This window comes from Dasypus novemcinctus, chromosome 27 (assembly GCF_030445035.2).
Source record: "Dasypus novemcinctus isolate mDasNov1 chromosome 27, mDasNov1.1.hap2, whole genome shotgun sequence".
NCBI lineage: Eukaryota > Metazoa > Chordata > Mammalia > Cingulata > Dasypodidae > Dasypus > Dasypus novemcinctus.
Genome location: NC_080699.1, coordinates 40,864,719 through 40,936,335, shown reverse-complemented (window position 1 = coordinate 40,936,335; position 71,617 = coordinate 40,864,719). Strand labels below are relative to the sequence as shown.

The following is a 71,617-nucleotide window of genomic DNA, read 5'->3' as shown; positions in this document are numbered from 1 at the left end:
TACGCCGGGGACACCACTGTGTGGCACGACACTCCTTGCACGCATCAGCACTGCATGTGGGCCAGCTCCACATGAGTCAAGGAGGTCCTGGGTTTGAACCATGGACCTCCCAAGTTGTAGGCGAATGCTCTATCCACTGAGCCAAGTCCACTTCCCAAAACAGACTCTAAATGCAAAAACTTTTAAGAGGTACAGAAGGCCATTACATAGTAATAAAAGGGAGAATCCACCAGAAAGAAATAATAGTCATAATTATATATGCACCTAACCAGGGTGCCACAAAATACATGAGGGAAACTCTGGCAAAACTGAAGGGAAAAATAGATATCTCTACAATAAGAGTTAGAGATGTCAACATACCACTCCCATCATTAGATGGAGCAACTGAACTAAAGATCAACAAGGAAACAGAGAACCTGAACAATATGATAAATGAATTAGACCTAACAGACATATACAGAAGGGTGCATCCCAAATCAGCAAGATATGCATTCTTCTCAAGTTCTCATAGATTAGACCACATCTTAGGTCACAAGGCAGCTTTCAATAAATATAAAAAGATTGAAATTATACAAAGCATCTTCTCACATCATAATTGAATGAAACTGAAAATCAGCAATTGATGGAAAAGGGAAAAGTTTCCAAATATGTGGAGACAGAAGAACACACATCTAAATAATTAGTGGGTCAAAGAAGAAATTGTAAGAGAAATTAGTAAATATATTGAGACAAATGAAAATGAGAACATAACTTATCAAAACTTATGGGATACAGCAAAGGCAGTGGTAGGATGGAAATTTATAGCCTTAAACTCCTATATTAAAAAAGATGAAAGAGCTAAAATCAAAGATCTAATTGAACAACTGGAGAAACTAGAAAAAGCACAGCAAACTATTGCCAAAACAAGCTGAAGAAAAGAAATAAAAAAGATTAGAGCAGAAATAAATGAAATTGAGAACAACAAAACAATAGTGAAAATCAACGAAACCAAACACTAGTTATTTGGGAAGATCAGTAAAATTGGCAAACCCTTAGCTTAAGAAAAAAAAAAAAAAAGAGAGACGATGCAAATAAATAAAATCAGAAATGCAAGGAGGAGAGTTGTGAAAAACCCACAGAAATAAAAAAGGATCATTAGAGGATATGAGAAACTGTATGCCAGCAAACAAGACAACCTAGATAAAATGAACAAATTCCTAGAAGCACACAAACCTATACTGATGCAACAAGAAATACAAGAACATAACAAATCAATCAAATTTAAAGAGATTGAATCAGTTATTAAAAATCTCCCAACAAACAAAAGTCCAGGACCTGAGGGCTTCAAAGATGAATTCTAAAAACTATTTTGAGAATAATTAGCATCAATCCTGTTTAAACTCTTCTAAAAAATTGAAGAGGAGGGAAAATTACCCAACACATTTAATGATGCCAACATCACCCTAATATCAGAGTCAGATAAATATACTACACAAAAAAGAAAATTATAAACCAATCTCTCCAGTGAACATATATGCAAAAATTCTCAACAAAACACTTGCATATAGAATCCAATAGTATATCAAAAGAATTATACACCATGACTAAGTGGGATTTATTCTTGATATGCAAGGGTGGTTCAACATAAGAAAATCAGTCAATGTAATATACTACATTAACAAATTGAAGGGGGGAAAAAATGCATGATCATCTCAATCAATGCAGAAAAGGCATTCAAAAATTCCAGCACCTTTTCTTGAAAAAACATTTCCAAAGATAGGAATAGAAGGAAAATTCCTCAATATGATAAAGGGCATATATGAAAAAACTACAGCCAACATCATATTCAATGGGGAAAGGTTGAAAGCTTTCCCTCTAAGATTGTGAACAAGACAAGGATGTCCACAGTCACCACTGTTATTCAACATCGTGCTAGAAGTTCCAGCTAAAGCAATTAGACAAGGGGAAAAAAAGACATTCAAATAGGAAAAGAAGAAGTAACATGCTCACTACTTGAGGATGACATGATACCATATTTCTAAAATTCTGAAATGTCTATGACAAAACTACTTGAGCTAATAAATAAGTGCAACAAAGTGGTAGGATACCAGATCAACACACAAAAATCAATAGTATCTGTACTCTAGTATTGAACACTCTGAGAAGGAAATCAGGGGGAAATATCATTTACAATAACAATAAAAAGACTCAAATACCTAGGAATCAATTTAACCAAGGGAGCACTGAGCCTATATGCAGAATGCTACAAAACAAGGCTAAAAGAAATCAATGAAGGGAAGTGGACGTGGCTCAACTGATAGAATGTCCACCTACCATATGGAGGGTCCAGGGTTCAATACCCAGGACCTTCTGACCTGTATGGTGAGCTGGCACATGTGCAGTGCTGCTGCATGGAAGGAGTGAGCCCCACAAGGAGAGCTGCCCCATGTGAAAAAAGGGCTGCCCACCCAGGAGTGGCGCCGCACTTGGAGAGCTGACACAGCAAGTTGATGCAACAAAAAAGAGATGCAGTTTCCCAGTGCCACAATGCAAGTGGACATAGAAAAACACACAGTGAATAGACACAGCAGACAACAGAGGGGAAGGGGAGAGAAATAAATAGAATAAATCTTAAAAAAAAAAAAATCAATGAAGACCTGAAGAAATAGAAAGGCATTCCATGTTCATGGATTGGAAGACTAAATAGCATGAAGATGTCAATCTTACCCAAACTAATTAATATATTCAATGCAATACTAATCAAAATTCTGACTGCCTGCTTTACAGAAATAGAAAAAGCAAATACCAAATTTATTTGGATGGAAGAGTGTGCCCATATAGCCAAAAGAATTCTAAAAAAGAAGAGCAATGTGGGAGAACTTTCAGTGCCTAGCCTTAAAATGTACTACAAAGCTACAGTGGCCAAAACAGCATGGTATTGGCACAACAATAGACATATTGATCAGTGGAATAGAATTGTAAGTCCAGAAATAAACCCTCACCTCTATGGCCAACTGTTTGTTTCTTGAGGTACTAGGGCCAGGGATTGAACCCCAGACCTCATATGTGGGAAGCCAGCACTCAACCACTGAGCTGCATCATCGCCTTGAGTTAGTTTTTTGTTGTTTAGTTTTTGTTTTGTTTTATTTTGGTTTGGTTTTGGTTTTAGGAGGCAATGGGAACAAAACCCAAGACCTCCCATGTGGGAAGATGGCACTAAACCGCCTGAGCCACATCTGCTCCTCCCAATTGGTTTTTGACAAACCTACCAAGTCCATGTTAATGGGGGAAAACAGTCTCTTCAACAAACGGTGCTGGGAGAACTGGATATCCAAAATCAAAAGAATGAAAGAGGTCCCCTATCTCACTCCCTATACAAGAATCAAATCAAAATGGATCAAAGGCCTAAATATAAAAGCAAGGACCATAAAACTACTGGAAGAAAATGTAAGGAAACATCTTCAAGATACTGTGATAATTGGTGATTTCTTGGACCTTACACCAAAAGCACAAGCAACGAAAGAAAAAAAAATAGATAAATGCAACATTCTCAAAATTTAAAACGTCACCTCAAAGGACTTTGTCAAAAAGGTGAAAAGGCATCAAACTCAAAGGGAGAAAATAACTGGATATCACATATCTAATAAGCTTTAATATCCATGATATATAAAGAGATGCTACAACTAAACAATAAAAAGACAAACAACTTGATTGAAAAAGATGGGCAAAAGACTTGAATAGACATTTGTCTAAAAAAGAAATACAAATGATGAAAAAACACATGAAAAAAATGTTCAACATCATTAGTGATTAGGGAAATGCGAATCAAAGCTACAATGAGATATTACTTCACATTTTTAGTGAAAAATGTTGGAGAGGATGTGGAGAGATAGGAACACTTATTCACTGTTGGTGAGAATGTAGAATGGTACAACTACTATGGAAGACTGTTTGGCAGTTCCTAAAGAAGTTGAATTTCGATTTCTCACATGATCTGGCAATGCCACCACTTGGTATATACCCAGAAGACCTGAAGAGCAGTGACAAGAATAGACATCTGTACCCCAATGTTCATAGCAGCACTATTCATGGTTGCCAAAAGATGGAAACAACTCAGGTGAATGGATGTAAACAAACCATCATGTGATGGTATACGCATGATGGAATATCATGCAACTGTAAGAAGAAATGAAAGCATGAAAGATATGACAACATGATGAACCTGGAGGACATTATGTTTAGTAAAGTATGCCAGATACAAAAGGACAAATATGGTAGGATTGAGCTATTATGAACTAAATATATTATGTAATCTCATGGAGTTGATAACTTGAATATGAGTCATCAGAAAATAGAATGAGGTTAGAGAATGGAAAGCTGAGGGTTAACTTGTGCAGAGTTGGTCAAAAGAATGTGTGTTAATCTTTGGAAATGAATAGAAAAGATACCCTGTCAGTGGGGCTTATCTTGGTATAGATGATAACCTATTCCCCCAAAGTACAGGAGTTGAATTCATTTACTATTTTCCTACACATGATTCTTATGCCCCTTTCACTTGAACCTCTAATTAGCACTATGCCCATTATATATGTGTCCCAGAGACTTACATTTTCTGGCTTTTCATATACCAGTTGAGCCCTGAATCTCAGCAGAGTTTCAGCCAACACCTCCTCTCCAGTCCATAGGATTGCCCAGGACAACTAACAAAAGGATGATGATGGACAGTGCCCATCCCCAAAAGACAGAGTATCTACAACTTCAAGGAAGACAGTTCCATCCATTTGCCCCACGGGATCTAAGCTCCCTCTCAACTGGAAGCACCATCCAAAATCCTCAAGATTGAAGAAAGAACACACATATGGGGGGAATGCAACTCTGGGCTAAAGTAGAGTTATTATTAGTCTTATAATGGAAGAACTTGTAACATTGACATAAAGGAAGCAGTCGCCAGAGGTTCTGAGGTGAGGGAGAGGGAAGAATAGGTATAACATGGGGCATTTTGGGGACATTGGCATTGTTCTGCATGACATTGCAATGACAGATAGAAGCCATTATACATTTTGTCCAAACCTATAAAATTGTGTGGTGGAAAGTGTAAACCATAATGTAAACTGTAGACCATGGTTAGAAGCAACGCAACCGGTGTTCATCAATTGTAACAAATGTACCACACTTATGAAAATGTTGTTAATGGGGGAAAGTGTGAGAGGGGGACGGGAGAGGGTCTATGGGAATCCCCTATATTTTCAAAGTAACATTCTTGTAATCTAAGGCTTCTTTAAAAAATCAAAATAAAGTAAAATTTAAAAGGCCATGTCAAGTTAGCAAGGCGATAGAGCAACTGGAACTCTCACAGACTCGTGGTGGAATATAAATTGATGCAACCACATTAGAAAACCATTTAAGAATCTCATAGAAAGTTAAACATATACCTACCACACAATCCAATCATTTCTCTCACAGGCATTTTGTCAAGAGAAATATATAAATATTATATATCCCTACAAAGACTCATACACAAATGTTTACACCAGTTTTATTTGTAATAAACAAAACAGCAAACTAAATCCCATTAAAAGGTGAATGAATGAACACATGATCATATATCTTTACAATGGGATGCTATTCTCAGCTATTAAAAAAGAATAAACTGTTAATCCATGTGACCACATAGATAAATCTCAAAACAATTGTGCTGAGCAAAAGAAACCAGACACCAAAGAGTGCATTATATACAATTCCAGTCCTGTAAATTTTTGAAAAATGCAAGCCAATCTATAGAGACAGAAAGCAGATCAGTGGTTGTCTGGGGGGAGAAGGCAAGGCAGTGGTAGGAGGCCATGTGGAAACTTTGAAGAAGAAGGATACAATAACTATCTTTATTGGGGTGATGCCTTCACAAGTGTATACATATGTCAAAACTTAAATTGTGTGCTTTAAGAATGTGCAGTTTATTTTATGTCAATTATATTTAATAGAACTATTAAAAGTATGTATAGAAAAATACTGTGTGGGGAATATGCTTCTAATATTTCCCATTTAGGATGATGTTGTAACTTGAGAAAATACCCTCCTGTCATAATTCGTGGTGATTTTGTTCTGTTTTTATTTTTAAATCATGAATGGATATTGAATATTATTAAATGCTTTTGCTGCATCTACTGAAGTAACATAGGGATGTTCTCCTTTAACTGTTAATGTAGTGGCTGATGACTATGGATTTGTTGATGTTAAACCATCCTGCACATGATCTTTATTTTATGGACACTGCTGGATTCAGTGAACTAATATTTTTTTTTTAATTTTTTGCATCTAAGTTGTTGCATGAGGCTAGACTTTTTTTCCTTTTACTGTCTTGTCCTGTTTTTATTTTAATGCTATACCACCCCATGAGTTTTAAAATATGCACTCTCTTGTTTTCTGAGGGAATTTGTATAAGATTTTGTAGGTTTGGAATGACCGATTGCATTTAGCACAGGTTTGGAAGAATTGGCTTGTAAACTGTAAAAATATGATTCATATTTTTAAATTAACATGTGATGTTGATCTATTCAGACTTTCTATTTCTTCTTGAGATTATTTTTTTATTTCTTTCTCATCTGTTTTCATTTTTCTTCATTTAAACTTACTGTCATAAAGTTATTATACCTTTAATCTCTCCTAAATCTCTATTATGTCTATTTTTCTGTTCTTTTTTAAAAAGATATATTTATTTATTTTATTTCTCTCCTTCTCCACACCACCTGGTTGTCTGCTCTCTTTGTCCATTCGCTGTGTGTTCTTCTGTGTCTGCTTGTATTCTTGTCAGCGGCACCCTAAATCTGTGTCTCTTTTTGTTGTGTCATTTTGCTGCATCAGTTCTCCGTGTGTGCAGCACCACTCCTGGAGAGGCTGCTCTTTTTTTGCACTGGGTAGCTCTCCTTACAGGGCACACTCCTTGCACATGGGGCTCCCCTACATGAGGGACACCCCTGTGCCACACGGCACTCCTTGTGTGCATCAGCGCTGCATGTGGGCCAGCTCCACATGGGTCAGGAGGCCCTGGGTTTGAACCCTGGACCTCCCATCTGGTAGGCAGATACTCTATTCATTGAGCCAAATTTGCTTCCCTCTTTTTTCATTCTTAATACTATTTATTGTGTCTCTCTTTTCTATTCTCAATTTCATCTGATTTTTTTTTCTTTCATTGGTCTTTTCGAATAACCAACTTTTGGCTTTGTTGACCTTCTTTATATTATTTATGCTTTCTGAATTAAATCCTTTATGCCTTTCATTCCAGCTTTAGAAAATTCTTTGCCAATGACTTTAAATATATCCTCTTCTCTTTCCTACTATCTCCCCTGAGTCTCTAATTAGATAAATATTTGAATTCTTTATTCTATTCTCCATTTATTTACATTTCTCTTTCATATGTCCTATACCATTGTTTTCTTTGTTCCAGTTTAAGTAATTTCTTTAAACATATATTCCAGGTCATTAATTCTCTCTCCAGCTATATATAATCAATTATTTAACCTGTCTATTAAGTTTGGTTATTTATAATAATTATATTTTCCATTTCCTAGAATTTCCAGTTGGGTACTATATTAGTCAGCCAAAGGGATGCTGATGCAAAATACCAAAAATCGGTTGGTTTTGATAAAGGGTGTTTATTTGGGGTAGGAGCTTACAGATACCAGGCCATAAAGCTTAAGTTACTTCCCTCACCAAAGTCTATTTTCACGTGTTGGAGCAAGATGGCTGCTGACGTCTGTGAGGGTTCAGGCTTCCTGGGTTCCTCTGGGCTCAGCTCCTCTGTTTTCCCCACAAGGTCAGCTGTAGACTCTCAGGCAAATGGCTTTGTTTCTTTCCCCAGAGCTCCAGCTTAACACTTCAGCATCAAACTCCAACATCAAAACTCCAATATTAAGACCCCTCCACTCTGTCGTTTGCCATGCCTTTTATCTGTGAGTTCCCACCCACCAAGAAGTGGTGACTCAACACCCTAATGACATGGCCCAATCAAAGCCCCAAACATAATTCAATCAAGCCCAGGTACAGACCAGATCACAAATATAATCCAATATCTATTTTTGGAATTCATAACCATATCAAACTGCTACAGGTATTTTTCAATCTGTGTGACCATTTTTAATATTTGTTACCACTAGGTCATGTTCATGCTTAATTCTTCTGGAGTTCAGACATAGTTCTTCAACATTAAGTAACAAACAGTTTCCACACCTGCAATGCTGGGGCTCTGAATCTGTTGTCTATTTCCTCTGGCTCTTGCTCAGAGTGGTGTGCCTTCCCCTATACTTGATGACCTTGGATTTAGAGTTGATATTTACATGATATTAAATTTGTGGGAACTTTATGGCCTTAAAATGGAAATGTTTACTTCCAGAAAAGATCTGCATCGGCCTCCTCCAGGGAATGCTACTGACTTGGAATCTCTTCAAACTCCCCTTAAGGGCTGAGGCTTACAGTTCCACCTCCCGAGTGCTGGAACAAGTCTCAGAACCAGATTCAGGCCCACTCAGGACATTCTTCTTAGAGCAATCCTTCCCCTATCATCTACCGGCTGCTCAGTACTCCCCATTCCACTCTCATCTCAGAGTTTGTTTCTTGGGTTGTTTTCTGTTTTTGTTTTTGTTTTTTGTTTTTTTTTGAGGGGTGATGGATAGCGTACATTGTACTCCCACCTTGTCCTCTTATGAGCGTATTAATTCCTCAAAAAGTGTCTCATTCTTAAAATTACAACCAATGTAACATATGGATGATAATTAACAAGAATATTGTAATATTTTGCTGCAACAGCAAGAAGATGCTTTTAAATACTAAGGGATAACAATAAGGGGGTAAAGGGAGATATGGAATATTTCCTTTTGGAATATGAAACCATTCTAAAATTGACTGAAGTGATGACAGCACAATGTGATTGGGTGTACACTTTGGGTGTACACTTTGAATGGATTGTACAAAACATGGGGCTTGTATAACACAGGGAATCCAATGGCAGATGATGGACTGCGGTTAACAGGACAAATATGAGAATATTTTGTCCTGAGCAATAACAAATATATAATACTAATACAGGGTGTTAATAATTGGGTGGGTTGGGGGAAAAATACACCAAATATAAGATATGGGCTACAGTTAGTAGTAATATTTTGACAATGCTCTTTCGTAGTTTGTAACAAATGTTTCACAGCGATGCCAGGTGTTGGCAGTGGGAAATGTACAGGAGCCTTGTTAATGACATGCATGTTTGTTTTGTAAATTCACAAATTTTACTATACATTTACTGTGTATATATGTTCATGAATGATATCCTTCAATAAAATGTTATTTTTAAACAAGTGTCCTATTCAGGAACTAGTTGCTCTGCAGTGGGAGGGTCTGTCAGAGCACTTGGTACTCCAGTCAACCAGGCATGGGCACTAAACCTAGATCTCTTAAACTTGCAGCTCGGTGTGATTTCCATTTTCATATGCAAATAGTACAAGTCTTGGTAACTCTAGAAATTATTTTCTTCTTTTTCAGTATCCTGATCATCAAAAAGTGATACTTCTTACAACCGAGAGGGATAAAGGAGCTTACTCAGTATTCCTTGAGATTTCCTTATTCCTGGAATGACCTGTTCCTCTTGTCTTTACGGGGAATTTACCCATCCTTCAAAGCCAGTTTCTGTGAAACTTTTCCTAATTATCTACTTTCCCATATTTTGTCATAAGTCTATTACAGCACCTTTTACATTGTATTAATGTCTGGCTCTTACACTAGATGGTAAATTCTTTAAGAATAGAAACGATGTGAAGTCCACCTTAATTCCTGGTGGATGAATGGATGAATAGATGAGTGAATCAATGTTGTTATTGCAACTTAGGCTGCTGTGCTCTCTGCTGCCCTCTGGTGGCTATTTATTCTCCAATATTGCATCTAAGATAAGAAGCGCAGATATACTTGACAATACCTAGCCCTTTGTGGCTTCTTTCAGATGATTCATTTTCCAATTTATGCAAAACTTCCTTCTCCTATTTTGGTATTACCATACTCTACCTTTATCATATCACCTGTCAACCTCCCTCTCATTTATTCAGAATGTTTGTACCAGGATCCCTCTTGCTACCCCAATTCTGCCAACATGAGCTACATCCAAGCTCATGTAGCTGATGCTTCTCAACAACTTAGACCCCAAATGTCTTGCTTTCCTCAACCCTAACACATTAACCATGCCTTAGCTCAAAAAATTATTAAACACGCCCCAGACTTCACCACCACAAAAATGTTTTCATCTCCAGATATTTAGGCTCTGTGGTAGACCAAATAATGGTCACCAAAGATGTCCACGTCCTCATATCCAGAACCTAGGAATATCTGCCCTTTCACAGCAACAGGGACTTTGCAGATGTGATTAAGTTCTTTTTTTTTTTTTTTTTTTAAAAGATTTATTTATTTATTTAATTTCCCCCCTCCCCTGGTTGTCTGTTCTTGGTGTCTATTTGCTGCGTCTTGTTTCTTTGTCCGCTTCTGTTGTCGTCAGCGGCACGGGAAGTGTGGGCGGCGCCATTCCTGGGCAGGCTGCACTTTCTTTTCACACTGGGCGGCTTTCCTCACGGGCGCACTCCTTGCGTGTGGGGCTCCCCTATGCGAGGGACACCCTTGCGTGGCAGGGCACTCCTTGCGCGCATCAGCACTGCGCATGGCCAGCTCCACACGGGTCAAGGAGGCCCGGGGCCTGAACCGCGGACCTCCCATGTGGTAGACGGACGCCCTAATTACTGGGCCAAGTCCGTTTCCCGTGATTAAGTTCTTAACGATCTTGAGATTATCCTGGATGGGTCCGATGTAATCACAAAGGTTCTTACAAGAGGGAGGCAGGGGGTTCCCAGCAAGAGAAGGAGGTATGAGGACAGAGTAGAGTCTGAGAAATGCAGGGCCATGAGCCAAGGAAGTCAGGAAAACTTTAGCAACTGGAAAAGGCAAGAACACCGATTCCCAACTAGAGCCTCCACATTAGACTTCAGTTTCTTCAGAACTGTGAGAGTATAATTATGTGTTGCTGCTGTAAGCCACTAAATTTGTGGTGATTTGTTACAGCAGCAACAGGAAACTAATACAGGCTCCCACAGACCAATCTTTGACCACAAGCTTTTGTTCTTATGGCTCACTCACTCTCTCCCAGAACACCTCATACTATTGTTGCAACTGATTCTCTCTCTCCCAGCATCATTTCCTTTCCTATACACCTAGGCACCACGAATTTAAATTTTAACAAACTACCTTCTCAGGACTTTCAAGGTCCTAACCATGGGAGGCGGATTTGGCCCAATGCATGGGGCATCCACCTGCCACGTGGGGGGTCCGGGGTTCAAGCCCAGGCCTCCCGGCCCGTGTGACACACTGGCCTATGTGTGGTCCTGATGCACAAAGGGAGTGCCGTTCCATGCATGGGTGTCCCACGCGTGGGGGAGCCCCACGCATGGGGGGTGCGCCCCATAGGGAGAGCCGCCCAGTGCGAGGGAGGTGCAGCCCCCCCGGGAGTGGCACCACCCACGCAGAGGGCTGATGCAGCAGGATGACAGAACAGGAGGAGACTCGGATTCCAGGTGCCACTGACAGGAATGCATGCGGACACAGAGGAGCACGCAGCGGGTGGACACAGAGAGCGGACAACGGGGGCGGGGAAGGGAGAGAAATAAATCATAAATAAATAAATAAATAAAAAGTCTCTTTAAAAAACAGGACCTAACCACTTATCATCATCTCCCTTGATACCCCTAACCCTGAAACAGACCCTCCCTTGCTTTCTTCTACCACAGAGATTATTAAGAACCTCAGCTGAAAACATAACTTGCTAATATGCCTTGGTGCCACTCCCCCTCTAGCTGCAGGTAGGTTTTCAGTCCTTCTTGATTCTTTTGCATAACCTTCATCAACTTCTTTTTCCATTTGTCTCAGCAATCATTCCAAACCATCTCCTCCTTCTCAAGCTACCAGCCCATCTCTGTTGCTCTCTTCATTAAACCCCATTGTCTCTCTTTCTGAGAAAAAACTGGGGTATTGCATGAGCTGACTGGAACCTGACCTCCTGCTGCAGCTCCCCTTGCTCTCGATGTCTCAGCCTGATTCTCATACGCATGCTGTTGCCCTGTTGCCTCTGCCTAGAAGACCCTGCCTTCCTCTTCCCTCTTCTGGCTCTACTCTGCATTCGCCTGGAATACACCAACTTCTTTATTTTTCCAACTTAAGGGTGAGCTTTCTGTGAAGACTTCGCTGGCACCACCCATCTCTCCAATTGACCATACCTCCTTCAGGTTCCCATTGATTACACATGCTTCTATTGCAACTATCATAACATGGGTGACAATATTTGATTCCATTTATCTATTTATGCATCTCTCTCCTTTGACTAGGTTAAGAGTCTTTTTGGGATAAATTCCTGTATTTGTCTTGTTATCTCCAATACTCGAGCAGTATACCTGTCATGTTTGGAGAAACAGTAAGAAGGAAAGAAGGGAGTAGTGAGTAGGAAGCAAGACAGTGAGTAGTGGCCACACAGCCAACTGCCTCCACCACGTACACACACCACCACCACCACCCCTGCTCCAGCCCCGAGTTTGAACTCATGCAGGTGATTAATCTCTTTGGCATCTGAGGTCTGCTCCAGGCTCCCAGGCAGAAGCTCACACCAGTCAAAATGACATGTGCATTAACATGTCCATCTGAGAATCCTGTTTCATTAAATCCACTCAAGAATCAAGAAGGCACTCTTGGCTGCCTCCTTGTTTCAGACCATCTGGCTGGGTGGCACTGTGCCCACAGACAAGGTCAGTCCCGTACTGCCCTGGATGTTCTAGAGTATGCTGCAGAGTAAACTTTCTCTCTGAAATGACACTGGGAAGTCTTCAAAATCACCTTTTGTCCTGCCATTATCCACTTTTCTATTTGATTTCCCAACTGGGTGGCAAGAATATTTCCCCCAGAGCATCTCTGTGAACTTCTAACAGCTCCTGAGGACTATGTGGTAAAATGTGGGAGGACAAAGAGGGGCAATGTACACTTCTGGTGTTTCCTTTCTGTGGGAAGAAGAGCAGTGGTGAAGTGGCCTGCCCAGTGGAGACACTGACTAGCATTCTAGGTGTTCAGATCCTAAACCAAACTGCTTTAGATGTGATTAGTCACAAACTGTGTCTCACATCTATATGACGGTTCCCTTTACATACAAAAGAAATCTTTGCACCAGCAGTAGAAAGAGAGATGAGAAAGGAAGCTGGAATACAAATCTTGTTGGTGCAGATTTTGTTGGAATTTGCCTGAAGATTCCTTTAAACATCAGGGAAGTAATGATGAAAGGCTGCTTGCAGTGTAGAGAATGCTGAAGATGGCTAACCGTGAGCACATCTATGCAAACAATATAAGTTCTGGCCCAAAGAAGAGGATAGCTACATTGCAGACAGAGCTCATAGGGATGGGGGTGGGAGAGGAGCTGGCTTCATCTAATACTGGCACCAATACTCTTACCCACTGTTGGTGCCTGTCAGTTAATCTTCCAATAGGTAATTTTGTGCGAGTAGACAGCTGAAGGTAAATATACTAAAGCCCAAAACAGAACATATTCCAAAGCAAATTATTAGAGGCTTATTAGAAAACACACCTCTACCTTGCCTTCCTTTACTATATATTTGGGGAAGAGAGGGGAAGAAGAGATAGAGGTGGACAGAAACTTGCACCCTTGTAAAAGTTCCCTGAGCCATTGCAACCCACAGTGATCTTTTCTTCCCCTGAATACCTACATTTTGCATTTTACTATTATTAGATATATTTTATGATTACACAACTCATTTCTCCAATTAGTTGTTTCATATTCCTCTACACTCCCTAACACAGTGCTTAAAGAGAGCAGATGCCCAAAACATCTCATTGCTTGGGTAATGCCATCAGCAAATAACCCAAATCACTAATCTGATTTTGTGACACATTATATGAAATTTAAGGAATAGATGTATCTATTTGTATTTTGCAATTTCTGAGAACAAGTTGGGTGGGATGTGCATTTGTGGGTTAGCAAGTCACTGGGCTAAGTGAATGTTAAAATTTATCAGGCCAAGGAAAAATAAACTGATTAAGGGGTTTTATTCTACAATAAACTGATTAAGGGTTTGCCTAAGCACATAAAAGGTGTTTGCAGATTTACTAATTAGAGCCTGGTACGTGTGTTTAGATTTCCTAAAGGAGATGGAAGTCTTAGTCTTTGAAGATTACTAGTGCAAGCCTGCTTCGGGTCTGGTGCTACTTTGAGAACTCTTGCCACCCCACCCCTTGCCCCTTGGCGAGCACATGCTCTATCTCCCTGCAGACTCTACTCCCCTGCCCCTGCTACAGGTTCTACTCCTGTGCAGGCTCTTCTCGCTCCCTCAGCAGGTTCTATCCTGTGAAAGCTCTACTTGCAAGTTTTAGCTACCCCCACCTTCACCCTGCAGGATCTATCTCCCCTAGAGGCTCTACCTCACCTACAGGTTCTCCTCCTACAGGTTCCTACACCTCTACAGCTTCTACCACCCCTGCAGGCTCCACCTCTCCCGCAGGTACTGCCCTCCTTCTAGATCATAGGCAGGTTCTCCTCACCCCTCACGAGCTTTATCTTGGCAGTCCCCCGCCCCCGCAGGTTCTCCCATTCACCCTCATTTTCTACCATCCTCCCCGCGCAGGGTCGGCCCACCGCCCCCCAGGGTCAACCTCCCCTCACCCCGACCCCGCGCAGGTGCTACCCCCTCCGCAGGTTCACAGGCTTTCCTTTCTCCCCCACCCCCGCGAAGGGTTGGCCCAGGCCCCCGCAGATCTAACCCCGCCTCGGCCTAACCCCCCACCCCTGGCCCCGCAGGTTCTTCCTCGCGCAGGCTTTATCCCCGGCAGGTTCAGATATCAGTCGAGCGGGTGCCGCCACGCAGCCCTTCACCGCCAGGGGGCGCCCGCGGAGCCGCGCCGGGGTCGGGGGCCGGGGCGCTCTCCCAGCCTGCCTCTCTCGCGGTGACGTCGCCCGGAAGCCGTCGTCGGTAGGCAGCCGGCTGGCGAGCCTGACCGGAAGTGGTCGCCGGGCGCCGTTCTCCGTCCGCCGACGCTCCCGCGGTGCGGGCAGGGCTGCGGGCGGACACCAAATGCGGGCGTCCAGCGTCGGAAGCTAGGTCTCGGCGCCCGCCCCCCGCCGGGGTCCGAGCGGTCTCGGCCCGGCCCGCAGCGGCCTGCGGGCTCTTGTAAGTGCAGGGGGCCTGAAGGCCGCCGCGCCGCCCTCCCTAGGGCGGCAGAGCGGGCGTCCGGTGGGCGCGATGACAGCGCAGGGTTGTTCTTGAAAATAGCGTCTTTGCCGGAGGGGTTTAGTTCCAGGGAGATGTCGGCGGTAGCGAAGGGGAGAGACAGCTGCCCCTAGCTTTGCAGTGCCTGTAGAACTTGGAGGGCCAGAAGCCCCAACCTGCTCTTCCGAATAATAGCCCAGGTTTCCTCACAGCCAGGACACAGCTTAATGCCTCACTCCCTAACCCTGAAGCTCCTGTACTGTGAGTGCCGAGCATTCCCATAAAATAGAAAGAGGGCCGCTGTCTCTGGGAGCCGCCTAGCCTTTTCAGCCATGGAAGCAGAGACAGCACCCCCATCCCAGGACACCGCAGCCGGGTTCACCTGTAGCCTTAATAACCTGTTGAGTAGCCGGAAGCTGATGGCTGTGGGGATCGTGCTCGGCTGGCTATTGGCCATCCACCTCCTGGTCAACGTGTGGCTTCTCTGCCTTCTGTGTGCATTTTTCGTGGTGCTGGGAGGATGGCTGGGCCCAAACGTCGTCTTGGGGGCTTCGTGTCGCCTGCACCTGGAACGCTTCATCCCTTTGACGGTCTGCCCCCCCAACCCTGAGGCCGAGAGGCAGCTGGAACAGGAGATCAACCGCACCATCCAGATGATCATTCGGGACTTTGTGTCCTCCTGGTATCGCTTAGTGAGCCAGGAGCCAGCCTTTGAGGAAGAGGTGGAGGCAGCCATGAAAGGCTTAGTCCAGGAGCTTCGGAAGAGGATGGGTGGAGTGGACCGCCACGCTCTTGCCCAGAGGGTTCTCACTCTTTGTGGTTGTCATCTGCAGAGCTACATGCAGGCCAAGGAGGCCACTGCAGGGAAACAGAATGGTCCGGTTGAGCCATCCCAGCTCTGGGAGGCCTACTGTCGAGTTGTTACCCCACATCCTGCTGTGCAGAACTCCAACGCTGAGGTGGCTTATTCACGTGGCATTGTGAATTTGTTGCTGAAAGGACTAGTGCCCAAGCCCCACTTGGAGACCCGGACTGGACACCATGTAGTGGTTGAACTCATCACTTGCAATGTCATCTTACCGCTGACCACCAGGCTTTCTGATCCTGACTGGGTCCACCTTGCACTTGTGGGTATCTTTTCCAAGACCAGAGATGGTCCAGCACAAAAGACTAAACCACTCAGTCCAGCCAGTGCCCTGGAACAGCCCACAGTGCCCACATCTCTGCCACTGGCAGTTGAGGTGGAGAGTCTCCCAGACGCGAGAGCCCCTTCCCCAGTAGCAGCCCCAGTGCTTCTAACCTGCAGTGAGTCTGACTGCCCTTCAGGCCAATCTCCAGAGGTGGAAGAAGGCCAGGAAGCTGTAGAGGGAGATTCATGTGGGGTGCCAGAAGAAAGAACAGCAGGAAGCAACCCATCTCATTTCCTACAGCCGGATACCCGAGGCCCATTGTTCTTATGTGACGACTCAGAGCTGGAGTCCCCTCTGTCTGAACTGGGCAAAGAAACCATCATGCTCATGGCCCCAGGCAGCTTCCTCTCTGACCGGCTGCAGGATGCCCTGTGTGCCCTGGGGGGCTCCCAAGCTCTGGGGCCTAAGGACGATGGGACAGCTGACAGAACTGAGGGACCAGAGCCTGAGGAAGGGCAAGGGACGGAAACAGAGCAAGGCCTTCTGGTCTCCATGCTGAGCTCCTGCCCAGAGATTCACATCGACACAACAGACAAGGAGGTAGAGCAAGGAAATGTCTCCCCTCTGACAGCTTTGCTGGAGGGGCCAGAAAGGACCTGCCCCCCACGACCCTCATGCTTAGAGAAGGATCTTGCCAATGGTGTGAGCGCCCTAGATCCTAGTCTGCTCTCCTCCTCTCCAACCGGTTCTCTCACTTCAGCCACCTTCAGCTTTGAGTCCCTTGGCAGTCCAGATGGCCCAGTTGTCATCCAGAATCTTCGTATCACCGGCACCATTGCTACCCGGGAACACAGTGGCACTGGATCCCATCCATACACGCTCTACATCGTGAAGGTAACAGGATTAGAGCTCCAGTCACCCACTCTGAGCTGGGATTGGGTTTGGAAAGCAGAGAAGCATGCAGCTAATGGTTTCAGGGAGAGAGACTAATCTTGCTATGTTTAATTATCAAGCATCTATATATGAATAGCCTGAAGCCAATTTGTTAGGCAGAGTAGGCTCTTCTATACCCACACAAACAATCCTAGAATCTCAGGGTTTTTAGGATACTCGGGTGTGTTTTTCAGTGGTTCCCAAACCTGGCTGCACCTCAGAATCACTTGGGCCGCTTTTGCAATATACCGATTCTGATGAGAATTTTGAAGGTTGGGTCAATTTTTTTTTTTTTTTTTTTTCAATACATCTCCCCAGGAGACATGGAGGCAGTCTGGCCTAAGGGTGGTTTTGGGAAACTGCTGCTCTAGTCTTAACCACCTCTGGTTAGAGGAACTTGAACCCATTTCGGATCTTCTGTGCCAAATGGTTCCCATATATGTCTTTAAATGACTCCAGAAATAAGGAACTCACTACCTTCAGAGGAATAGATGGGTAAATAATCTACCTTCCTAGCACAAAGTACAAAAGATACTAGTATTTTCAAAAAGAAAGAAATTATCAGGGAAGAATTTGGGGAAGATAATTTTTGAGCAAGACACTATCTGTTGGATTTTACTTGCCTTCCCCTTAAGTTTTTTTCATTCTGAGTCCAAAAACAACCAGCATGTACAAGTCTCCATGTCATACTCCTCCCCATTAAATGCCAGTGCAAGGAAGAGGTGAACGATCTTTTCCTTGGTCTGCTTAACACAGCTGGAGCTTGACACTTGCATTTTGAAGAGTAACGTTAAGAATTTTGATGTATAAGACAAATGGGAAATAATTAGGAAAATATATACACATACACAAACTATTTATAAAATAGACAAGTTTTGAAAATACAGATGTCTGGTCATGCGACAACTCAGTCTAGCCTCAAAGGACTGGTATAACTTTGTTAAATATTTTGCCTGGCTTTTTGTCCTGATTCTTGGTTTCCATATGACAGGCAATTTTCTCACATGTATTATCTTGCTAGTTGTTTTATCTTCTATATATGATATATTCCAACCCTGACATTAAACAGCAATTTTTTCCACATTAGCAGGAGAAAAAACAATTTCATGGATAGAATTCTTTTAAGTTCATAGTCTTTCTCTATTTTGGGAAAGGGGGCGTGGGTTGATACATTTTGACACCTGCTCCCACTTATCTCCAAATAAGCATTAGAAAAGGACAAAATGCATACTGAGCAACAAAATAATACAACCAGTTGTGTGTGGTTTGAGAGTTTGAGTTTAAATTTTTATGTGGACATATTATAACTATGATTTTAAGTTGTATATAAATGTTATACTTTCTGATGGTAAAACTGTAGCTTTTTAGATGGAAGTGAAGGTCCCAGTACTGAAGAGTCCCTCAAGGAGCTCAGTAGTCCACAGAAAGTATCCTAATCCCAGGTTCTCCAAGTTTGAGAGCCCTACCCTGCTTTCCATCCATCCCTCTGACCTAGGTCTTTCCTTTCTAGTATTTGCCTGAGGGACCACTTGCTTGCATCAGCGCATAATGAGAACCTCGCCTTCTCTTTCTCTAAAATAGTTGGCAAGCTCCAGCCTCAATTTCTACCAACAAAAAGATAGTTGTTATTTTCTTTTGTTTTGTTCTGTTTCCCAGCATTTGCCCACAGTATGATACCTCATTCAAATAGTAATTGTAAGCTACTCATAGTAAGAATGAGCACACATGTAGTTTTCTCCCAGCACTTCATTATCTCTTTGAGGTGCTCTTTCAAAAGGTCTTTCCCTATATTGAATTGGAGCCATCATGCTTCTCAGGGTGTTTGTCCTGTTCTTCAGGGACATACAGTACAAGTCATCACTTTCCACATACTAGCCCTCCAAGCAATAGAAGCAAACTGACCCCTTACAAGGTCTCTAGTCCCCAGGTGACTTATGATCATGTAAATGTGCACTTAGGAAAAAAAAAACTAATTTTAGCTCTAAGTATAACAGGAAGATTCATCTACCCAAAACAAAGCAAAAACATATCCTTTATGCATTCCAGGCACAAATAATTTTCATTCATCTGCTACTTTGGATTATTTGTTCTTCCCTCGATTAATACAGATAGTCATTGATTAAGTTTAATGGCAAATGATTAGCCTCTTATAACGTTATAGCCTCTATAATTAAGGCACAAAAGAGGTGGGATCACTTCTATAGATGTATAAGATTTGAAAAATCCCTCTGGGATTTAAAAAAAAAATGGTTATGTAACTACTTTTATAAGTAAAGAAAGTTGCTGAGAGAGGGAGCGCTTTGGGGAAGGAAGTAGAAGTAGGGTGCAGTAAAGCTCATTTCTGACTTTCTGGTCCACATATATTAGGAAGTGCATCTCATTCTTTCATTCAACCACCCTTGGAGTTTAAGTTATTCATTATAACCTATGGCAGTAATCCCATACAGTAGGTTCTAGAATAAGATAGGAACATCTCCCCTTCATTTCTTCTTGCTGTGTGACCACTGAGCAAACAGGGTAAAGCCAGAAGAGAAGATTGCCTAAAGCTGGCTTATTCAACTAATAAACTTATTCAACAGTATGAGACAGCCCTGGACAGTGAGAACAGCAGCAGCCTGCAGCAGCTGGCCTACCACACTGTGAATCGCCGCTACCGGGAGTTCCTGAATCTGCAGACCCGTCTAGAGGAGAAGCCAGATCTACGAAAGTTCATCAAAAGTCAGGAGCATCCCCAGTCCTAGACTGCCTGTTTGCTTTTCACATCTGGCCACCCTGATCTGAGAGCTTGGTGGCCTGGTGGTGTGTGGGGGGTCGGGGTGGGGGAAGCACGGCCTTGAAAGTCCTGAGTCCGGGTTTGCTTCGGGAGTTTGGGGTTTCAGTCTGGACATTGTGGATCTCATCCTTTCTGAGGTAGCCCTTTACCACCAGATGCTTGATTCTGGAGCCCCATCTAGTCTAAGCTTAAGAAAAAAACATTCAAATCACCACCTGTGTCCATGCGGCATTGAGAAGAGTTAAATTAATTTTCCAGATCCATAGATTAATCTCTTAAGTATTAAAATGGTATCCAGAAATCCTTTGCCACCTCTTTCAACAACCAGGCTTTTTTGTCTGCTGTTTGGTACATTTAGCGCTCAGGGAAAATATGATAAAATCTAACTCTGGAAGGAACCTAGTCAACAGCTGCTGAGGTAAAAAATAAAAATAAGAAGTTCTGATGAGCACCCAAATAAACATTTAAAAGGTTTAGTCACAAGTTGTGGATTTCCCCTGTGTGTTTTCTTTCCCAATAACAATAGCAAGAATTGAGCCAAACTTGAATTTGTATACCAGGATCTCTTCTCAGCACTTCATGTCGATTAGTTCATGAAATTCTCATAATAGCCTGTGAGATAGGTACTATCATCTTCATTTTACAGGAAAGAAATGAGGTCAGAAATTAACTTGCCTAAAGTCATTGTTTTGTTAGGGAGTGGAGGCAAAATTAAACCAAGGCGGTGGGGCTGGAGAGTCCCCTCGTAGCCACTGTACTGTGGGTACTGTGTGGTTTATTATACCATGTATTGACATGGATGGTGAGAGTAGGTGGTATGTATCATAGCCCTGGGGCATGTTTGCAACTCCTGCAATTGAAAAATCCCAGGGATATGGATCCAACAGTTCTGCTTTCTTAGATGTATAATGTGTTTTCTATGGAATATACTTTTCCATATCAGCAAATGTTAAGCAAATAACCCTTTTGTTGTTGTATTTTTTCTTTTTCAGATGTGAAGGGTCCTAAAAAGCTCTTTCCAGACCTTCCATTTGGAAACATGGATAGTGACAAAGTAGAAGCCCGGAAGAGCCTCCTGGAATCATTCCTAAAGGTCAGCCTCCTTCCTCGGCTCTGCTGTCATTTGAACCAGACTTCTAAGCCAGGGTGGAGAGATCTGGGGACTACTGTCTCCCTCTAAAGTCCTTTTTGTGTCTTACTTCTGCAGCAACTATGTGCCATTCCTGAGATTGCTAACAGTGAGGAGATGCAAGAGTTCCTTGCTCTGAATACAGATGCTCGTATTGCCTTTGTCAAGAAACCGCTCATGGTCTCCAGAATAGACAAGGTACCAGGGCCAGTATGCCCATCTTTAGTTTGAATCTCTACAGGTAGAATCCATGCAGCCAGATGGAGGCAGTACTTGAAAAAAAACAGGGCAGTGAGATGGTTGGAGGGTTGAAAGAAGCAGCCTAGAGAATCCTACAGAACATGGACTAGAAATCCAAGACCTGTTGCCAAGCTTAGCAAGATGGTTAACTTGCTAAATTACAGTGAGTAGGTACTGGGAAACAGTGGTCCTGAGGCGTTCTTGCACGCGGCTCGTAGGGATCTGGCTCGTGTTGTTCTGGTGGATGCATGTCAGGATCACTCTGTACTTCCACAGACAGGCAGGCACAGGAGAGTCCTGGAGGTGGAGGTCATCCCCAGTGTTCCTCACTGAGGAAAGAGAACCCTGAATGGGAAACCAAGCCAGATCTAGATTACTGTGTCAGTGTAGTGATTCTCCTTTGGAGGTAGAAGTGGGTATTTGTTTAGCATGTTAACGGGCTTGTAGGTTGCTGTTACCAGCCATAAATCAGAGTCTCCAGAGCAGAAGACGGAATGTATTCTGAGAGGCTCGAAAACATCGACTCATTGGCAGGCAAGGGGCTTCTCTCTTTTCTAGACTTCAGGCAATAAAGTAGAATTTCACATAGTGTGTTGTGTTATCTGGGGAAAGCTGTAAACTAGGAAGGATTGGATTCAGTAAAATCTCTAGAGTCCCATGCAGTTCATTTGTTGCTTGACTGTGTCTATACCTACTTGCTGGAGGCCTGTTTTGTGCCAGAGCCTGCACTAGTGGCTGTTGTTATAGCAGGGACAAGTCAGGCGGGTCCCTCCCCTGAGCAGGGTAAGGACCACAGTCCTGCGAGCCTAGAGCACAAGCTCTGTGTCAGCTGCACTATCCACCTTCATGTCTCCTCTATTTTCTCCCTGGGCTCTTATCCCCTTAGCCTGTACTAAAGACTAAATTGGCCATTTCAGGCTTGTCTTAGCTGTACTAGCAACCTGGGAAGAATTAACACAGACTGAGTTAGAGAAGGAGCATAGCTTCTCTGAGGCCAGCAGCATTCATTTGCGAGAGGCACCAAAGTAAAGGAAATGTTTCCTTCCATTTCTTTGATATTTTAGGATGGGTTTTTTTTTTTTGTACATTTTCCTTTTTAGAAAATGTCTCTACATCGTTTCCCTGTTTAGAAAAATAGAGATAATTCTTCAATGAAGGTTATTTTATTTGGGCTAAATAAGCTTTAGGTCTTTATGAGGCAAGAGGCATTATATAACAACTCCAGATACCTTAATTTTGATCTGAGTGATTTTTGTATTCTGTACCTAAAGAAGAGAAATTCTTTTGTGTTAATTTCTCTGAGCATGTTTTATTATATATGCCACGACTATATTCTTATCTTCTTCACTCCTCCCTTTCTTCATATACTCTTACCTTTTTTTTCTTCCACTTACTCAAATTTTGGTGAAGGTGTTATCAGTTTAAGAACTAAAAATCAGTCTTTTACATAAGAGAGAAGAAAAATGAAAATGGAAAGTTATTTCACCAGCCTGCAGAATGCCTTGATTTCCATTTTTCCCACTCTTTGTTCTGGCGGCTTTTCCCATAGTGATGTTTGCCTTGTTCTTGAGGCCACGGAGAAGAGAGAAGATAGTGGCCCCTAAGCCGCTGGCTGGCCTCTCTGACTGTCCTGTTGGCGGGCATGATTCTGTTTGTCCCGATGGCACAAGGCTCCGTGAGGTCACTGCTTGTCCAGCCGTTCCCGACTCAGGACAGAGGTCCTCACTGACCCCGCACCTCTGGCCTCTGCAGATGGTGGTGAGTGCCATCGTGGACACCTTGAAGACAGCGTTTCCTCGCTCTGAACCCCAGAGTCCCACCGAGGAGCTGAGTGAGGCTGAGACAGAAAGCAAGCCTCACACAGAAGGCAAGAAGACCAACAAGTGAGAAGCCCCTCTGTCGCCCAGGGGCCCTTTTCCAATTCTCATGTTGATCCCCAGCACCCAGCCAAAGCCCCTTTCCTCTCTCAAGCCCTGGAAGGGAGGCAGTGAGTCCTATGTCCCAGGCTTTGTGCAAACCCACAGGAGCCTGTGATGGTGCACAGCAGCACTGTTGACTGTTTGCTCTTGCCGTGGGAATCCAGGGCCCAAAATAGCCAGGGATTTCGACTAGAAGGAAAATTCCAGAATCTGGATATTCTCCCTGCTCTGTTTTCCTGGGAAATTGAGCCATTTCTTTCCTATTAAGAATTAAGGCTTATATCTGATCTCTGTTTGCCATCATTTCTGGAAATCTTGGCTCAGAAATCGCATATACTAGCAATAAACAGGAAAGGGAGAGAATGGAAAGCTACAGGGCCTATTTTTGTAACGGGATGGTTGCTGCTCCCTCCTGCACTAGGCCCAGATGTTCCCAGCAGCATTCCGAGCCAGCTGTGGAAGGCTACTGCACTTACCCTTTTTGGAAGCATCGTCTGTATCTGGGCCATTACTGAGAGAGAGGGAAGGTGTGGCTGTGTGTCTGTCCTTTTCTCTGTCTCTGTGTTCATGTTTCATGGACCAGCCACAGCAGGCCCACAGTCCTTAGCTTTTCCTTAGCGGACCCATATTTTGCAGGTGGCCATGATGCCTGTGCTTATGAGAACCCTATTCCTGGAAGCTGGCAAATCCTTTCTGGTTTCATGTGGAACACAAGGGGAGTAAATGCAGGTGTAGGAAGGGCACCAACAAAGAAAACTAAATAAACCCTTGGCCTATGCCAGCTGTCTACTTATTCGTCAACAAATGTTTAATGAGTGCATACTATGTGTCAACCACTCTTCTAGCCTGTGGGTATACAGCTATGACAATCTGGTCCTCTTTTTATTGCTGGCAAAAGCCCTTTCACAAATGCATTCTAGAGGCAGAGTTTAGAACAAGAACTCTGGAGTTGCCAGATACACATTTGAGGGCAGATTTCAGGGCCCGGTCTTCCCTGGCAACAGTAACCACAGTAGGCTCCCAAGAGTAAGTATGGGTGTTCCTGTGTTGATGTTTAATGCTTGTCAGCCCTTTGTGTGGGGACCAAGACCATGAATTACGTTCTTTTCCTGCTCTCTGTTTGGTACCAGGTCCAGACTGAGGTTCTCATCCAGTAAAATTGCTCCAGCCTTGAGTATGGCGGACTCACACGAGAAGGTTCTCTATTGTCTCCGAGAAGGCAATGTGGTAAGAACCCACACCTGGAGAGCTTTAGGAATTAATAGATGTGGATCCTGCAGTTGTAGGCTGTGAGACATTCTCCAAAGCCAGGAAGATCTTAGATGCCCTACCAAAAACTTTACCAGCATCCAGATTGCTAATGTTTATGCTAAAAGTGTATTCTCCAGGTGGTGTGTAACTCCTCTGAGTTTTGGGTTATCCAGTTGGATTGGGATAATAGATGACAGGATGAGAAAGAAAGTCAGTGGAAGAAAACAGAATTGTTTGCTGCCAATGATATAATCTAAAGGCAGCCTTGTTTTACTTGCAGTTTGGGTAAAGGATAAAAACTTTCCTGAGGCGGTTCCATCGTCGATTGGGTTCTATACCCATGATACTTTTGCAGGGGAGGAACCCAGAGTATTTATTTGTCATTCTAATTGCTGCCTTCTTTATGTGATGTGGCTCTGGCTATTTCTTCAGGAGCCAGAGATCCTGTCCCTGTCTGGGATGGAATCCTTTATTGAAAAGCAGAGCAAGTTACTAGAGATGGATCCAGAGGAAGCCTCCAAAAAAGATCCTGAGCAAATCCCTGAAGACTGTGTGGACAGTGGCTTGTCAGAGGCACCTGTGCCAGCCCAAGACCTTAGCACCAGTGATCCGGGTAAGTGACAAAGCCTCTGCTCCACGGAGAAGGAAGCAGGGAGCCCGTCCACATGGGGCTTGTGATCTTTGGACTTTGGATTCCATTTCATTTCTCTTCAACAAAGCAAGCTGTCCTGAGCACTGGTGTGATTATCTTTGGCATACTTTGGCTTCTGTTGGCTCACTCCTTTTAGCTAGAAATTTTCTTCCCCTGTCTGGGTCTGTGATAATGCTGTCCTGGTGTTCTTTCTGACTCCTTTGGGTTCCCTTCTCAGTCTCCTTTGCTGATTCCCTTATTAGCCTCCCAGGGCTTCCTGGTGGGCTCGCTCTTCTTACTCTTCCCCCCTGGATGATCCCATCTTCTGGCGACACCTATATGTCTTCTCCCAGATCGGTACATACAAGAACCTTCTGGAACTCTCCATCTGGATGTCCTTTAAGGCAACTGAAACACAACATGTCCAGCATGGGATTCATCTTTTTCCCAGATCTATTCCTTCTTCTTTATTTGCTGTCTTATGCCATAGCAAATGATCCCACCTAGTTACCCAAAGTAGAATCGGGAGGTAGAGGAGATGAGGACACTGTGGTATTCCTCATGAGCATTTGGGGCAGGCCAGGTTTGTCGCTTCCCAGCAGATGTGCAGATGTGTTCTGCAGGCGAGAATGTGGGCACTCTGGATATTAGCCAGTGTGGTTTCTGAGGTAGGACTTCCAAGAACTTTGTTTTAGTCTACCAAACCAGAGGAATCCAGCTGGGAGTGAAAGATCATAAAATCTTGGGATCCGAAGGAAAAAATGAAGCTGATTTCACCATTGTCCTGCAGGTGCCTATGAAAAAATCAGCTGACCCCTCCTCCACAGACCTTGGTTTAGTGATGTAGAACTGGAGTTTAGCCCTATCCCTTGTCACACATCACTGGTCAGTCAATGAAATGATCTGGTGGCAAATACACCAGGGAACTTTAAGAAATTATAAAGAAGTGGGTAATGTAATACCATTCTAGCCAAAATCAAGGCTGGAACTTTGAACATCATATCTCTAAAGTGATGGGTTATGCCTGAGCCTTACTGTCAGTTTGGAGAGACTCAAAAGTCTGAAATACTCCTATGATGGGGAGTTACCATTTTCTTCAGGAGAATTTGGTGTCTTTGCTTTCTGGTTTTTACTGTCATGACTAATTGTCGCCACATGGTGGCAGCTCCAGGCAAATGCTAGACCCGAGAAAATAATGGAATCGAGAATGACTAAGGCCCGCGATGCTGCTGTTCCCAAAGGAACTAAGTAGCCCATTTCTGAACAAATGACTTGAAAGCAAGCCCGTTAGCTTCTGTGTCCCCTTAAAATACAGTTCAGGAGAAAAAATCTGTACTGGACAGGATGAAGAGGGAAGTTGGATTTAATTCTAGTGGATCCGTCAAATCTGAAGTCATTCACATTTTAAAGAACTCTTAAGGGAAAAGTGTGGGGAGGGCCGGCACAGAGAATACCCACTGGCTGTAGACTAACAAAATTACTGTTGATGATTAATTATAATATTCATCACAGCAATAGCACCAAATACCTCAGATTCATTCTAGAATATTCTGTACTCCTGGAAGTTCACCCAGGCAGCAAATCAGAGGTACCATTGGACCCCCTGAATATGGTTAGAAAACAGATGCTTCCATCTATAAAATACGTCTCTTCAGGAAATATAAGCTTGGCATGGGCATAAGCTTATTGGTGGACCTTCCCATCTTCCAAACAGAAAACAAATCAATAATTCTCAAGGCATCTTACTACTGATGTGGTAGAACCCATGTTATTTCAAAATCAAAATGAATCCCACTCCAGCAGCTCTGTAACAGAGGTGCTTTCAAAGCAAATTTTTACCCAGAATGAAGCCCAAATCTGTTGCCTATAGCACTTCCATGTCGCTTTCTGGGGTGAGTTGAATGGGAGAGAGAAGACTTGGCCTTGCCAATTCCAGGTAGTCACCAGCGGGGAGCATTGATTTGGAGCAAAAGGTCTTCAGAATTATGCAGAATCTTTAAAAAAGATAAACATCTACCAAGTGACAGAATATCAGAAACAAGAACAAAAAAATTTAAAAAGCCTCACACCAAACTTTTTAGATATGAAGTAAACATCTCTTAATTTGTTCCAGAAGGGTTACAAAAATCCAAAGTTGAGAGGGCCCAGGTACAACTGTGTGCCCTGAAAGGCATTCAAGTATGGAACTCTTCTGGTTAGCCTGTCCTGCATTTTTTCCCCAGGATCAGAAACAGAGTTAGCTGACACAGCCCTCGATTTGGTGCTCTTGCTGCTAATGGAACAGTGGAGATGGCTGTGTACTGAAAATATGCAGAAAGCACTTCATCTTGTCTTTGGAACCCTAATTCAGAGGTAAGACTACTGAGTTCTCCATCACATTTGAACATGAAATTGGACAGGAATTGGATGTGATGCTGAAGTCTTCACTAGGAAGGGTAATAAGGATAGTGTCCAGGGTACCTGTGGCTGTGAGGTGTCCTCTGTTTTAAGGGTGCAGACCGCCTGGCTAGTATCAAGAGAGCTTTCCCCAGCCACTCTGTTGCCTAAGGTTTGAAAATGGCTAGTTCTGTCACGCTTCGGCATACCTCACAGAGCTACGAACAGTGCTTGTGTGGTCTTTTTTTTTTTTTTAAGGAGGTACCAGGGATTGAATCTAGGATCTTGTACATGAGTAGCAGATGCTCAGCCACTGAGCTACACCCACTCCCTTCCTGTCGTCTTAAAGTATTTAGCTGAACCTCTTCTACCTTTGGACCAATTCTCCACACAGTTATATCCCCAGCCCTCTTTTTTGCCATGGATATTTATTTTTTTTAACAGAGAATCTATAGTTATTGTAATGATGAAAGATGGGAAAGACAAGGTTAAAACAAATCAGTGTTGTTGAAATATGAACTGTTTCTCTGAAGCAGGGGTTTGTAAACAGTCACAACTGAACATACTAACACAGGATAATAAAGACTAGAAGGATACTAGGATTCAAAACAGATCTTGTCATCTTCTGAGAACTCTGCAGAGACAGAGTCTTCAGTTCCTAACTCTCTCTGGAACTAATGCAAGCCCAGTAACCTGAAGAAGGCCTAAGACAGTCTCTGAAGGCAGGCACGAGCTTAGGCTGGGGCCACTCTAGCCTGGTCCCTCCCTCCTTAGGAGACACCCCAGCCAGTCCCAAAGTGAGAAGCAGCCTGATCTCGACCTCTTCATTAGCAGGTGCCTGATGCTAACAGGCCACTCAAGATATGAATCTTTTAAAAAAATAATTGTAAATATCTGTCCATAATCCGCTAACAACATGTGAAAAAAGCAAGCCAGTATCAACAAGCGTCTAATTCTCCCTTCCCACACTCATTTACTTTGGATCAGGGAGGCTAATTTGCCTTAATAATAAAGACTTAGGGAAAGAAGAAGGTGCACATTTACGTTTACTGAGTGCTTGTCCTATGCCAGCACCTCTGTGTGCATTTTTCTTAATACCAGCAAAATGAGGTGGAGATACCCATTTTAAAGAATAGGAATGTAGAGCTTGGAAAGGTCAACATGTCCAAGGTCATGGTAACACAACTGAAATAGAAGTGGCTTTGTTTGACTCTGTCTTAGTTAACAACAGGAATTCATGATCTCATGGTTTTGGAGGCTAGATGTGTGAAATCAATGTCTCAACAGGCTGTGCTTTCTCCTGGAGTCTAGCCTTCTGGTGCTGGCTTACCGTAATCTTTGGGGTTCCTTGGCTTGCATCTCTGTCTCTGTCATATGGCAATCTGCTGCTTTCTCTGGTTTCTGGCCTCATTGGGCTTCCAGCTTTAACTTCCATGTCCAGTTTCCTGCGCTTGTAAGGATTTCAGTTATGGATTAAGGACCACCCTGATTCAATTTCTTCTCATCTAACTAGGATCTTGGAAGAGATCCTAGTTACAAACATGTCTACACCTAACTACTAGCAGCATCTTAGAGGTCCTGTTTAACGATGGGCTTACAAAGCCAGAACCAGGGCTTAGGGCTTAGGACTTGCACTTGTCTTGGGTGGGGACATGACTCAATCCCCTGTATGCCTTTTCCCGTGTATTATTGCCCTAAGGATCATCTCTGAGGGGCACACATGTAAAATCCTGACTGGTTTCTGTGCCTTCAGGCTTTCCCCTGTCCCTAATCCATCCTCTGCCCTGTCATCAGTGTTTTTTTTTTTTCTGAAAAGCAAATCTGCTCCTGTGTTCTCCACTTAAATCCTCCAGTGGTGCCCTACTGCCTCCAAAAGCTATTTCTCCAGTATGTTTCCCAGAGTTCTAGGGTTCCTCAGAGATGCTTCTGAAGCCAACTTAGAGGGAAAAAGGGAAAAATTGCCCAACTAAAGCAATTCCACTTTGTTCATTTTAAAAGACTGGGGATCTAGGTAAGGTTAGGTTTGAAAAAGGGGCTCCACTATTAAAAATACACACATGCGCACTCAAAGACACGCATTTAGAGTACGAAATTCCACCTGCTTCCTTTCTCGGCCTGCTCTGGGGCCAGCCTTATCCCCAGTCTCCCCTGGAAGCTCTTCTTCCTTGCTGGAACGTTCGGTGCTGCCTCCTCCTGCAGGCCTTCGCACTGCTGCTGTCGCTTGCTGAGCAGCCTTTCTCTACTCGGCCTTCCCCTACTCCCTCCAGATATCCCAGACTTCCCCTCTTCTCTTCTGCTTGGCCTGCTGCTGAGCTTCATTCAAACACGGGGCATTAAATGCCATTTATTCTGTGAAACCTTTGGCATTCTCTTCCTTTTTCTCTCAGAATTAATCTTTACTCTCAACGTTTTGATAATACCACTTACCTCAGTGTATTATAAATTATCCATCTCTTTCCATTAGGCAAGTGGTCTTCAACCAGGAGGTGATTTTGCCTCCAGGGGACTTTGGCCATATACGGAGACATTTTCAGTTGTCACAGCTGGGGAGGAGGAAGAGGGGCAGGATGCAACTGACATCAGTTGGATAGAGGACGAGATACTGCTAAACATCCTACAAAGAACAGGACAGGACAACCCCCCCCACCCCAACCCCACCACCACACCAGTGAGATCTCATGCCCGAAATATCACTGCTGCCAAGATCGAGAAGCCCTGCCCTAGAGCATAAGCTCTTTGAGGGCCAGAACTGGCTTTATATCCCAGAACTTATCCAAGTTCTGGGACATAGTTTGATGCTCATTAAGTATTGGGTAAAGAAATAAACATTTTTCTTCTCACAACCTTTATACTTGAAAGTCTGTTCTCCTTCGATTTTATTTGGTCTCTTGAAATTGTTGCTGATTAGGCCTTCATTTCCATTCTCCCTCTTGGGGCTTCCCTGTGCTAGTCTTCCGAGTGCTTTCAAGAATGGAAAGACCCTAAAAGTAGCTAGTTGTGACATTTGGTTACTCCTTCCTTCTTGGAGTCATTTATAGGATGAACTTGTTTCTGGACCCAAGTAATTATTCAGCAAGAGCAGGGAAGTACAGATGGGTCAGAAGAAATCCATATATAAATCAGGTAGGAAGAAATTTACTTGAAGTTTGAATAACTTAGAATTGTAGGGAAGTGGGTGTTGCTCAAGTAATAGGGCTTCCGCCTACCATATTGGAGGACTTGGGTTTGATCCCTGGGGCCTCCTGGTGAAAAAGAAGAGAAAGCATGCCTGCACGGTGAGCCAGTGCCCATGTGGCAAGCTGAGTGCCTCTGTGGTGAGCTGAGTGCCCGCACAGTGAGCAGTGCGCATGCAAGTGAGTCACACAGCAAGATGATGATGTAACAAAAGAGAGATGAAGGGGAGAGTCAATGGTGAAGCATAGGAGAGACCAAGAACTGAGGTGGCACAATTGACAGGGAGCCTCTGTCCACATCAGAGGTTCCCAGGATCGAATCCCAGTGAATCCTAGAGGAGAAAAAATGAGAAAAGAAGACAAAGAGAAGTAGATACAGAAGATCACACAGCAAATGGATACTAACAGCAAAAACAGCAGGGCAGGGGGGAGGGAAAGGGAGAGAAATAAATAAATCTTTATTAAAAATTAGGAAAAAAATAAGAATTGTAAAGGGCTTGGGCCAGCAGACAAAAGCGAAAGAAATGTATTGGGGAATGAGAGAAAGATAACTGAAGAAGTACTATTTCACATAGCTTAGGCCATATAGGCCTAAGGCAGGAAAACTGAATACAAGGGAAGTGTAGGCTGTGAGAATTCCATGCAATTGGAATTCTTTACTTCCATGCAATTGATTATAAATTCTCCCGTGATAGGAAGGGTACAAGAGTAAGGTGCAGAGAAGGGGCTATAAAGAAGTAATTCTACTGTGCTCTCTTGTCGCTAAGTTATTCCTTGATATGACTGGTAGGAACCTATTGAGGCTGTTGTGTAGCATTCATCCCATTTTACCTGAAAATACTAATATCTTTTTATCCACTGCGGATCCATCTTGGTTTTATTCTTTATTCAGTGAAATAAATGTTAAGGGATGGTCAGTAGGTTGCAAAGCAGACACGGTCTCAGCTTCCATATATTCTACAGTTTAATGAGGGTGAGAACTGAAGTGCAGGGCCCACACAGCCTCACCCCGATCACAAACTAAGATGTGGTGGTGCCAGAAGCCAGCTGGGGTAGTGTCCACATTCTTACCCATTACGGCACGTGGCTGCAGTGCCCTGGGTCACCTTGCTGAGCCCGGGCGTCCTCAGGTGTGAAATAGGAGTAGGAATGGTTTCTATCCCTTTTGGTGCATAGAACCTGTTTGGTGAAGGGAAGGTCTGAATATTTGCTCTTCAGAAAAGGCAGGATCAGTCGAATGCCTCCACCTAGTAGAAATGAGTTCGCTTTTTTATGCCTTCAGTTGCCCCACCCCACACCAGTCTCCCTATGCCAGCTGCCACCTCACTATGTGCCTGTCTCTCTGAGCTACACGGAATAGGGCTTCTAAACAACAGGGGCTTTGTGAGGCCTTCTGGGTTGTTAAAGCAGCAGCCAGAGCATTCCCATCGGTGACCTCAGGAGGCAGGGACGGGCAAGCACAGGCTAAGTCCGTAGCTCAGAAGTGTTTTCCAGGTCACTGGTGCTTCAGGTCACATGGAGTGGGAGTGGGGAGGTATGCTGGAATCACGTAACCTCATTCTGAGTGAGAAGAGCTGATATCACGGTGGGGTCCTCATCTTACACTCCCACTAGAACCATGCCTCTGGTTGGCTGGATAGACAGCTGTCTAGCAGGTGAAACTAGCACAGCCATGTTTGGCTCATGCTGTAACAAATAAGGAATTACTTTCTTTTCTCTTTACCTTTTTTTTTTTTTTTAATATAGTGGCATCTCTAGTAAGGGAAGGAAAGTCTGAGTGTATTTAGTAAATCCAAACGAAGCTAATATGAATATCATGCAGAAACAGAATTCTGTGACCAGTTAAGTTTTGGAGAACTCTTTGTCATTGCGGTCTATCAATTTCATTCCTCGTAGATATTTCCGGGTGGTACTATTTTGCGTTTGCTCAGTTGCCTCATATTCCTTCTTGTCATAAAGGTCTCATTTATGTCTACGCTAACGCTAGCCTGAAGCCCGTTTTGTTCTGTGTTAGCTGCAGTAGAAATAGGAGACAGCCTGCTGGCATCCTGCTCACCCTGAGCCCTCACAGACTAGAATAAAAGAGTAATCTCATCCTCCCTGTCGGAGTCCTTTCACCTTTTCCTGTGAGTTGTTATCCGCATCTTTAAGATGATATTCTGGGCCTTCTCAAATATCTTGGTGCTGCTGTCACAGAGTTCTCGAAGCCTCTTGAAGAGAGGGTGGGAAGTGGTGGGTACCTGGAGAAAGAATCCCAGTTTGCCCTCCAGAGACCCCGAGGCTCTGGCGTCCCTGGCTCAGAGTCTCATTCCAGTAAACCCCCGTGTGTGTGGCAGCCGTGGAAAGGGGAGGCTCGTGTCAGGATTCAGAGCATCGGCAGGGTCGCCGCGCCGCTCACTGTGCATGCCCAAGGTCCCTCCTCAGGACCCTGGGTCTAAGGAACTTGCTTCCACTGCCAGCAAGCATCGATGGCAAGTTCACTTGGTGCAGACACAGTGCTGAACAGTGCAGCCGCGCTAGATCCGCCAGTCCTCTCAGAAACCGTGTTGTGACCCCATTTCCAAGATGAGGAAGCTGAGTCTTAAAAGGCATTTGGGTTATTGGTCAAGGTCACAGAGCTAACAAGTATCCCCAGCTGAATTTGAAGTCCCCGTAGGTCTGTTTTCCAGAGCCGGTGGTACCGAACACTAAGCTGTAGTGCCCTGCAATTTGGAGGGAGAAAAAAACACCCAAAACCCTTTGGCCCTGAGCAGGAGACCCTCCCCGAGGGGAGGCCGTCAGGCAGCCTGTCGAGTGCCCGAGCGTCTGTGGACGTGCACCCTCACACGTGTCACGAAGAGAGTGGGGACGTCCTGACACAGCGGGCTGCTAGTCCCCTGGGCAGCATGCAGCTTTTAGTTGTGAAGAGGCTTATACAATGGTATACCCTTTGGCTTTATTTGCTTTTGTAAGCAAAAAAGCTGGAAACTTGATTAACTCCCCAAAGTTGCAACCCCTCCCCCCACTGTACCCCTCACCTTCGCCCACCCCCATGGTCCCTCCCAGTTGAGTGTCGACCTCGCTGAGAGTCCCCATGCTGCCCAGGAGACAGCAGGCCTTTCCCCCTGAAGCCAGAGGTGTCTAGGCCATTTCCTCCCACGTGCAGAATACTTGGATTTTCTCCTTGTTCTAGTGCTGCTGCCCCTTCTCCTCCAGTTCTCTCAGACACATCGTGCTCGGGGCCTCAGGGTGGTCCAGCCCCTAGAATGAAGTGCACCTCCTAAAAGCATCCTCTCTCTCCAGCCCCCAGATTATCATCTCCAAGCACATAAGCTTATTTCCTCTGCTTCCAGCACCTTTTACTCTCCTTGCTCCCTTAAAAGACCATGTACGTAACCGCCCTGGACTCCAGAGACTCTGCCAAATCGTAAGCCCTCTCTGTAGTCTACAAGGGAAAGAAAAAAAAGGAGTAAATTCAACCTCATGACCCTTCCTTCCAAGCCAAGGTTCTTCTGATCTGAGCCAGGCTCCATAAATCTCCCTTGATTGTTGATAGTGTGGAGGGCGTGGGGGAGGGGAGCCAAGAGCAGTTAGGTGCCCAAAAAAGGCATTGTTAAGTCAAAGGGAAGCCTTGCACACATGCGCGCCTGACCCCCTGTGTCAGCTTCTGTGCTGGGAATATCCAATTATGTAACAAGGAGCACTCCTAATTTGGAGGTAGAAACAAAGGGAGGGACAGGAGAACAGGGTAGCAGTCTAAGCCTGGGGTTTAATCCAGCTTGTGCGAACTCTGCTCATGGCCGAAAACAGAAGAAATGGGACAGCACCCTTGTGTGCACCAGAGTCAGGTTTAGGGAATTGGACGAGTGCTCAGAGGTGGACTGGGCTGAAGGAGAAGAGGGGAGGTGCACTGTGCTCTCCTGCTGGTGGCAGGTCCAGGCAGGGAGATCCAGCCAAGGGAAAGGGGTGAGGTTATTATGGAGGCCTGATGCAGAATGAAAGAATGAGCAGAAGCTGGACTAGCTCCCTGCCTGGATGCCCCAAGCAATGCCACGATAAAAATAGGAGCCGGGCCAGCAGTAGAGTCCATGGATGCCGCGTCCCGTGGCTGTGCCCTCCCCATGGCCCTGAAGGTGGCACCAGATCCTGTGTCAAAAGGGCAGCAGACACATTCCTGGCATCTGCACATCTGCGTCAGGATTTCTTAAAGAGTGTATGTCAGGGGTACATGGGATTGGAGTAGCCTTCAGAAAGAGTAGGGAAGAAAGGAGATGGTTCTGTTATTTGTGGACAGGGTAGAAAAATAGGTAAAGTCATGAAGGAGAAGAGAACAAGGCAGGTTCAAGAAGGTCAACAAGCAGTGAGACCCAGGAGAAAATCGAAGGGGAAAGCCTGGAAGAATTTTCTCAGGAAAGAGTTCCATGTACACACCATCTCCCAGAAAGGTCGAGGGTGGTCAGGTAGAGAACGCTGGCTGGAGGGTGGGGAGGGACAGCTAGGAGCCAGCGGCCTCAGCTCCCTTGCCTCGGCTGTTCTCTTACTTCGCCCCTGCGTCATCGGTGTTCCCCGGCAGAGCGCCACTCCACGGCCTTTTTCCTGGGGGGCATAGCCCAACAGAGGCTGGGTGAAGGGTATTTTCAACATGGGTTATTTCTTAAGGGAAACTCCAGGCCTGCCACCAAAAGGGCACAAGTAATTGCAGCAGGAAAGGAACTAACATTCACTAATTACGAACAGTACCAGGCAAGCAGCTATGGACTTTGTATACCAGCATGGATTCTATGAGACAGAAATAAGTTTCTACATTTTACAAGTGAAGAAAATGGTTCTCAGATGAAACGGTCTTCAGGATCACCCAAAATTCCACTGCCGTCACCCTGGCCTCAGAGCCCATGCGCTTCTCCCACTCCTCACTGCCTGCCCCTGCCTGAGCAAGGGTTTTCACGAGGCAGTGCCTGGAAAGTCCCTGTCCCTTGTACCCATATAACCTCTCTTGCCTGGGCGCAAGGACACATGTGTCTTCTGGGAGCATAGAAATTCATTTCTGCCTACATATTCTGATTTTATTCTTAAAGGGCTCCTGGGCCAGAGATTGTAGAGTCTCCTTTCGGTATCCTGATTGCATTTCCTTTTCCCCATCAGAAAAAACATAATCAGAGTTAAACTCCAAAATTCCCCAGGTAACACAAATGACAATTTTCCTCCTTCTCTTTCTTTCAGTTCAGCTGTTTCTTTGCTCTGTCTTACACCTGCTCTCTTGCTATACTCAGTTTCTGTGGAAAAATGCATACTTTTGCATGAGGTCTCAAATACAAAATTATCCCCAACTGAGTCTTCAGATTTCCTTGTGAGGTTATTTCCTGACCCCCTAAACACTGACTCTGCCTATTTTCAGAGGTGCCGAATTAATTCTTGGCTGTGCTCAGATTGTATTGTGCATCATTGGGGAAAGGGAGCTCTGCTTGTCCCAGGCCTCTTCTGTTAGATCTCGACAGAGAGAAGTGCTTCATTTCTTTGAACGGCGCTAGGTTGACTCCCAACCATCTTGTCTCCTACGAGTGGTCCCCTTTTCACATTTCTTGGGTGGCATCTGTCTTAGGATGAAGCTATCTTGCCTCTCCCGTCAGTTACTCTGCTCTCCCAATGGGAATAACAGTGCCTACCTCATGAAGTTGTTCAGGGGTGGATAAGGGATAAGAAACGAAAGCCTCTTGACGTGTGCCCGGCATGTAGTAGGCGCCGCACGCGAGTTCTCATCCCCATTGACGAGCTCCGTGTTCCACCTGCTCAGGGCCTCCCTTGGTACAGCATATTATCTCAAACGTACTATCTCACTTGGTGCAGTGGATAATATGTTTGCGTTTTCATGGGTTTGGGGGAGATGGTGATAGTGAGCTTTTCTCATCTGTGGTCTGCTAATAGCAACGACCCCATGAGACTGAAAGTCTCTTCTGCGCCCTCGACTCAGCGCCTTCCCTCCTTGCTGTCTGCACACTCGTGCTGCCTCACTCAATACCTGCTCTCACTCTTCCCCAGGCAGGGCCAGAGCAGAAATTTGGAGTTTCTAAAAATGAGGCACCTTGACCCAGGTACTCCAAAGTCTCCTCCCTTGTTGTCTAGAACACTACATTTTTTTAGTTCTTGTTCTCTTTATGAATAATTTTTGAAACATCCATGTCAGATCTGATGTCTTGTGTGTCAGTCATCGTGCATTTTTTGTTTTGTTCTGTTCATTTGCTTTTTAATTCTTATTCTGGTAACATATATACAACCTAAAATTTCCCTTATTAGCCACTTTCAGGTACACGATTCAGTGTGCTGGTTACAGCCACAGTGCTATGCTGCTGTCACCACCGGCCTTTACCAAGACTGTCCTCCACCCCCAGCAAGCTCCACAGGAAGAGTTAGCTTCCCGCCCTGCCCCCACCCAGCCCCGGTCACCTGCCTTCTAGTTTCTGACTCTGAATTTTTCTTATTCTGATTATTTCCTGTCAGTGAGCTCATACAGTATATGTCCTTTGGGGTCACATGTATTTAGTAAGTGCCTGCTGTGTGCTAGGTCTTGTGGCCTAGGCTGGCACTGCTGTACTTTAAGTCCCTTTCCTTGTAAGAGTGGAGATCACCCACAAGAATCAGTTAGAAATGTATGTCAGCATGAGGTCAGATGACACAGTGTAGGCCATAAGCACAGTAATAAACTTAGAGAAAGAATTCTTGGTGGTAAATGTTCAGAAGGCTTTCCAGAGAAAAGCCTCATGGCAACGCTGACCTTGTAAAATAGGTGTTTAGACTGGTTTGGGGTACAGAATATTCTCCCTCTGGGCACCAGGTGGCGATGTAGGTTAAACATTCCCTTTCACCTTGGCGGTGAAAGACGTTTATTTTGCATTTCTCAGTCCCTTGCTTCAGTGGTGACAGCAGACGAAGCCATTCACTGGTTTCCCCAGGATACAGGGGTCACTCATCTGCCCTCTGCTTTGTCCCACTCATTTTTAGAGGAGTCCAGTTCCTTTCGGCCTGTACCCTTCTCCCCTCTGTCCTGATCACACCTGAGCTGTGTGTGATCTCTGAGCTGTGTGTACTGCCAGATCTGGGCCTTTTGAGTACATTCTGCCCCTCAAGTATTCAGTCGTGGAGCTGATCCATTAACAGAAGTTTTGACCCAGGAGCACAGAGTGGACAGTGAGTCAATAGTGGTGATGAAACCAGCTGGGCATCTCAAGTGGGAAGAATGATATCAGCACTCTCTAAGTTCGTTGGTGCTGTATTCTTTAAGTAAGCTAATTGGGGTCATATGCTATAAGCTATTTGGTGCCGTACTCTCTAAGCCAGTCAGGCTCTACTCAAGGACTTTTTGGACTCCAGCCCCTAACTGTTGCACATCTCACTAGGTAGAGATTGGCAGTACTAGTTTGCTCTGATATTGGGAAACTTAGCAACCCGATATTGGGAAACTTACTCAAGGGCAATTCCTCCTATTTTCAACCATGAATAGAGATCATTTGGCTCTTTCCTATGAACTTGGTTTTGGAGAAGCAACTATATTTTAATGCCTCAAATTTGATCTTTACCTCTGTAGTCAGAGGCTTTACCATTTGGAACCGGGGCAGGAAAGACATAGGGGTGAGTTGGTGGGAAATAGATTACAATCACTTTTTCATCTCCCCCACCAGTAATTTTCCTGTTTTCTTAACTTCGTCATCTCCTCACCTGTTCGTCTTTTGTTCTCCCTGAAGAGAGTCTTTTCCAGCTTTCTCTAGCCATTTTCACAACATAATTTGGAGCCCCTCCATGTCTGCTTATTTAGTTGTAATCCCTAACTCTTCTTTTCTGAATTCTGGCTGAGCATACTCTACATCTGTTATCTGTAAAATGTGTAGAAGTTTGGGGGTCAGCGCCATCTAAGTAGAGAGCACATGCTTACCCATCACTTCTCCCCTCTCCTCTGCCCCTTTCCTTCCCAGCCCCTCTCTCCTGTGGCGGCCATTCTCTGCCCAGAATAGAGCCTGGAGAGCTCCCTGTGAGGTCGTCACAGTGAACATTAGAGGCCCCGGTTGTCAAGACAACCTCTAAATTACTGCCTTCTCCCCTCCTTTGTGGCTTGCTTTTCTTCCCAGCTTCTCTTCCTCTGCCCTTTCCCCTGGACTCAATTTTCTTCTGAATAGGTGGCCCTTTTAATTAGCCTTCCCGTTCTCCACCCCACCACCCTTGCCCTAGGTGCTGAGAAGGGAAGGGGTCAGGATAACCACCTGGCGACTGAGAATGAGCCAGGCTTGCTGTTCACACGGGACCAAGGAAAGGCGGAGACATTTGGATCCCGCATCTCTGGAGCAAAAGTTTCATTGTTTACTATATAGAGGCCTAGTTTTAGGAAGGATTCAGATAAACAGTCTTCAAATTACCTGCTGCCCTGTGGGCTCCCTCTCCAGTCTTCTTAACACCTTAAGTAGAAAAAAAGAGTGTACTTTTTTTACCTACTTCGCTGAGCATGCCAGGAGGAGACTAGTTTTACAGGAGGGAACATTGAGGCAGGAAATGCACAGCTCACGCAAGATCCTGAAATCATTTATTTGCCTGGACCTGGTCAAATTTAAGAGGCTCGTAGGGCTATTTTTCTCTGACACAAACACACAAGTACTTTCAAAAATATTTTCATTTTTCTCATTTCATTTTGATAACTGGGTGAAGAAGGCAAGGAGGAATTAGTCAGTTTTATAAAGAAGGAAGCCAGGACCAAGAGCATTCTTTTGCCTTCTCAGTGGCCAAGACAGACACCAACCCACCTGTGGCTCTTCAGTATTGTTTTCACTTATTTTAACAGTCCACCTGTGTAAGGACTTCTTGGCTCTTCTGGTTGCCGCCTGTTGTCTCTTCCCCAGAAGAAAAAAGCATGAACTACTTTTTATGCTCAATATTAGGGAGAAAGCAGTGGTGGGCACTTGCAGGCAGAGGCATCTCTCTGGGTTCTGAGCCTGGTGCAGAGAACTGACTATTCCAGGGGGACTCTGAGGGAGCTGCTCATTGTCACACAGTTTTCCTGCTGCTGCCTTTACTTGAATCAAACAAACTGGCAGTCACCCAAAGAGCATGGCTTTGATCTTGTCTAGATCTGATGTCTCACAGCCCTGGTGTTCTTGGAGCTGGAGTACAGTGCATTGAGAGTAGCCAGCATGGGGCTGAAAAGACTAGATCTGAAGATAGCGCACTGGGTTTGTGTAGGAAACATCCGCACAGACCCTAAGGTTGTCACAAGACTCAAATCTAGAACAAACTTCTAGAGCTCTCCCTCTGCAAGAGCAAAGAACTCCCAGGCATCTCCCTCTCATTCTGTTAAAAGGGGAGCCAGAGCCTGGTTTTTGTTCATTCTTGCACAAACATTTTGTGACCTTCCTTCCTTCTTGTTTTATTACTAGTGTTGAGTAATGGGTTGGAATAAATTTGATGCTGCTCAGCCCATGCGGGCACCTTCTAAAGTGTGACTACCAGTCCTAGTTGTTTTTGTTTGTTTTTTTACCACTCCTCGTAATTCTTGCTTTTGTTTGACTTTCAGTCTCTTCTATCCTCTTGGTCTGTTTGCCAGGAGAACCAACTGAAATATAGGCCACTGGCAGCTGGCATTATTCTCTAGGATTTATAAAGTATCCCAGATGTGAAGCATGATCCAACCACTTCCTTGCCTTTCATCCCTCTCTCCTTCCTGGAGGATGCATAACCAGGCCTGAATTACCCATGCTCATGGAGTATTCATGGTGAACTCTCAATTTTAGATCAGCTCTCTTACTATCAGGCATACTCCTTACAATATCCACCTATGTTGGTTTTGTTGTGTTAGCCCACGGTTTAATTCTAATATTCACCTAAACAGATTATTGGAAAAGAAATCTGCCAAATATTCATATACATACATATAAAATAACAAATGCAGATGATTTCTAAATTGCCCACTATTATCTCTTATAGTTCTTCATAAGCACAGCTAATTAAGAGCTCTCTCTTCTTTTACTGCTTTAAGCATTGGGATCGGTGCCTTTTGCGAAGCTTACTTTGAACTGTGTTCCATGCATTAACATCGATGTTTTTGCTACATGCAGGATTAATTGACTCAGCCAATATTTATTGATAACCTACTCTGTGCCAGGCACAATGTTAAATGATCAAAAGAAAAGAAAAAAAATTACCACCCTAACAAATAAGGAGTTCTAGAGAACTCTATACAGGATTCAGAAAAGAGAGTAATCAATTCTGACTGGTCTAGGGAAAAATGAAGGGGAACTGACACTAGAGGACAGAGCATTCCAGGCAGAGCAGGAAAACAGGACCATGTGTCTGTGGTCTTTGAAGAAGCCGAGAATGTCTAGGATAGAGGAAGAGTCGCAGGAGGTAACCCTGTGAGTTTCCTGGGAACCAACTCACACAGCCCTGGGAGCCACTCAGAGAGCACAGAGTTTGCCCTCATTTGGTGGGAAGCCTTTAAGAAAAATCTCAACAGGTGATGACATGATCAAATTTGTAATTTAGAAAAATCACTTAAATAGAGCTTTGGAGGATTCATTGGAAGAGATAAATTTGGAACCAGAAAGCCAAATTAGGAAGATGTTGCATTATCACTGATGGAAGGTGATGAGGATCTAAACTAAGATCATTGCTATAGGGATTGTAAAGGATTGAAGGGTTCATGAGCTATTGAGGAGATAGAATTGACTAGATTTGGTAATTACTTAAGTGATTTTGTGGTGGGGATTGTGATTTAGAATCTGGAGAAAAGAGAAATCAAGAATGACTCGTGCTTTTCTACCCTTTGGGTTGAGAAGCATAACTATTAGAATGGTATATTATCTTTCTGAGCAATGTATCTGAGTTGTAATTGAAAACCCCATTGCTTATTAAATCAATAAAGTATATATGTTTGATATGTGTAAAAAGAGATGACACCTGAAGAAGCAGAGACTGCATCTTTAATAATTTTGAGAGTTTTGATAAGACACTTGAGGACTTTGGGCCCAGATTGTATTTTAATATTTTCTTCCATTCATAAGTTCTGTCTTTGGAAGAAAGGGGTAAATATGAAATGAAGAGCTAACTGTCTAGCTGGTACCAAGGGAAGGTCTCTTAATTTTCTCTACCATGTTACGTGACACTTGCCTAGTGGTCTCCTGACTACAGACAGTGCAACCCAAGAATATCAGAATGTGCTTGGCAGGAGACCCAGCAACCCAGTGAAGAGGAGAAGCAAAGGTAAAATTGGATGCTGTAGAAAAGAGCTGACACAAAAAGAAAATCAAAGATGGAACTGTACTAGAGTTCATAGGAGAACATAACAGAGAATGAGATAAAGAGCAGTACTGCCTCATATGCCATGATAACAAATGAACCAGAAGGTAGCACTGAGAGTTTCGGGATAGAATAGATTCATTCAGTAAATATTTGATGGCTTATTGTGTGAAAGGCTCTATTATGAGAAATGCCAAAGGAAATATCCAAAGGAATTAGATAAGAGCCTTGTCCTCAAAATGTTAGAATTTTATTCTTCAGATACATACAAGAAACTTAATTTGTGTCAAATAAGTGAATATACAAATTAAATACATGATTCAACTGAGGAAGAAAAAAAATCAGCAGCAGTTGAGATTAGGGTAGCTCATTGAGATCCAATTCTAGATGAATATTTATAAATTATATAACTTTTTTATAACTTATAAAAAATAGTTAAAGGGGACACATTCTAAATAATGCAAAACAATAGCAATAAAACTGACAAGTATGGTATCCAGTAAACTTAAACTCAGAAAAAGCTGAAGCTGTGGATAAATGTTAAGAGAGAAGACTTTCTTTAAAAAATGTTTGTATATGTATATATAAACACCTTAAAAAGATCAAAGAAAATGTAGACAAACTGTTTGGGACAGATACTGCACTGTTAACTGAAAACTGTTCATTCATTCATTCAGCAGTGAATTGGTCTGGTCTTCTGTTTGCCAGACTACTTAATTTCTAGTTTCTCTGTAAAGGAAAATGTCTAACAAGAAAAATTTAACAAGCATGATTAAACTAGAATAGCAAACTAAAATAGAAATGAAAAGAATAAGAGAGCATTTAACCAGTTTTAAAGAAAGCACATATACCTGGCCCAGATGAATTACATTCCATGAAACTGAAAGAATTTCTGTTTATCAGTGAAGACGTTGGATCATTAACATTGTTATACGGGGATGCGTTGGATTGGACATAAGTAAACACCTTGCCTGTTAGAAAGTGGATAAGTGTTTTCAATCTTGACATCGATCTCTGGAAATTTTTGAAGCAGATTATTACGTGGATATTTTTGCGTGCTCCCAGAAGGGAAACGATGAGTCCTGGACTGGTATAGGTGCAGTGAGAATGTGTCATGCCAGTTAAGAGTTTCCTTCTTTGACCAGGTTAGGAGACCTTAAATGAAAGGACCGCAGTAATTATTATATTGTACATGGAGTTCAGTAAGCTTCTGCTACCTTTTCATAATACCTGTGTGGGCAAAATGGAAAGTGTGCCTAGACCTCAGTCCTGCTAAACGATGCATGGCTAGTTGAATGTCTTTAGCCCAGAAGTAATAATTAATAAACAGACGTCAACCCAAAGGGACTTTATCTTACCCTGTACAATATTTTCATCAGAAAATTTGTAAGTAACTCTACCTTAGAAATACAATTAATGCTCTGTTTGGCAGAAATCATGATTCAGAAAGAATTAGAAAGGTTAGAATGGTCATCTAAAACCAATGAGGTGAAATTTAATAGAAATAAATATTATAAATCATAATTTAGATATTTTAAAAAATGCTCAGGTGCAGAAGGCAAGACGGCCCAACCAAGGGGCATGTTTTTTTCTGATGCACCTATGTGGACTGCAAAGTCATTGAGTTGTTGCTTTGATGTGTGCGCCGAAAAAGCCAGCAGAGGTTCAGACTGCATTAATAACAATAGAGTATTTAGGGTGAGGAAGGCACAGGCCTCGTCCTCTGTGCTAGTCAGAGCATCTCTGCAGGCTCCCTTGTAAGAGACCAGGCGAAGCACACCCAGGCAGGCCGTGTGCCACGGTGAGGGCTGCTTTGTTTCTCCTCCTTGGTTCATCAGATGTTTGTCTGCCGTGTGCCCGGCTTTGAGGCTGACAGAATCAAGGAGGTATAGCTTGTAGAGGAAGCTTAAGGGAGAAATGATACCTGAGCTTAGAACTGCACAGTGTTATCTTTTAGAAGAGGCATTTGATCTAGTACCCGTAGCTCCTGAGGAGAGAACTAGGACCAGTGACTAGAGTTTACAAGGAGGCAGTGTTTGGTTGCCAGTATTTAAGAAGGCTCTCTAATGAATTAAACTTACCCTTTTCAGGAATTAGTCACCTTCTCGAAGGCCACATTGCTAAGTGTGGGAGAGCTAAGATAAAATCCTGAAATCTCTGGAATCACAGGCCAGAACTCTTCATTATGCCATGATATCATGGAGATGATTTCTGTTTGGGACGGAAGTTAGAGAACATAACCTCTTAAGTTTCCTTCACACTGTAGAAAGTCTGTGTTCCTTGAAGCCATTTGCTATGAAATGTTCCTTTTTGGTTCTCATTGTTTTCAAGTGTGAATTGGTAAGATTGGAAAAGATAACCATTCACTTTCATGATTTCTTGAAGTTCTTTCCTTGATGAAGAATCCTTCAATGCGTAAAACATTGATTTTATACCTGTAACCTCGTACATTACTGATCAAAAACAAAAATTATTGGTGGCTAAATATAAGAATATGTGGCTTAGATTTTTTTTTTAAATCTTAGAATGTATTTATTTTACCCTATTTTTTTTTCACTTTTATTTTTATTTTTTCTTATAAATACATTTTAATTATATTTTTTGAAGATACGTAGATCACAAAAAATGTTACATTAAAAAAATATAAGAGGTTCCCGTATACCCCACAACCCCCTCACCCCACTCCTCCCACATCAACAACCTCTTTCATCATCATGGCACATTCATTGCATTTGGTGAATACATTTTGGAGTGCTGCTGTGCACCACATGGATAGTGGTTTACATTGTAGTTCACACTCTCCCCCAGTTTACCCAGTGGGTTGTGGCAGGATATATAATATCCAGCATCTGTCCCTGCAGTATCATTTGGGACAACTCCAAGTCCCGAAAATGCCCCACATCAATCTGTTCCTCCCTCTCCCTGTCCTCAGCAACTACCATGGCCACTTTCCACATCAATGCTACAATTTCTTCCATTACTAGTCACAATAATTCTATAGTAGAATACCAGTAAGTCCATTCTAATCCATGTTTTATTAGATTTTTAAATTGTGGTTTTAAAGCAGTGTTTAGTCTTTCTTTGAAGCACACACTTGAAAGGTGTGGATCCATGGTTTAAAACACAAAAGTAATAACCAGAGAAGATGACACTGTGCGAACTCCATGAGCCATTCTAGATTTCATAGTTGTTGGAGAAAGAAACAGATTCTTGCCCTTGGAGTTCATTTCCTCCTCCTCCTCCTCCAACATAGAGCAGGAAAGGCTGGTGACCTAGATACACAGTCAGAGGGCAGCCGTGTTGGACTTTCTCAGACACAGCTGAGTAGCTTGGGTCTGTCTAGTTACGGAGCTGGCAGGAGGAGCTCTCTGTAAACACAGGAAGGGGCCAGGGCAGGAAGGCCTAGTAGAGGAGTGGTGGGAAGAGAAGGGTGTGAGGTCAGCAAAGACAACTTGTTTGATGGGAAACGCCCTGAATCCCCGCCCCCCATCGCCCCAGTGCTCTCCTTTCTCTCCCACCATGTAGCTTAGGGCTACTGATTTGATGAGCAAAATACTCATAATAACGTGCTAGGATTCAGGGTACAGGACAGGGGTGGTCATGTTTTATGTCATTGTGATCGTTTTACAGAGGGAGGGCAGTTTCCAGGAAACTAAAAATGTTGTTTGGACCCACCCCCGGAATAGAATTCCTAATTCCTTATAATGTTGTTCTAACGTTTTTAAGTTTGAACTCAACGCTAAGTACACATTTCACATTGTGACCCGGTACTATCCCTTGAACACAAACAAATACATAGCTGGATACCCACAGATGTAAAGACACATAGGAAACAGCAGTGTCCCAAAACATGAGACTTGTATGTTTTCTCTTCTAATCTATTTTCTATTTAGATTTTGTTAAATGTCATCACCAGTCACAGATTGCACAATCTTTAATGATGCGCAGCCCACAATTTGAAAAATGTTGTGCTGTAACCACCAGGTAAAGTGACTATGAAAGTAGCCTGATATACTGTACCCAAGGACCCCAGATCTAAGTCAGTAGTTCTTAACCAGGAGGGATTTCCACCCCCTGGGCGACATTTGGCGTGGCCCAGACACATTTTTGACGGTTTCGCTAGCAGGGCGCACTACTGACTTCTAGTAGGGTGGGGCCAGGGATATGGCTTGACATCCTAAATGTACAGGAAGCCCCCCAGAACAAAGAATGGTCAATTTAAAACAGCAGTGCAGAGGCTGAGAATCCCTGCTCTCAGCATCAGAAAACAAGTCAACACTCCTAAACAGCTGGTTTTTTTTAAGATTTATTTTTTATTTATTTATTTCCCCTTCCTCCCCTCCCCTCTCCACTTGTCTGTTCTCTGTGTCCATTCGCTGTGTGTTCTTCTATGTCCGCTTGTATTCTTAGCGGCACCAGGAATCTGTGTCTCTTTTCGTTGCGTCATCTTGCTGTGTTAGCTCTCCATGTGTGCGGCGCCACTTCTGGGCAGGCTGTGCTTTTTTCGCGCAGGGCAGCTCTCCTTGCAGGACACACTCCTTGCGCATGGGCTCCCCTATGTGGGGGACACCCCTGCATGGCATGGCACTCCTTGTGTGCATCAGCACTGCACGTGAGCCAGCTCATCACACAGGTCAAGAGGCCCTGGGTTTGAACCCTGGACCTCCCATGTGGTAGGTGGACGTTCTATCTGTTGAGCCAAATCCTCTTCCCTAAACAGCTGTTTAGAATGATAGAACACTGTCTTCCTTTGCGTCCCCTTTTCTTTGGACTCTGCTCATACGGTGAGGTTGGAGCACGATCTCCTTTGGACTGTCTGTAGAAGTTCAGCCCAGGGTATATCCAGGAAGACCACAAGGAGTGAGTCTGTTATTTCCTTTCATTTAGAGGGCACCAGGTGTTTTTGTTAGTAAATTGTTATTGCTCCTGTGCATGTTTTCTCTTTCATGATTTCACTAACCTCCCCCTCCTCTCCTACTATTAAGCCATACTGATTCAGGACCCTTCTTTCCACAAGCATGGAAGTGCTCTTGGAAAAGAAGAAATGAAAGAAAGTAGGCTAATTGGATTAGACATGGTCTATAAAGCCTTCTCCCATTAATCGTGAAATTTCTGGATTCTCCTGTTTTGATGGGAAGTGCCCTTTGCTGGCCTTGGAGTATCATCTTAAGCCCTAGTATTGCACCACCATCTCTTTTTTAGCCACTACTTCATTCCTCCCTCTGCAGCTATCTCAGACCAGGTTCACTTACACATGAACTGGACGTGCACTCCCGGGCCAGCAGCCTGCCCTAAGATCCAAACCCTCCCCCACTCCACTCCTGGCATCAGAGAATGTCTTGAAAATCTCAGTATCAGTCCATTGTCACTCTTCGCCCATTTTATTAGCTATATTGAGCATCCTAATCTGGCCTCCATATGCTATGCATCATTCAGAGATAGTCTGACAGAACAGACTTGGCTTGTTTGTTTTTCTTTTCTTTGGCATAAAGGGAGGATGGTAGAGGGGAGTGTCTCTAAATGAAATACCAGAACTAGAATAGTGGTAGAAAATAAAACCAATGCTATTTGAAGCTATACGCAACCATATTTATTTTAACACATTTATCTCATGCCTCTTATATTACATAAACAATAGCATTTATGCTTAGTAAATGATTTATTATAAATAAATTTTAATAAGTGGTGAGGAAAGATATGCATGTTTGTCTCCACCTTGAAACTTTAGAAATCTACTAACAAAATAGCTGTTAGGTTAGTAATAGTAAGTGGAACCAATAGATTCTAGAAACTGGTGCTGGGAAAAATCTCCAGTGATATATTGGATTTCAGACACACAAATTCCATTTCTTTTGCTTCAAGAGAGCTATTGGGACACAAATTTCTTTTTAGCCTTCCTGTTCCTAGTTTAAAAAAAAAAAGACGTGAAATAAAGAGATGAAGGGAATTAATGATGAGAAGTCAAGGGGTCAGTCTTACTTTTATTACCCCTCAGCCTAATTTGTTGACCTTCAGAATAAACTGAGCAGGACTAAGAGAATAAAGGTAAAGAAAGAAATGGTAGCATATATGGAGCTTCACTGCAGAGAAGGATGATAGAATAAAATGATAGGAAGGTAGAGAAGGAGAGGATAAAAGAGATCACTAGATGAAGAAATCCCCATCCTCTTCACCGCTAAGAGCCTTTTGTCATTTGGTTCTCTTCTAGGTGTTGGGCAAGGCACATCATGCCAAATCCCTAAATCCAGCCATCTACAGGTGTTTTTTTGTTTGGTTGGGTATTTTTGTTTTTTAATTTATTTTTACTTTTTTATTATATATTTTTAAAGATACATAGATCACACAAAATGGTACATTAAAAAATATAAGAGGTTTTCCATATACCCCCACTCCCCTCTCCACCCCCCACTCCTCCCACATCAACAACCTCTTTCATCAGTGTGGCACATTCTTTGAATTTGATGAATACATTGTGGAGCACTGCTACACAGCATGGATTATGGTTTACATTGTAGTTTACACTCTCTCCCAGTCCATTCAGTGGGTTATGGCAGGATATATAATATCCTGCATCTTTCCCTGCAGTATCATTCAGGACAGCTCCAAGTCCCGAAAATGCCCCACTATCACACCTCTTCTTCCCTCTCCCTACCCTCAGCAACTTCCATGACCACTGTCTCCACATCAATAATACAGTTTCTTCCATTGCTAGAATCACAATAATTCTATAGTAGAATACCAGTAAGTCCACTTTAATCCATATTTTATTCCTCCATCCTAAGGACCCTGGAATGGTGATGTCCACTCCAACTCTAAATTGAGAGGGGGTTTAGATTCCACATGGCTGATGGATGGGATTCTCCTGCTTGCAGTTGTCAACTCTCTTGGTTCCCTGGTGTGGTGGTTGACCATATCCACCTCCCTGTTAGAAGAAGGATGGTCCAATGATGGGCCCTGGATACTGATGACTATGCTTATGAACCTGTGTGCTTGAAATTTCAACTAAGCCTAGAGCTGCAGGGTGCCTAAGAGTTACCTGCTGAGAGCCTCCGTGTTGCTCAGATGTGGCCACTAAGCCAAACTCAGCATGTAAATGCATTACCTTCCCCCCAGCATGGGACGTGACTCCTGGAGAGAGCCTCCCTGGTGCCAAGAGATTACTACCAAGTACCAGCTGGTGATGCAACTAGAAAAAGACCTTGAATAAAAGGGGGAAATGGTAAAGACAATGAGTTTATATGGCTAAGAGACTTCAAAATGAGTCAGGAGGTCATCAGAGGGGTTGCACTTACACACTTCTTTCTCAGCAAGATCCCAGAGACAACCAAAGTAGATAGAACCCCAGGTAGTGGTGCTCCTGAGGGCCACAGAGACATTCATGTCCTATGCTCATGACAAATGGCTCTGGAGTTCAGTGCCTTGCCAGTGGGCCCTACTTTGGAACTTGTGTGCCTGAGTGGAATGGAGTTGGACTCAGATGTGACCTCTCTACACCTGCCTCTTCTGTCACTTTTACTGAACCTGTGGTTGGCGCTTGGGTTTGTGTATGCTCAGGAGACTTAAATCTGTGGGCTGTCCATGGGCCCTGAGTCTCAGCAGAGTTGCAGCACCTACTCTCCAGTTCGTTGGCATCTGCAGTTTAAGAAAGACATTGGGTATCACCATAATGCATGTCTTAGAAATTGAATTGCAGCTCACAAATTTTAGAGATTGTATTTTGTGACAAGCAGGATCATTTTGGTGATGTCAGTAGTGAGGTAGGGGTGATTTTTTTGGTGTGGGCTTTGTCACTTTTTTCCTTACGGATTGGGATATTCATTATGACCTGTCACCATAACTCAAACGTTCTGTGAACAGGAAAGATTCACAGCACTTAGTTTTCCCCATGGGCTACCTGGGGCTAGGAGATGAAACCAGGTAATCCCCACAGTCTAGGGGAAAATGTGCCTCTCTTTTCTGAGAGAAGGGCTAAGAAGAAGCTGTCCAAGAGGAGACTGCTGAAGAGAGAGTGGATTTTTTAATCATGTGTGGTGGAAGTGGGTGTGGTTTGTGTCTTTCATCTTAGGGGTGTGAATAAGGAAAACTGAAACTCCACAGTGCCTAGCAAATAGAAGCCACTTTTTGAACTCTCTTTAGACTTGAAGTTTGTTTGTTTTATTTCTGCCAGTTTGTACAAGTCCTCTTTCTTGTATTCCTGGGACGGCCTCTTCTAGACCCTTCTGTTGATAATTCTGTGCCTTAGGGTTTATAGTGATTGGCAGTGTCTTTGTTTTATGAGCAGTTGATATTTTACTTGGAGACTTTAGTCCTTTTTGTCAGTTTGTTCTGCTCCACTCTCACATCTTTATTTGACTCACTGATTCCTCCTTATCTAGTGCTTATTTATACTTTTTCTGTATTTTGATCTTCCCAACATACTCCTTTAGAGTTTGATAGTTGTAATCTTATAGATTTTTATAAATGTATAAATTCATATTTTGCCATATGTTAAAGTCCGTTTTGCACCCAGCATATGTCCATGAGTTGCCAAATCGCCATAGAGAACAGAGGACATCCTTGCTGTAGTGCAGTGTTAAGTCATGTTCCGTTGAATGCCTTAAAATTAATTCCAAACAGATTGTAAGACATGCCCAACACGGCCGAGGTACCCAGATTTAGTGGTGTATATTATGCTTTATCTCAGAAGGATCATGATATCTTTTGAGTTTGAGTCACAGGCATTATTCGCTCCAGAGGACAGAAATAAGGACAGACAGACTGACTTATCCTTTGCATATGTGAATGAGAAACTTGAGTGAGAACAAATTCTAGCCCAGGGTTTCTTGTTTTGCAGTTCTCCAGGCTCGTGGAAGAGTAAGGATTTGGGTTTACCCCTTTCCCTTGAGTCCCTGGGGTGAGAGCCTGGCACCATCCATTCACCTCCGCAGGATGTGTGGTTTGAGGCGAAGACGCGAGACCTTGGGCTAAGAGAGTGGGGTTAGTTGACTCCCTGCAGAGACCCGGTCAGGTCATGGCATCTGCCTCCCTCTGGTGACCCTCTTCCATAAACAGGAACAGGAATTCTTGCTACTGGATCCCTTTCATCAGGCATCTTAGGCTCACTGAATGAAAACCCTATAAAAAGGCGACACAGCCCTAATAATAACAGATACGATCGTGATGGCTATTTTGGGCGAGAGCAGCTTCGTGCCGCTCTTGATCTCTCGACGTCTGCCATTCCTGCCCTGCTGTTACCTTTCAGACTTTCTATTCTTAGAATCATTCGTGAGCTCTGGGTGGGGGGCATTGTAGCCCAGCTTGAGTGGAATGCAGACTGTCTGGTAGAGTGGAGGTTAAATAAAGTTTGCCTTGGCGGCCCCCTCTGCTCTTGGATGGGCGACAAGTAACTCAGTGTAGAAGTGACGGCATGCCCTGCCACATGGCAGGGCACTGAGAGAGTCCTGCACGCAAGAGTAGATGCGTTTGGCTGCATGGGCCCTCCGTGACCAGGTAGCCATGCCCAGGTCAACACTGAGGTGTTCGGTGGGAAGCCCGGCGGTCCCGAACCTCAGCTGGTGAGCACATCATTCTGAAGAAGCGCTGGGACAAATAAAGAATGAGTAGCATTGAAAGCCAGTGGTCTTCTGGGAACTCCAGATTTAGCGTGTCAGCCTCTTAGAGTTATTGGCTTTTATTGAAAGTAGAACAGAGGGGAAATGTCCGTTGTAATAAAAATTACCAATCAGCAAACCTTTATTGCACACCAATATATAAGACACAAGTATGAGCCACAGTTCCTACTCTCTAAGCACCAGAGAAAACAATATTATTCCACAGTAAAAGAGTTCCAAATCTGTGCCCTAGAATTAAGTGCTGAAGGTGTTCTGAGAGAAGAGGGAGATCTGCGGTGTTGGGAGGAATTTGTGGAAGAGGTGGGGATTAAGAGAGTCTTGCCAGAAGGGCAGCCTTCAGCAAGATGGAGAGGAGACATCAGTGAGACAACTGTTATGAGCAAAGGGCAGGTGAAGGAAATCCTGGAGACGAGTCACAGGGTCTCAAAGACCACCTGCATGGGGCCGGGGCAGTGAGGGAGAAGACCTTGGTGAGATCACCCAACCCTTAACCATGAAGACCACGTGGACGCCTCGCTGGGGAGGTTGTAGTGCTTCCCCTAGGGAGAGCTGGGAAGGGGCAGGTGCAGCGTCGTCAGAGTCGGGGGTGCCCTGTTCTGTGCCGTGCCTGGCCCAAGGCAGGTCTCTTGGTGGACACTACATAACTGACACTCTTCTTAGCAACACTCAGCCTCCGATTCTCTGACCCCAAGTTGTGGAATTAGCTTGGTTTCAGTGAGGAAAGCTCAGGCTAACTTTATGTGCCCTTTCTGATTTCCTGCAGGTTTACCTGAGCTTTCTTTTTCTTCTGCCACAGGTGGATAGAGGTGCAGGTCGCTAATCTCACATGTCCCCAGCGCTGGGTACAGTACCTGCGGCTTCTTCAGGAGGCCATCTGGCCTGGCGGGTCTCTTCCTGAGTCACCACGGCCTGGGAGGACCCAGGAGCAGAGGGCGGCTGCTGAGAAACAGGCCCTGCAGAGCCTCATGGGGGTCCTGCCAGGTGAGTGGACGACGAGGCGAGGAGCTTGGCCCACTCACCCCACACTCTTCCCCTTTTTTTCCAAAGGACCCTGAATGTAGCTCAGACTCAAATACCTGCTGACCCACTGTTTCTCAGGCCCATAGAAAAACAGGGCTGGGATTTTTATATCCTTCACTCAGGGGATGGTGAGAGAATGGAGGGGATCGCTGCAGCCAGACCCCAAACTCTCCCTGAGAATCCTGCAGATATGTGGGAAAATAACTTTGGGGAAGGTTTGGGGCTGCTCTGGCAGGACTCAGAGCCGTTCCCAGCAGATGATGACTGTAGAGTCTGCCATCGCGGCATGTCAGGACCAGGAAGTAAGACAGTATATCGTGCAGAAGCTGAGACTCGATAAATGGACCTTCAGTAAGGTTCATGGCCCTTAGCAGCCAGGAAAACCAGTCTAACGAGAGTCTGTTCTTTGTTTTGTGTCACTTTTTAGAGGGCAGGGAAGCTGTTTTGTTGTCTGTGGCTCATAGTAGTGAGCTTTTGGTCTGGACAGTCAATTTTAGGTTTTTCCTTTCAGTTTTTCCTCTTAATGACCTCTGATTTCCAACCTAAGTGGTTACATCAGAAGAAGTAGCTGCACTACAGTGGCAGTGCAGACTTTATTCTTGAGGCCCATTCTTATTTAGACACTGAACTTCAGAAACATCCTTTTCTCAGTTTTCCGTGTTTGAGGAGGATTATGCTTTGGCTGTGTGGTTCAGTGTGTCAGAAATGCCCAGTCTGTGTGAAGATGGCAGGCAGCCTAGTGAGGTGGTCTCCTTGGACCCTGAGGGTTGAATGCGCGGCATAAGGCTTGGTAGCATTGCACTCGCTTCTGTTTTTCCCTCCTCAGATATTGTGGTAGAAATCCTTGGGGTGAATAAATGTCAGCTGAGCTGGGGTCTCGTCCTGGAGTCACTGCAGCAACCCCTCATCAACAGGTAGGCTGAGAAACGGTGCACAGCATCAGCATTGGCACGGCTGCAGCCGCCTCTGCTCTCAGAGGCATCCTTGGTTTCTAAGTCAAAAATCTATCTTCCAAAGGAGGGGATTGAAGTCTCCACCTGCCCGAGTCCCTGGCGGCCAGGTCCATCCACGCCACGTAATGCCCACACTGCCAGCTGCAAGGAGGCCCGTGAGGCCGTCCGCTCCTGCTCGGCCATCCACTGCTTGTGCTGGGGATAACCTGGGGCAGCCCTTGCCTGAGCTGCTGGCAGTGCCCTACTCAGGCTTTCGCATGGTCTTCTCCATGCCTGCCGCCTCCTGTGCACATGCGGAGGTCTTCTGGCGTCCTGTACACAGGCCTCATGATGAGCGTCACCGTGGGCTTCTGGCCTCGCAGGCCAAGGCCTGATGAGTGCTCTGTCAGGAGCTGTCCTTTATGACTATGAGGTAGGCAAGGCAACGGAGCTGAAGCCCATTGAAGGGGCCCACAAACGCTGGGCGAAGACTCTAAGAGCAGTCCAGAGGTGGGGGGTGTTTGGCTGGCTGGAACCGTGGGGTCCATGCTGCTGGGAATGATCGTGCACTCCTCCCTTCCTCTCTCAAGCCCTCTCCCCGAGTAGATGGCCAGGGACCTGGGTTTGCCTCAGCGCCTGCAAGGTAACCTGTAAATCTACAGGTTAAGCATGAGGAAGAGCAGTAGTCAGAACCTCTGAGAATCCCTGGCAGCCTGATAGCACAGGGACTTTTCCCTCATAGTTCTTAGAGCAGTGCGTGTTTGCTGATGTAACTATGTAGATAGGAAATGGCATTTTCTAAAATCTAGTCTCAAGTACTGTTTCGGCTTTTATTAGGGTTGTGGCCTTTATCTGTTTCTCAGACATTTGTTTCCTGACAGAGGCTGGTCAGCCCAGCTCAGGGTCCACGGAGGACATCAGCACTGGGCAGGGAAGGGGGAATGCCCCATCCCCTGGAACCTCCTGACGGAGGCAGAGCCGCCTCTAAGCTGTTCTGTCCGTTTCTTTCAGGCATTTGATTTACTGCCTGTGGGACATCATCCTGGAATTCTTGGCTCTCTCTGCTTCTGTTGAGGAGTCCACTACAACTACCTCAGCCTCAGATCCCCCAAGCCACCCCAAGAGGATGGGTGTCTCCCCGTAGCTCTGCGCTGTTCACACATTCTGGGAAGGTCAGGAAGGAGTTACTGAGCCCCAGCAAAGTAGTCAGGAAGCCTGTGCTGTGGGGCTGGACGGCCTCTGCCACAGCCACAGGTCTCCAGGCCCCGCTCCTGCCCCAGCTCCACCGCTCCCCTCCATCAGAGCATGTGCCAGGAGCCATCTGGGCACCACGTGCATGTCTTTCCATGCCCATAGCTCTTCTGACATGTTGGAGTAGTTGCTGGTGGGTAGATCCCTGTAAAGGGAAGCTATGAGGTAGAGGAATGAGCCCCCTTTTGCCTCTCTCATCATGCTCTTCCCTAAGGTGGATGTCAGCCTGGAGCCTGGCCCCACACGCACACGAGCCAGACCCACCAGCGCACAAGCTGTTGGTAGGACAGGAGAAAACTACTGCCAGGTGCTTAGAGGAGATCTTCCAAGCTCTCTGCCCCAACCAGGAACTGCAGGTTCCTTGAGGACCACCCTTGAAAGCCAAACCCCTGGGTCCTACCTTGTTTCCCAGCAGTTCCAGGAGAAGGGGAGGGGAAAGACTTCTCCAGGGCCGCCTCCTTGCTCGCTGGCTGTTTTCCAACATGTCAGCCTTATGGAGGATGTCGTGAAGGCTGTTTCCCTGGGTGGCTACACTTTCCTGCCTGGAAGACTTCAAAGCAGCCTGCCAAAGCTTCTGGTAAATGCACCCCACCCTTCACACCCTTTCCTGAAAGGGAGTTGCACCACAGATTTTACTTATTAGCCTTTCTCCCAACCCCTTCCCCAAGAGCAATTGAGTTTTTGCCATTATGACCTTCTCTCTGTCTTCAACAAAATTGCATGACAAGTTGCATATTCCACCTCCACCCTTCCACAGAGAAGGAAAAAACACTTGCCCCACGACTGAGAACACCCAGAGTAGGAGCTCCAGGGAACAAATGAGATGCGTGCTCTGCACAAGGCCTGGCAGGGAACTCGGAACAGAAAACACTGGCCAGCTTGCAGGGAACTGGTCGCCCACCCAAAACTTCCTACTTCCTATTCCTTCAGGGCCTGATTAGTTTTTAGGACGCTGGCAGTGAGGGCAGAGGTGCTGTGTCAGGCCGCAGGGTCTGCTGGGCAGGTGGAGCATTAGGAGGAAGTGTTGGAGAGGAGGAGGCAGAAGGAACCTCATGGGAAGGGGCCAAGGTCAGACGCGAGAGCAGCTGGGAAGGAGGCCTGACAAGCACCCTAGGAGGCCGCTGCCCTCCCCTCGGCACTTCAGTGTCACCCTTGCCTGGCGGCACCCACTTCACAGTGTCAGCCCTCCCACTTGGGGGAGGGCCAGGGTGCCCGACCGCCGAGAAGGGGCCGTGGCTAGAATAAGCATCAAGATTCTCTTGGACTCTGAAGTCGGTAATGAGCACACATTAAACTGGCTTGTGGAAGAAAACTGTGAAGTCTTTGTTTTCTTTTCTCTTCTGGAAGCTTTCAACCGTGAAATGTGTTTTGATGGGTTTGGATGCTCTAGGTGTGCTCTTCCTGCCCAGGGGCAAGGAGATGGATGAGACATGCCTCTCGGCCCCTTCCAGCCTCCCACGGTGATGAGTACGGTGACTGTGACTCCAAAGCCTTGCAAAGCCTCTCCCACCTAGATTTTCCCAGGCAGCTGGCACTCAGCATTTCTGTCTTGGGCGAGTGCCTGGGGTTGCAGGGTATCTGTCCGCACAATTCTGCCGCTGATCCCGTAGCTGCTTCACCTAGAGCCAGCTTGCTGTGCTGTCCAGGTGCAGGTGCTGACCAGTCCTCATACTTTCCCCTCTTGTCCCCTGTATCACTTTGTATCTCTCGTACCAGTTCTGCTCAGATGTGGCACAGAATCAATAACCTGATAGACCATAATCTCCCTGTGGCTATAAATTGTAAAGAATCTTTTTGACACTTCCAACCCAAAGAAAATTTCCCATAGTTCATGTTATATGCAAGTCCCCACCTCAGCTCCACCTGCCCCCAAAAGACAACTTGTCCTCAGACCCTCCTTCTGTCCCAGTGGGAAATAGTAGATATCACCAAAGAGATAATCAAAACCACCTGGCTTTGAAAAGCCTCTGCCAAGTTCGGATAGCAGGTTCAGACATCAAGGGAAATCAGCATTTGGGAGAGATGCTACAAGTATCTGGAACAGGTAACTAACTGCTGAGAGGGGGATGAAAGGTGAGGAAGGCTTGGACCTGCACTAACGCAGAACATTCCTCTGTCCTACCTTCCTCAGTAAGTCCAGCTGCCACAACTCATTTGCTTATAGTACCCAACAACAGCTATTAGGTCATCGATGGAATAAAAATATGTGTAAACTTGGTCCCTGGCTGTGTGAGTTAGGTTGCTTTGGACTGAAACTGAAACTACTAGAAAAATGTATTTTCTTCCATCACATTAGTACCTGGATAGGGGAGCCATAGGGGTTGGTTGGTGCAGTAACTGTGTCCTCCTAACGGGCCTCGCTCTCCCCTCTTTCTCTCTGCCATTCTGGACACAGTAGTCCTGGTCCTCACGCTGCCTCTCACCTGGCACTGCAGTTCCAGGCATCGCATCCAGACATAGTGTCCATGAGAGAACAGGGGCATCTCTTCCCTGTTTTCTTTTCCCAGAAACCCTTCAAGGATCTTCCTCTAACAACGCCTTGGCCAGAACTGTCCATCCCTAAGCTGTCCACTGGCACTCAGAGTGATGTGGCCATGATTGGCTTGCAGTAGCATTCACCCCTGGGGATGAGGTCACCCTCCATGGAGGTTTGGCTACCTGGGAATTAAGTAGATGTTAGCAAGGAAGAAGCAAGGGGCGAATTTTGATGGTTCCTGCTGCAGGGCTCACTCTGCCATCATGCAGCATACCCTCTGTGGCACATTACAGATACCTGGTGCAAGCTGGCAGTTAGCTTTTACTAGGGGCATAAACTTGAAGCACTTTTCCTGTATTAGCCCCTATTACACGAAGTACATATCCCCATTTTATAGACGGGGAAGCTGAGGCATGGAGAGGTTGTGCTTTCAAGGAAATGGCAGAAATTAGCTTTAGAATTTGTCAGACTATCTCTGATCCTACATGTGTCACCACTATACCAAGCTGCCTTTCTACCTTGCAAAGTAAAAGAAAACCGGGGTCTCATTTTCAGGAACTGTTGTCTAGTAGAGGAGTCAGCAAAGTTTCTGTAAAGGGCCAGATGGTAGTTTTGGCTTTGCAACCATACAGTCTGTTGTAACTGTTCAACTCGTCTATCGTAGCACAGGAGCAGCCATAGACAGCACATAAGCAAATGAACATGGCTGCATCCCATACAGCAATACTGGAGAAAACAGGTGCAGGCTGGACATGGCCCATGGACCGCGGCTTGCCAACCCCTTGTCTACTGAGTTAGAACAGTGCTTCTCAAACTTGAATATGCGTGCGAATCACCTGGGGTCTTGTTACAATGCAGGTGCTGACTCTACGTCCATGGTAAGGCCTGAACGGCTGCACTTTTAACCAGCTCCCAGATGTAGGCTAGTGATGAGGCAGATATTGGACCAAGCTTAGAGTAGCAAAGCGAACACAGACCATTCCAGTTGAGCACAAATAATGCACTTCTTAATACATTGGAAGGGCCCTTGCTAGAGATGGGGAGACCATGGAAAGTTCTACAGTGGTGATACTTGCGTTAGCTCCTGAAGGGTCCTTAAGAATTGGCCAGAGGAAACGAGGAGGGCATCCTGGCAGAACAACATGTACGAAGACATGGAGAAGTGCAGCGGTCCAACCCTGGAGCCTGGCAGCCAGGGAGGGAGTGGTGAGAGACAAGGCTAGGCAGCCCCACTGGGTCATGTCAGAGAGCACCTGTCCACGTGGCATGCTCAGAAAACCTGGGATTGTTTTCCCTCTACCCCACGGGAAGTGGTTGAACCTTCCTGAGAGAGTATTTATCATCACAGTTGACAAATTCCATTTGTGGAAAACAAGGGCATTGGATCACATGTGTAAAGAGCCTTTCTTAGTTGTCCTCCTGGTGGCTTCGTCTCAGACTTGGTCACTTGTTGACATCCTTTAATTTCTTCAAGCATATGTCGCTGTCATATACAAGGTGGCTTCAGGGTCTGGAGCGTACAATGAACCTAAAGTGAAAAGACCCTGATTGAAAACCTAGTTCTGCCACTTAAATCAGCAATGAGGATGTGGACAGGTGACCTAACGTCATTGAGACTTCAGTTTTCTCTCTTAGAAAAAAGGGGCAAAACCCCACATTATAATGAGACTTTATATATGTGAACAGATTTCAAGGAGTACAAGTGCTGTGCTGTGAAAATGTCAGCATACTGTTTGAGGGAGCAGGTGGCAATGCTTGCTTCAGAAACCCCATTCAACCAAGAGGACGTCGGGCAAGCCTCAGGCTCCTGAGGACCCCCGTCTTCCTTTGCACTGGAGCAAGAAGTGTTTTCTGCCAGTGAGGAAGGCCAGCCGATGCTGCTGGACGCGAGAGGAACTGCGGGAAGCAGGGAGTGAGCAGCCACGGGGGAGGAAGGGACACCGTGATGCTTCTGTAGTTCAAGGCCCATCTGGGCAAGCTCTGCCACAGCTTGGCACCTCTGTTTCCTTTCCATTGGGGCTGCCAGAAATCACAGGGCAGCAGTTGCTCGCTCTGCCTTTGTGTACAAGAGAATGAAACCATTGAGGGATGGGTTTCAGCTAGCACCTCTTCATCACTCCTTTGTGGTAGTAAGGAAAGGAGATGCTGCTACACACAAACCAAACAATTTCTCAGGAGAGAGCCACTGAGGGCGAATACAGCCCAAACAATACTTCCACATCCTACAACTTGTCTGACGTTTCCAGTTGCACAAAGACAACACTGGCTGGTTTGAAAAAGACAAAAACCCAGAAGATTGTTTAAGTGTCAAGGAAGGAACAAGTGAAAAGTGCCAGACCCTTTCCCCTGCTGTGACTTAGTCGCAGTAGTGTTTGGAGCAGAGGCCGCTCTGTAGTGACAGACAGCACTTGGGCCCTGACAGTCACCTTGGCAGATACACTGCGCTATTCTCAGACGCGCCGAGCCTTCCTGCCGCCTCCCTATCCCTCCTCACCTGTCTCGGGTCGGAGAGTACATTTTCACTTTGCTTTCTTGGCGCGAAAGCAGGCATGTGACAGGACACAGAATCCTCCTGGCTTTGATGTCAATTTGCAACATGGCAAAGTCTTCTTTCTCCCCACATCTTGAATCTTCCAACGTTACCTAAACGGGTTTCTGGATCAAGTCACCACCAGAGATTTTAGGAGGTGGAAGATTGGGAGGGAATATTGAAGGAAAAACAAAGAGAGAGTAACAATATCAAGATACATACTTAAAATTAGAAAACATTTCCCAAAGTGGCATCATCTCCTCTTTTTAGCCGAAAGCAGACATCTTTGCTACCAATCTGTTTGTTTAGAAAAGGCAAGCTAACTGAATATTAAGGTGTTGTGGTATCAGTATATAAATAATCCACTCTTTGACTTTTTTCCCTTTATGTTCCATGTCCTGTTGCACCCTGTTATTATAGGCAATGGAGAGTTGGCTATAATTACTTCTAGAGAGTTAGATTACTCCACGAGTAAAGAGTAACCTAGATGAACACAGAAGTTTGACCGCAGGTAAAGAGCCTGATGTGTCTGCAGAAGCAATGTCTCAACTGTGCTGGGTGCAACTGGATGTGACGACCTGTGAGCCTAGGTCATCAGCCCTTTGCCCATACCTCTGCATATTAGCTGCGATTTAGCAGAATGGCTGCATTTCATATCTTGCCATTAGGGAGGACAAACCTCGTGAAGGAAAAAAAATCCCTTTTGGAGTTTGTAACCTTTGCAAATGCTGCTCCTGTGTTGTCCAAATTCAACAAAGATGATGGCAGGCCAGTTCCTTTCCAGCTTCATGTGATTAATACTGAAAGTTTGCCAAGTATCAGCTATAAATGCAGATGCTTCTTTTAAGAACAGGGAGGACACCTTTCATTAAGGCTTTATATGACCCCACGGGAATCATGTGGGCTTGGTTGGTCATGGGATTTTTCCTTGGGGACAGGATTGATGCTGAGGAAGTCTAGGCAGGAGGTTGAATGGAATCAAGCCACCGTGCTTTTTCCTGGTTCAGTCCTTTGGCCTGCGCTGGTCTTCCTACCAGGTACAGTGATGGGTTCCCTCCTCCAGCTGCGCACATGCACACACCGTTCATCTGCCAGGGCCAACTCAAGACCCACCTTCCCATGAAGCTTTACCTGATGACACCAGCCAAACTCTCCTTCCTTTGATTTATTCACACTGTTGTTCAGATCATTGTGTGTCTTCAGTAAGAGTTGATATTTCTTCAAGGGCAAGGAATATATCTTATGTATCTTTTATTCCCATTATGTCTCAATGCCTCCCCAACCTTCTCATACATGTGCCCAGTGCATAGTAGGTGCAAAATAACACCTCATTTTCCTTGAAAAAAATGATGCTTACTAACTTTTAAGGGGAAAATATGTGAATAAATCCAATGGAAGAACAGTTTGCTGGGGACAGAACGTGGCAATAGAGAGGAAGGGGCAGTAAGTGTTCACCTTTAGAACTTTATTATACTTTTATTCAGCAGCAAATATCAAATTAATGAAGTTTGTTTTTATATTTCCTATGCCAAAAACCACATGGCTTCTGTAAGTTTCTAAAAAAGTCTTTAAGGTTTTTTTTTTTTTAAAGAAAATTGGTCTGATTTTAAAATGGTTTTAAAAATCATCCAGTCACAACAATTCCCAATATTCTCTGACTACTGTCCAGTCCTCAGTCTTCACATAATCTTCATTTCACTGGGTCCAGAGAGCCAAAACAAAAAGAAAAAAGGAAAATCTGCCTGCAGAAAATATTCTCAACTCCCTCCTGCCCCAGACACTAAAGACAATTTTCTCTCCTGCTTTCTCTCTGGCGTCTTTATAGTTATCCTTGAATTCCTTTTGTCCCAGGCTTATAAATTAATTCTTTATTTCACACCTTCTCTAATGGACTCTCCAAGTCTTGGAAATCGTAAGGAAAACTCTTCAAAAAGAACGGCTAGTATCAGTGCCTCACTCTTAAAGAGTATTTGCTATCTTCCTCACCACTTTTGCCGCTGAAACTATATGCCAAAACCCAACATGAAAAAATGGGCAGCTGGCCTAAGAATGAAAACTAAGAAATCTCAGACATTTGGATTAGCTGCAGGTCAGCCTGGCCCCCTGGGGATAAAATTGCCTGTTGCTTCTGGGTCCACCACAGGGTCCCCATGCCACAATGGGAAAAAAGGGCAATAATAGGCAGAGTTGCAAAGAGAAAGCAGACCAGCCTGTGAATTAAAACAGTGACGCATGCCATAAAAAGAAGGAACTCAAGACACTTTGGTGCTTGAGCCGCATCTACTTTTTAGAGCGGGCCTGCATAAGAAGGAGCCCATCTGCTATGGACCGAAGTCCGTTACTTGTGCCAGTGCACATTTGCACAACACATGATGTGGAATCGACTCTGGAGCCAAGACTGGTTCTGCATCCGCCCTGGGGCAGGCTGGTTGGCCTCCAGTGGAAACTGCCTTGGGATTAACCACTTATTCCAGGGTAGAGCACTGGCTAATTAATACCAGATCGCTTCCAGATAGCTCTGTGCACCCCCCTTGTGGGGAGCACCCCAGAATACCTTTTCAGTGGTTCTGTTTGGAGGAAGTGGCAAAATCCGTTGCAGCAATGTCTGTACACACATGCGATTTCTGTGTACAGGTGTGTGCCTCACACAGGAGGTGACCATTTACAGAGAAAGAGCTTGTCTGGGAAAATAAGGGGGGAATAAGTCTGCTTAGGTGATCACAGTAATATCTGGCCCTCAATGCTTGCAAGAGTAGGATTATCTACCTCCTTATAGCATTCTGGACAGTACTGAGGCAAGAGCTTATCTTCAGAAAGCTCCGCCTGCTGGGGTTTCAGATATGGAAGAATGCCGGCTCTTGGGGTGGAAGGACTTAACTTCCTTATAGGATTAGGGTTTCCATACTTCCTTATAGGATTAGGGTTTCCGTGGATTTTTCCCCCAGCAATGGAAATGTTCCAGATCTGGTCTCTTGTTCATGGCAGCAGCCCTGGACCAATAGTTCCCCTCACCCAATTCCTTCTCTGTGTTCATTTCTGAAACCCTTTTCTTAAAAACTCAATAAACTTTTTTTTAACACTTCATATTTCTGTCACTTCTCCTTTTCCTTGTGTTGCTCCAAAACTGCTTTCCCTTTATCCCTAGTATGGTTTCCTATACAGCTCACCAGTCTTCATGGATTACTTGGCTGGCCTATGGGTGATTGTTTTTTTTGATAGATAAATTAATATGGACATCAACTTAAGGTTTTATGTAAGCTATAAATACACCATATTTCTTGTATTTTACTCTGCATCGGCGATTCTGAGAAATTTGACCTGGTTTTCCCATCTGTGAAAACAGAATAACCAGCAATCTTGAGATTAAACATTTTGATAAACCTTCACGTCTCAAACAATCCACATAACTAGAAAGTTTAGCCATGTAAATCTCTTCCCTGATTTTAAGTGAGGACTCTGAGACTCAGATTTTAGTGACTTGAGCTTTCCATGGAAAATCTGTTATTAAAACAATCCAGATCTCAGAAAATAGAAAACAGCTTCTAGATTCTGCTAAGCTTATGTCTCCCACAAATCACCTCTACAAGTTAAACCTTGTAGAGAAATTTTCTGAAAGCTGATGAGAAAATGCTGAATAATTGATGCTCAAATGGGAAAAATGACATGTAAATGCAAAAAAACAAAACCCACCCTGTTTGTAAATGCATATCTTTGTAGTCCTCTATGCCATCTACTAAATGTGTTGATAGGAAATATGTGATGAAGTTCCTTCTTAAAACTTAAAACTTAAACAAAAATCTGTCTTCAGTTAGCACTACGTACTGGAAAATTTCTCAGCAGTCTTCATTCGGAAGCACCTACAGTGGTCGGTCGTCTATCCCAACCTGCCCTGTTAGACATGCCTGGTTGGCTTCCCTCCTGGGCTGCGAACTTGAGAGCAGACGGTCTGGCTGACTGTCTCCTCCAGCCTTGGCACTATGTCTTGCTACCTCACTGTTCTCTCTTCTTACATTCTATCACCTCCCAAATTCTCTGAAGACGTGGCTGGCCCCGTGTTCTCCCGCCACAGCCTTTGCCCAAGGGATGAAGTCGGTAACCCAGTCACTTGCCTGCTGGTGGGCTCCGAGGCCTCATCACCATCTGGCAATATCCCTCCCATCTTCCTAGATGCACAGTAGAGCCCCCACCCCTCCAGCCCTTTCGACTAAACCCCCCTCTGCTGTGAAAACATGCCCCGGGAGACTGCTGAAACCCAAGCTGAGAAGAAGGCCCAAGAGAGGGCAGCCTGGGCAGCGGTTCGCAGCGACCAGTCTTCCTCTGGACGTTGTGAAGCCCTCGCAGGCCTGTTGCCCAGTAACCGGCCAGCTCCTCGCTCAGCCTCGGAGGCTGTCGCATCTGGAGAAGCATCTTCGGAAGCGGCCCAGGTGGGCAGCCCTGGCCTGGCTCCGCAGCGCATATCCAGCTGCAGCCTCTTGGTTGCTGGGGTGAAAGGGCCTCTGTATCTCCACGGGAAGAGCCTGGTGAATTCCGAGCTCAGCAAAGGGTGCTGCTTTTTACCCATCACAAACTTATTCCCCAGCCCCCAGCCCAGCCCCTGGGGAAAGGCGTTTTTCTGTTTTCTTTTCATTACGCACCGCGTGGTTTGAAATGCTGAGCTCAAGTGAGAGGGAGCAATAACCAAGAAGTCTGCGTTGCCTCGTGTCTAGGGGAGAGCCTCTCTCCAGGGGGTGTCGAGGGAAGGCGAAGGGGAGTGGAAAGGCAGCGTCTTGGGGTAACTGGTGGTTGCCCTCACAGGAACACTGAGCCACAGCAGCAGGAGTGGAAACTGAGTCCCGTGCTACAGGGCCGTACCTCCTTCCCGTAAGGAGAATAACAGACCCGAATGGAGTATGTCTAACTCCCCAGGCAGGGTGAAGGTAGAGAGGAGCTGAAAAAAATTCATGTCATGCTTTGAAATTGTCACAGGGGCACGATATGGCTTTTCAACAAATTCCCACTTATCCCAAACCCACCCATAAGGGAAGCGGGGACATGGAGAGGCATGCTTATTTACCTGGGTGTCAGAAGAGCTGGCTTCCAGTCTTGGGTCAATAGCACTCTTGGGCTTTAGTGTCGGTCCTTCCACAACAAAGAGGAACTGGGATAACGGTTAAGACCCTGTCCAGCTGCAGGACATTGGCGAGAGAGCAGAGGCTGTGTCTTCCAGTTTTTGGACAGTTTCTGGAATAGCAACTGTGCTTGAATGTTTGTCATGAAAATGAATAAAGGGTAATATTCATCTCAACTTTATCTCAGTAAAGATTCTCTTCCACCCCATTTGGGTCTCACTTCGAGGAAGAAAAGCTTGATGAAACTGAGGCAGGAGGGAAGAAGCCAAGAGGTACTCTTTCCAAGAGGAGTGCCCTCCGCTTCCTCCTACGTCTTCCCTCTTTAAACCTGCCAAAATCAAATGGATTAAGAAGATCGTCCAGGTAAAAGAATAAGTACCAGCCCCAAATTCCCACGGGGTCTAAGGACCTAGTCCCCTCCTTTCCAAGGACGGTGGTGGTATTGAGAAAATGCACACTTTTGTTTCTCATTTTCCAGAGTATTTTCCATCAACCATCTCATTTTATTGTTTCATCATTTCTCTGAGAAAGATAATACTTTATATTATATTATATATTACATACTATATTATACTGTTTATTATAAACACTAACATATGCATAGGATGTTCTAAATTAGAAAGTATTCCATAGCTAATATCTTGTTTAGGCCTTGACAATCACTTTTTAAGATAATTTGGGAAGTTTTTACTGTCCTCATTTTACTAAAGAGGAAACTGAAATGCAGAGTTTGTCTCTTGGCCCAAATCACTGGCCAAGTTTACTGTGGACAACAGCACGGGATTAAAAACACGGGCTCTGCAAACCGGTGTGAATCCTAGCCCTGCATGCTACGGTAAGTAATTTAAATCCCTCATCCACAAAGTAGGAATAAGGATGGTGCTCTCCTCAAAGAGATGGGCAGGGGCTGGGGTGGGGATTAATGAGTGAACATGTAAGATTCTGAGAACAACCTCTGGCACACAATGCATAAAAAAGCGCTTTGTCATTGCGTCGGCAAAGCCAGGACGAGAACCCGTGCCTTCCAGCTCTCAGCTCAGTGAGGCTCCTGCCGCCGTCACCATTGCTAGCTAGCCCATGCGCACAGGAGAGCCTGAAATCTTCTAGGTTGAGATGCACAGCTACACCACGGCCTTTCAGCTGAGCAGGTCTAGAACTGCAGCCTTTCACCCTTAAACCATGCTGCCCTCTGTTGCTCTGAACGAGGCTGTCAACCCTCTTACATTTTTAAAGTTTATAAACCGGCGCTCATGCAGAATTCCTGCCAGCACGAGAACAGACTCCGTGCGCCTGAGGGTCTTGGGAGGTAAAAAGGCCTAGAGGTGACTCATTTCTCTGGGTACCTGCTGATTACTACGTGCCAGCTTTTTCTCCTGCTGTTTTCCCCTGGAAGTTTTCTCTATTCAATTGCAATTTTCATCAGGGCCAGACCCTTGAATTGTTGACAACTCGTTCGTGGCACCTTCATCATGTACCTCTTGGAAATACTGACTATATGTATGCTGTATGCTGTATGCTGCTTTCTGCTCCCAATTGCACATAGCAAAATGCTCAGAAAACAGTAAGCTGATGAATGTTTTTTGATTCACAGCTTGAATGTTTGGTGCCCTAAGGGGAATTGCTCAGAATAGTTATCAGTCGACCTCCTCTCTTAGCTGCAAGTTCAGGATGATGGAAGAGCTTGCTTAAATGGGATTCAGCACCACAGTGCCGGAGCAAAGGTGGAAGTTTCAGGAACTGGACATGGGGGGAGGAGAGAAGTGCCACTTGCACCCATACCTTGTCGTCTGCTAAAATGTCTCAGAACGTCATCCCTGCCCCCGTGGGACTGAACACGCTGTGCACAGATAAACACAGGCAGAACCAGCACCTACCCTCTCGCCCAAAGTCTGCAGCCTGTGTAGTGCGCCTGAACCGACGTAACCTTGTCCTACCGTTCAAAACAAGCGGACGTCATGTGCCAAGGTGCTGGCACCAAAGTCTGCAGCAGAAGGGGCTTTGCGTAAAGGGCAGCTCAAATCCAGGCATTAAAATAACCTGAATGGTGTTGTTTTCTGATCAAATTCCTTTCCCTGTCGGGTTTGTGATTTCTAAGCCTGAGAATGTCCCTCGTGGCTCAGGTTTCTCTTCCGTCCTACTGGTCCCAGGCCTGGAATGTGAGCGCAGGCTCTTGAGGTCTGATGTGACTAGGTCACAGTCCTGAAATGGAGAGACGTTATCTCACGGACGGAGGCAGAGCCCGGGGTCGGGCGTGGGGCTGCCCCCCGTCCCCAGCTCTCCGCGGACAGCAGGCCCAATGCCCCAGACTTGAGTCTGTGCTCCTGTGAAGTGGGGACTTGCACATCTCCCTGCCCGGGAAACCGGGCTTGCGATGGAGACAGGCTCGTGTCTGGACAAAGCGCATGGGTCTGCAGAAAGGTGGTCCCTGCACGGGCGGCCCCTGAGCGGCAGGCACGGGGGGGCCAGGTACAGAGCCAGGGCACAGTGTGAGCCCCTGGGGGCGGGACTGCCTTATGGAGAGGACAGGTGGGGCCGCAGGCCTGTGAGGTAACCATCCTTTCAGCACTTGGAGGGGACACTGTTAACCCTCTAGGGCACAGTAGACCCACAGAGCCCTCACCCTTTTGGTCGTGCCCCTTCCTTGGGGATGAAGAGAAGCACCTGCTTATCCAGCCCTAGAAAGCCGTGGTGCCACGCACCTGCCGTGGCTCTGCAGTGCGACCCCACTCCTGCTGCGTCCCACTGCTCACCCCTCCCTTGACACAAAGGCCTCCCTCCTCCTCAGCCTGGCCCTTCCTCAAGGTGCCGACGAAATCCAGCCTGCAAGGCGAGGCGCCCCCGGGTGTCCCAGGCCCCTGGAGTCCTGGAGAAGGAGCGTGTGCGCCCCACGTTTGACACCTCTCCCTCGTCCCACCAGCACTCACCAGATGAGTGTGCGTTCGTGCGCAGGCTTCCCCAGGCGAGAGGCCATCCTCCCATGCAGACAAAGGGCCCGCACACCACACTGGCTCCTGAGAGAGCTCCCCGGCTCACGCTCTCCACCGCCTTCCCACCACCCCCCGCGGCAAGACTGAGGATGGAATCCAGCTGCTGAAGCCTCACTCCCAGCGCCCCTGCGCTCCAGCCACACTCCCCGAGCAAGAGCTCCTTGTCTTCCCGCACGCCCCCGGCACAGGCTGTCCCTTTGCCTGGCTCTTCCCTCGGCCTGGAAGCATCCTTCCTGGATCTCCACACGGCTCCCTCCCTCACTGGCCTCCACCAGGGGGGCATCCCCTGGCCACCCTCCCGCGTCCTGCTCCATTCATCTTCATAGCACTTATTACTAATGGACGTGAATTACTCATCTTTTATTACATTATATATTATGGCCTATTATGCTACATTAAATATTTTTAAGTTTTTTGTATTGTATGAGCCCCATAAGAATGCAACCTCCACGAGGGCCAAGGCATTGGTTTATTCATGGCTTGTCCTCAGCGCCTACTGCAGTGTCAGAATATTTCAGGTGCTCACTATCCATTGGATGAATGGCTGGAAAAATGAACAAATGAAGAAGCATAGACGTCTCTGTAAAGTAAGGACAGCCATGTGCAATAATGAGCCACTCAGTCAACCATGGAATGGTAAAAGGCCTCCATTCAAAGAACCAAAGAGCATAACTCTACAGATCAACAGAGTAGAAAACTGAATCTCGCGAGGTTAAAATGAATGTAAATAAACACATTGGCTTCTAACTAGTTAACACGTCATAGAGCACGGGTCCTTAACCAGGGGTCCATGAGCTTGAATTGAAATTCAGAAAAACATTCTTGTGGGGACATGTTGGTGTGGGTGTGATACATTTATTAACTAATACACAGAATAGTGTGGACTTAGTAAGGGGCCGGTGGTTTTCACCTGACTGGCAAAGGGGTCCATGGAATGAAAACAGTTAAGAACCCCTGTCTTAGACGATGGGTCTGACATGATAATTCACCGGGGTGGATTCTGAGTTACCAATTCTCTGCTGGTTTTGCATCAGAATAATTTTTATCATAATCAAAAAAGCAAAACAATGAAGAACACACCAGTAGCATACACTTTCCCCTCTTCATGCTTGAGTAGCATTTCTGAAGAGGAAAGCATCTACACTGATTTGCGGGCAGCAATTCTTCACAGGCTGCATCTGTGCAGGGCACTGAATATCATCCCTTCATTCTTCCCATCCTTTGTGTAGGAAGACGGTGCGGGACTGTCTGCATTTGCAATAGAGGAAGTCCAAGCACTTAGTGCAGCTCAGCCTATAGGGCTAGTCCACTTCCCGTGGGTGGAGATGAAATACTGATTGTGGTCACTGAAGATGGACCTGTCCCATTCAGGGTACTGCTGCCAGTGGTTCAGCCACTCTGTGGGTAGTTTTTACAAGTATTTTGTTTATCTTAGTGAAGCTGGTACAGACAAGATCCATTTAAAACCCATTATCCAGGCCAAAAAGGACAAATAAAAAAGAAGCGGTGTGCTGTTGTAAGCACTTTCACATGAATAACTTTATTAACTGTTAATGAAAATTAGAACTTTTCTGGGATCTTCTGACAAGCTTGTTTTTAATCTTAGAATGCTTTGTCTCTTCAGTGAAGCCATTCTTTGGGTAATTCTTCTTTTAGTCCAGACCCTTGGATATTACAAATAGTAGCTTCAGGTGAAGGAAAGGCCATTTTCCACACTTCAGCTGGCCCTGCTCGATGTTCACCTTTTTTTTTCATTCTCCCGAAGGTTCCAGAAGAGTCCTCCTCTGGCCTCGGCCGGCCTCGGCCACTGGCGGCGGTGGTCCGGCAGCCGCGCCCACCCCACGGCTGAAACGCGGGGCATCGCGTGGCGGGCCGGCCTGCTGTGAGGTGTGAAGCGGGCCTGGGGGGCGCGTGTCTGTCCAGTCACCTCCGAGATTCCCGCCCGGCCGACCCGGCCAGGGCCCCGCACCACGGCGGGAGAGGCGGCGCAGCGAGGCGGGGCGAGCGCCCCGGGGCGGCTCTCAGCGCGCGGAGAGGCGCCGAAGGGCCTGGAGAGGGCCGCGGCGGGGGGCGGCGGGGGGCCCCTCTCTCCACCCCCCAGTCCCCTCCCATCGCCCCGCCCAACACCGTCCTCGCCAGCTACGGCCGTTCGTGAGGGCCGCGCGGTTACCCCCTGGAGGAGGGCTTCCGGGCCTTCCCGCCCCCCGGGGATGCACGACGTGCCGGGGCCGCCCGGCCGCACCCCGCACCCCCGTGCTGACCCCCGGACACCCGCTGTTAGGAAGCTTCGGTTCCCGGGCTTGGGCCCAGTGCGCAGGCGCGCGGGCCCCCCCCAACAGTGCAAGGTGGAAGCCCGGGACCCCTTCCCCGAGGCCTGCTAGCCACGGGGCGCCGGCCCCCGACCTCCCGGCAAGCAGCCACCAGAGGGCGCGCGGGCTCGCCCCAGGCCAGGCGGCGCCGGGCTGCGCTGCGGCCCGCGGGGGGCGCTGCTGCCTCGGCCCATCGGGGGCGCGGAGCGTGCCGCGCGGGGGCCGGCGACAGGCACAGCCCGACGTGCAGGGCCTGGCCCCCGGCGAGACCTCCCCACCCGCCCCGAGCCGAAGCCGAGCGCCCCCGAGCGGGGCGTGGGGGCGGGCAGCGGCCTATCAGCGGGAGCCGCCCGGCTGCTCTGTCGGGGAAGTCATCTCTTCTTCTCCCCTCGCAGCTTCCTCGCAGCTTCCTCCGCCCCGTCTATGTGTTCATCACACTTCAACCAAGTGCATCCCCCAGGTGGGCTTGGGAGCAGAAACTGAGCCTTCCCGGGTGGAGTCACAGGCCCCGGAACGGGGGGGGGGGGGGGGGGGGGGGGGTGGGGGTAGTGGGGGGAGGCAGCACTGGATGGGAAGTGACAGAGGTGGGGGGCTAGAGGCAGGAGCACAGAGGGGAGTCCAGAAACCCCCCCCTGGAACAGCAGTGTAAGCCAACGGTTTAAAAGCAGTCGTTTCCTGGGGAGGTGGCCACTGGCTGGAGGGCGTGGGGGCCGAGGGACATCAGGGCGAGGAATGGCACGGTGACAGAGATTCTCGTGGAAGTGCAGTTAGCAGCAGAGCCAGGAGGAGGCAGAAGGAGGTGGAACAAGCTCTGCAGGCCGCGTTCAGTGTTCCTTGTAGGTTTCAGAGGAGATCATGTGGTCAACGTGCTTGGAAACAGGTAGACCGACAAAAAACAATGCTGTCCCTAAAAGACGTGTTTATTTATAGGGACATAAATCCACACTTATTTGGAGAGACATACCTGCAAGGGTGAAGGAGAACCGCATCCTTGGGTAGGATGACCTTGACTTGGATTCATCCCTACGGGCTGTTTCTCTTTCTCTTCCCCAGCCAAGGGATACAGCAAACTTATTGCACAAACTAAACTCAAAGAAGGAAAATCAAAGAACAACCATGTATTTATTTAGCAAGATAAATATGCACATTGGTCATGCAAGCTAATAAGTCCCCAGCCTTAAAATAGAACTCTACAACCTATAAAGATGTACATTCTCATTTATCCATCAAATCAAGGGCATATCCCCACAGTTTAGAGAGGAACAGGGGACCCAGAGAGCCAAGGTGGCTTGCCCAAGGTCACACCGTAGGAAATGGTGGAGCTGGGACCTCTG

The 71,617-nt window shown here is 45.6% G+C and overlaps 1 protein-coding gene across 2 annotated transcripts; it reads left to right on the top strand.

The window, feature by feature from the left end:
• Positions 1-14,981: 14,981 nt before the first annotated feature.
• SNX19 (sorting nexin 19) lies at positions 14,982-56,185 on the top strand. 2 transcript variants are annotated; one of them, XM_004453241.5, is made up of 11 exons: positions 14,982-17,278; positions 19,897-20,035; positions 21,083-21,183; positions 21,298-21,417; positions 23,212-23,342; positions 24,509-24,605; positions 25,062-25,242; positions 27,483-27,612; positions 52,467-52,651; positions 53,517-53,604; positions 54,634-56,185. In XM_004453241.5, the coding sequence occupies exons 1-11, from the start codon at positions 15,587-15,589 to the stop codon at positions 54,764-54,766; spliced, it is 2,997 nt and encodes a 998-aa protein (XP_004453298.1). In that variant the 5' UTR covers positions 14,982-15,586; the 3' UTR covers positions 54,767-56,185. The 2 variants fall into 2 exon arrangements, with proteins under 2 accessions (XP_004453298.1, XP_071068532.1); XM_071212431.1 differs by lacking the exons at positions 52,467-52,651; positions 53,517-53,604; positions 54,634-56,185 and adding an exon at positions 30,101-30,478 and having other exon boundaries at positions 15,011-17,278.
• Positions 56,186-71,617: the final 15,432 nt, after the last annotated feature.

Bases quoted from the DNA above. Each gene is read 5' to 3' on its own strand.
- SNX19 (XM_004453241.5), top strand. From the start codon at position 15,587: ATGGAAGCAGAGACAGCACCCCCATCCCAGGACACCGCAGCCGGGTTC. The intron at 20,036-21,082 runs GTCAGGAGCATC...TTTCTTTTTCAG, and splicing joins TCTACGAAAGTTCATCAAAA to ATGTGAAGGGTCCTAAAAAG. The intron at 52,652-53,516 runs GTGAGTGGACGA...TTCCCTCCTCAG, and splicing joins CCTCATGGGGGTCCTGCCAG to ATATTGTGGTAGAAATCCTT.